The 72,089-nt window shown below is 34.8% G+C and overlaps 3 protein-coding genes across 7 annotated transcripts; 2 read left to right on the top strand and 1 right to left on the bottom strand.

Annotated features, from left to right (window-relative positions):
• The first annotated feature begins 2,780 nt into the window (after nt 1-2,780).
• On the top strand, nt 2,781-6,911 carry LOC125655704 (uncharacterized). Of its 2 annotated transcripts, none has more exons than XM_048886139.2 (2): nt 2,781-3,136; nt 5,303-6,911. In XM_048886139.2, the coding sequence occupies exon 2, from the start codon at nt 5,339-5,341 to the stop codon at nt 6,908-6,910; it is 1,572 nt and encodes a 523-aa protein (XP_048742096.2). In that variant the 5' UTR covers nt 2,781-3,136; nt 5,303-5,338; the 3' UTR covers nt 6,911. The 2 variants fall into 2 exon arrangements, with proteins under 2 accessions (XP_048742096.2, XP_048742097.2); XM_048886140.2 differs by lacking the exon at nt 2,781-3,136 and adding an exon at nt 3,629-3,755.
• A 7,145-nt stretch (nt 6,912-14,056) lies between these two features.
• Nucleotides 14,057-53,339, bottom strand: LOC125654311 (cAMP-dependent protein kinase type II regulatory subunit-like). 4 transcript variants are annotated; one of them, XM_048884217.2, is made up of 16 exons: nt 52,713-53,339; nt 44,630-44,674; nt 41,458-41,504; nt 39,558-39,641; nt 33,404-33,445; nt 29,781-29,845; nt 26,758-26,899; nt 25,972-26,073; nt 25,536-25,610; nt 24,883-24,948; nt 22,505-22,522; nt 21,408-21,468; nt 20,777-20,845; nt 20,462-20,553; nt 18,589-18,633; nt 14,057-15,095 (listed from the first exon to the last, which is right to left on the bottom strand). In XM_048884217.2, the coding sequence occupies exons 1-15, from the start codon at nt 52,945-52,947 to the stop codon at nt 18,613-18,615; spliced, it is 1,164 nt and encodes a 387-aa protein (XP_048740174.1). In that variant the 5' UTR covers nt 52,948-53,339; the 3' UTR covers nt 14,057-15,095; nt 18,589-18,612. The 4 variants fall into 4 exon arrangements, with proteins under 4 accessions (XP_048740174.1, XP_056001446.1, XP_048740172.1 ...); XM_056145471.1 differs by lacking the exon at nt 22,505-22,522; XM_048884215.2 differs by lacking the exons at nt 14,057-15,095; nt 18,589-18,633 and having other exon boundaries at nt 18,806-20,553.
• A 16,054-nt stretch (nt 53,340-69,393) lies between these two features.
• On the top strand, nt 69,394-71,410 carry LOC130048806 (LIM domain-containing protein A-like). Its single transcript, XM_056145867.1, has 2 exons — nt 69,394-69,442; nt 69,615-71,410. The coding sequence occupies exons 1-2, from the start codon at nt 69,394-69,396 to the stop codon at nt 71,408-71,410; spliced, it is 1,845 nt and encodes a 614-aa protein (XP_056001842.1).
• The last annotated feature ends 679 nt before the right edge of the window (nt 71,411-72,089 follow it).

Consider the following 72,089-nt stretch of genomic DNA (forward strand, 5'->3'; position numbering starts at 1 on the left):
TATTTTAGACTTTATACGGACTGGACAATTTATTTCTGGAACATCCAGTTGATAGGCTAGTATATGCACTGGGCTCTGTCCCATAGAGAGGGCCAAAAAGATACATTTTTAAATAAATAGATGAACCTAAGCCAGGAGTTCGGTGTTTTGCTTGTGACAGTACTAACCAACCCTGTTTCACTAATGACTACATACATGTACATGTATATATATCGTTTATATAGATAACCATTGATTCTACATTGACTACTGGTTATCATCGTCCAGAGAGGCCAGTTACAATGACGCCTCTCCCGGTGTCACGGTTCAGGATCGGTAAAAATATCGTTATAAAAAATTATGCTTGGCCTTGTACGTTTTGTTCCATATATTTCAAGAATTTCTGAGAATCCGGAGAGACCAAACGGCACGGCGCAAAATAGATTTAGAGTTCTGTCTGTAAAATGCCAGTTGTCTGATAATATCTATACTTTAGAGAATATCTAGGAGAAAATCCAATTTTCCGGGCAAATGTCTACATGTAGTGAAATAAATACATGTATGTTCAAATGTTTTCATTTTAAATTTTAGGAATCAAGGTCTGGTTTTATTACATGTATGATAATTCAAGTACTAGCGATTGAAATGCATTTCTCGTACAAGATAAGATAAAAAGTTCTTATTCAATAGATTTCACATTGGGTCGATAAAAACATATACATGTATCGACCTCATCAAAATGCATTACAACTGCATAACACCAATAAAAACAAACTTTGAGCTTTAGTTTGGCTGAAAAATGTTCAGGCATCGATCCTCGTACCATCCTATATAGATGGGAAAAAGCCACGCCCCATCCTCTCTGGGTAATGAGGAGTGTGGATTGCAGCTGAATGGTTTACCTAGACAAGACCATACAACACAGAGAAGTACGATAGTCAAGAGCGAATTTACATTTCAATTTTTCCGTACGATTAAAATTCAAGAATGCATATGGGAACCTTTTAAAGGTTTTATAATTTTTCCAAACCAAGTGGCAGTGGGGGGAAACCTGGAGTGTGTTTAATTCAATAGTAACGACACATCCTTATCTTGGTTGTCCTATTTGCCGTATGCACAAAATTTGCATTAGTTCAAACCAATTTATTTTCATCATAAACTAAAAAGAAACGTAGACATTTAAAATTAGTATTTATATTTACATTGATACTGGTTTAGATATCCCTGATTATAAATACATGTATGATTGAAAAAAGTAATGACACATGTATAATAATTTTCTTCTCAAATCTAACAGGGCCATGATTAGGAATACCAATAAGTAACCGTTCTCAGGTAGTGCAAATTTCAGTTACCATACATGACCCCTGGGGGTAGGTTGGAGCCTCAATATGGTGGATTTTTTAAAATAAGACATTTGACATAAGCTGGCTAACGTTTTACATGACATTGAGGAAATATAGGAAATTTGTAAAGAGAAATAGTTTCGTTTCAAGAGTAGCAAGGCCACACTAAATTATACAAATATGCAAATGTCTCGAATTCGGGGGGGGGGGGGGGGGTCATGGGTAATGAGGTTAGGATGGGTCTAAGATCAGGGATCAAAGTTTACATAATACATGAATAGGGGGGGGGGGATCTTTGAAAATCTTCGGAACAGCGAGACCTTGTTAATCACATTGATTTTGATTCTTGAGACATCCCCATGTTAGTCCAAGTCCACTTTAGTCATAATTTATATAGGGAGAAAAGTCGTAATGGGATTAAAGAGGGTAAAGATGTGATTTAAAAAAACAAAACAAAAAAACTTTGGAGAATAGTATGACTCAGTAATACCGCCGTACCGTCTTTCAATAAGCTTAGAAAGAATGATAATACCTATATCCTGCATTACAAAAACATTACGATACCTTAAGGTGCATTAGACCTACACCATCTGATACCTAGATTTATTGCAATGATTTACGAAATTACAGAAGTTTTATGCCAGTCAACAAGTTTTAACTTTAAAACGATCAATTCTAAATTGTCTTATATTTCTTGTACTTAAACAATTCTTCGCTTTGCTTAAATCATCGTTTTACTTCAATCATCGCTTTACTTCAATCATCGTTTTACTTCAATCATCGCTTTTCTTCAATCATCGCTTTATTTCAATCATCGTTTTTCTTCAATCATCGCTTTATTTCAATCATCGCTTTATTTCAATAATCGCTATATATACTTCAATCATATTTTTACTTCAATCATATCTTTACTTCAGTCATCGCTTTACTTAAATCATTTTTTGACTTCAGTCATCGCTTTACTTCAATCATTGCTTTTCTTCAATCATCGCTGCACTTCAATCATATTTTTACTTCAATCATCTCTTTACTTCAGTCATCGCTTTACTTCAATCATCTTTTGACTTCAGTCATTGCTTTATTTCAATCATTGCTTCTCTTCAATCATCGCTTGACTTCAATCATCGTTTTACTTCAGTCATCGCTTTACTTCAATCATCGCTGTTCTTTAAATCTGAGGTAGAATCACTAGACAAATGATACAACAATTGGACAGAATCTATTGAAATTATTTCTGATATTCTTTCTGGAATAATATTTCTTTTTCTTCTCACAAATTAATCGGTCTCACTTCAGAAAAAGAAAATGTATGTATATAATCCATTCAACACGAAGAATAGAAATCACATTCGATCTAATGCTCATTTGAATTTTAATTGAATATCACGAGAAGATAAAAGGAGTTTTAAAAATGGAGCTGGTTTTCTCCGGGGAGCGATAACTAGTCATTTTGAATGTATGGATTGACGAATTCATGATGACTTCTTCCATTGTCTGTTTAAATCTTGGCCTATCAGTACAATTACTGTAGTTTAATGGAGAAAAGAAAGTTTTCTGCTGAAATAACTGTGTGCATACGATATTGAGGGATTAGTGTCGTGTCGACTGACTGTAGGGGGATAATCCAGGCTTACACATTAGACTTAAATCCTAAAACCTAACAATGCCCTAGCGATGATCTGCCAAGTTGAAAAAGAGCAAATCTACGTTAAGAAAAGACTTTCAGTTTTGGAGTGGGTCGTGGAATCTCTGATCCCTGCTCGGGTGAGAAGTCAACACTTGGGGGGAACTTGGAGATCTCGGGTAACAAAGTAAGTGTAAAAAAAGTGCCTTTGGATTTTGATATGGAAATCCGACCGAAATGGTTTGTTTACTCTCTCTCTCTCTCTCTCTCTCTCTCTCTCTCTCTCTCTCTCTCATCGTTCTCTCTCTGTTTTTCTGGTTTTTTAAATAATTTTTTTATTTCATTTTTGAAAAAAATATGAGGACATAACCTATGACGCTTTACGCCAACATACTATACGAAGTCGTTAGCGCTATAGACCCCTCCATATACAATGTAACTCTATAGTGTGCACTGTTTTGGACTTAGTTGAAAAGTAATCGAGTAAATTACATTTCATACGGTACGGTAAATTGTAGTTAATTTATTTATGAAAAACATCAATTTAGTTTTCATAATTTCTGAAAAATGTTTGTAGAAAGTGTCGTTAATTCGTGTATGGAAATAGGTAAACAAAAATAAATGAAATGGTATATGATTTTAAGACGAATGTATGAATAATTTGAAAAGGGGACACAACATCCGAGCTACCCACTTTAATTGTCAATGAAGTTACTTTTAGAATACCTACAGTGGCGGTGGACCAGTGGTTAGTGCGCTATATCACTTCGCTATACTGAGAGGCCCGGGTTCGAATCTTCTCGGCGGTACGTCATACCTTGGCGAGTAACTGCACAGGCACCTAAAGTGTGGATAGGCGTATATGTACATACCTCCTACCAAATAAAAAAAAATATATAGATTTAACCAAAAAAATTATCTGAGATAGATGTACATGTATCAGTATCTTCTAAGTGGTCACCTCAAAGCTTGCAGTAAGTAGGAATTTACTATGTAGAACGACTTATAAAGAGGATCGACGGGAAAATCACATTTTTAAGATAAGTTTTTGGTCCTATATTTATTTATTTTTTTAATTTGGTACGGAGGGGGGGTATATACATACATGTATAAGCTTATCCACACTTCCGGTGCTGGTGGTGCACTGTTGAGCGCCCGGCATTCGAAGTGAAAAACTCTCGTATGTGACGTACTTGTAAAACAAGAAACAAACAAACAAAACCTTTATATAAAACCATATATATATACGAGTAATTTCGCAAGACTAACCACTAGCAAAAATTTAGTTCTCGTGAATTAATTTTACATATAGAAGATTTAAGCAATAGATAATGGGTCGCGAAAGTTACGCCTCGTGAATAAATGCATCATTGTATCGATGCAACAATGTGGTCTCACGAAATAAAAGTGATGAAAAGTATGCGTATCCGAGTGACGATGGGGCCAAAAGTGAAATCCTCCTTATTTTGTTAAATTTCAAGAATATTTTGACATATTGTATTTAGCACTACGGATAAATCGATCAGAAGACATTAGATGGCTCAATACAAAAATCGTGAAGAAATTCAATTTAATTTCAGTAATACATGCACGAACGCAAGAAAATTAAAAAGTCACGTATGTTTAAGTTTAATTACATTACACTTGGTTTTGTCGATTCATGGACTCCTTTAAGTGTAGAGTCATAACGGGTGCCATGGAGCGACTCGGATGAGCGCTGAAACCCATGGGAATAATTTCATGCCATCCCCTCTATTAAATCCTTGTTCACGTGGTCACTGGACATGTAAAGGTGGTTTGCATTTTGAAAATGAAAACATGATTAAAAAACCTAATTCATGGAATAAAATCATTCTAATTTTCCATACTGTTATTCAAATAATGGACAACAAGGACAGTGAACTGAGATCTCGTTCTTCCCTCCCCTGTTTTAATCCACGCTGAGTTTTTTCTTTCACTTCCTTTATCGTCAACGGTTGCGGTGGGTCATTGGTTATAGCTTTCACCTCGTGACCGGGATGTCGTGCTTTGAGGGTCATAGGTCTTTCGGATGAGACTGAAGTCGCGCGTCTCGCGGAAGGCGTTGGCGCCATAAAAACATCAGTTACGGCCCTGACCGAGCGCCATTCGAAGGTGTACATTTGTGTTACTTCACCTGCAGCTAGTGACGTCTCAGTACGAATGAAAAATTCTCTAAGGGACGTAAAACAAATCAAAACCGTCCTCGTAACACGTTTGTCCTGTCCCCAGAAACTCCGTTTCCCTGCATCCTCGAGCGACTACAGACAATAAATGAGTCATTCGTTCGTTTTGATTAAGGAGTGTAAACTTTGATTTCATCGTTTCGTTTCAGGATGCCATTGTAGCTTCGTCTCCTTCTCAAAAGATAATGGCGTCGAAGAGGTCCAGAAAGAAAAGCATCGTTGCAAACACCACTGGGAAGGAGATTGACGCCCATTTACAGAACTGCCCTGAGCACGCCGGAAGTAAAGTGTTCTTATTCTGTCGCCCCTGTTCAGTATCAATATGCCATAAATGCACAAATGAAACTCATCTGAATCACGATGTTGAAAATGTGTTTGAGAATTTTCAGGTGATGAGAGATTGCATTGTTAACGATATATCGTGTCTAGAAAATGTGATCCAACCTGAGTACAAGAAAGTAGAGACACAGATTCAGACCAACGTGTTGAAACTGACCAGCGGATACGAATACGTCAGGAAGACCGTGATCTCGAACGGGGAAATCTGGCGCAAAGCGGTGGACGAAGCCGTTAGGAAGTGTTTGGAAAGACTGGACATAATGGAAAAAGAAGATTTCGCAAATCTTCGCGATCAGAGGAAAACGATTGGCAATCTGATAGCAGAAATTCAAGCATTGATTGAGAAAAACAAGAAGCTTCTGGAAGACGACGACCTGTCCGAAATCTCCAGCTATAAATCAAAAAATGGAGAATATTTGAACATTCCCACAACTACAAGTATTATCGCACCGATGTTTAAAAACAGCGACATGGAAAAAGAACAACTCCCAGAGCGGTTCGGTGCACTGAAAGCCTCGGTTTTGAAAAAGTCTCGGGACTACGTCATCAATTTGAACCCAGTGGTAACCCCTCGCGAACAGCATGCTATACTGGATCGCCCCATCGTCATTCACAAAGTGAACACAAATTTCGAGAAGTGTTGGAGCGTACAGTGTACAAAGGGGGACCAGGCGTGGATAAGTGGAGACATAGAATCTGTGGCTAGGATCGATAAACAGGGAAACATCACAGAGAAAATCTCCACCCGATCTAAACAGGCGCCATTCGATCTGTCGGTGACGTCAAAGGGAGACCTACTCTACACGGACTATGGCGACAAAAGTGTGAACATCATGAAGAAAGGGAGATTTGAACCCTACATAAAGCTTCAGGGATGGAATCCACTAGGAATCTGCTCGACAGAATCCGGGGAGATTTTACTGTGCGTGGACAACAGAAATGACGTGACACACCAGAGGGGTCAAAAAGTCAAGGTCGTCCGTTATGTCAATAACTCTCCCACACAAGAGATTCAATACGACGAGGGTGGTTTTCCACTGTACACATCCGGGGATTTTGATGTGTACATCGCCGTTAATATTAACCAGGACGTGTGTGTTTCGGACCGCAATGCGAAAGCAGTGGTGACAACCAACCAATCAGGTCGCTTCCGTTGGCGTTACTTTGGAAACATTGCGTCACGGAAATGTTCATATTTTGACCCGCGAAGCATAAAAACGGATAGAAATGGACGGGTTCTTGTGTCAGATGCAGACAGTAACTTTATTCATTTATTAGACGAAGGCGGCCATTTTCTGATGCTTATCGGAAATGGTATTCTCGAAAAACCAGTCGGCCTGAGTTTAGATTCAGAAGGTAAACTGTATGTAGTGGAGTACCACACGGCTAAATTGAAAGTAATTAAATATCTGAAATAAATCGTATCTCTGTCTCATTGATTTACCAAAGGGAATGACAGTGATATCATACAGGGACATGCTTTTATTTGTTTACAGAGGAACTGTCAGAAATCCTGAATATGTAATTGAAAATTAATATATATAATTTATTTTAAAATTTAAACAATGATCGGTATATTCTGTCAGATAAACTTCGGTGAAATTGTCATACATAATACATATTAATTAAATTTAAAATGAATGCAAATAGGGACTAAAAGGGTCACATTCTTAGTAATGCTTGCCATCATGATCGTTCACCGTTCAAAGTTTATAATGCTAATTGTGTCATGGTAGAATCGTCCTGATTTAACCTCTCTATAGTAATATAATTTCGAAAGTTGCACCTGACCAATATTATTAACAGGTTGTGTAAACACTGTGTAATGGAAGGTTAATAAATAACATTATTACATGCAGATGATTGAATGATTCAGAGCTTTCTGATTGGCTGAGATCCTACAAACTAGCGAGATATTGTAATTGGTTATTTACGCTGAGGGGGGGGGGTGTTGTTGTTGTTGTTGTTGTTGTTAAGAACGCGTTTTTCCACGTCCCGTATTATACGTATGGAGGATACTAGTTAATGAATGTAATATATATTTACATCAAGCATTTATAACTTATAAGCGTGAAGGAAATTTACACGCTTATTACGTGGCCGCGTAATTAGTGTAAATTTCCCCCCACGCATAAACACTTTTACAATTTTGCAAATTGGTCACGATATTCTACATGTAACTTATTAGGGCGCTAGCTTCGCAACCGGTACGTGTCGGGTTCGATTTTTTTTTTATCCCGGTGCACACCATCAAACTTAAGACATTGTGATACATTGGGATGGGAAGGGGGGGGGGGCATCGTTTTTGGTCTACAAAGTAAAATTGAAAATTCCGAAACCTTTTTATAACTTTCATTCTGAATATATGGATATTTTCTTGAACTTACGCTTATGACAAACTAACAACTCAACTTTATCACAAACGGAATGACGTCAGCTTCTCGATCATGTTCCGCGTATGATAAATTTTAAATCGAGACAGGCTATTGACAAATAAGTTGATGTTACATGAATTTCAAAAATCTCGTTTAAATTAAGAATTTTTCAAATTCTATGGTTGTCATAACAATTTAATTTACAAATACAACCTGTCCATAGGCACTTGACGTTTTAAATATCTATAATAAAAAAAATGTCTTTCTGTAAACATAATTTTCACAAGGTATATCACGCCGCCATCTTGGTCTTCTGTTTTACCAGCTGCGTCGCTTGAAAATTTCGGCGAAAAGTTCGATATGATATGATAATTATACCCCTACCGTTTAGAAGCAATTCTGTCTTATCTCTCGTATCGTCATGGTGAACTGGAAATACAATCCATTTATCGGCTATAATCAACCGTCAAATATCGACTACTGCTTCTCAAATGCGAAAAATCGCAGAATGCAAATGAAAATTCCCTTGTTAATGTACCTCTGACGCTTGTGCGGGGGGTGGGAGGTGGCCCTGCAAACAATAAAATTCTATATATTTTTTTTTTTTTTTTTATATACATTTTATATTGTTTAAAGTACTTCTCGATAATGTTTCATTCAATATGGAGGCGTCTTTATCGTGCCACACCTGCTGTGACACAGAGCCTCGGTTTTTGCGGTCCGTAGCCTGCCTCGATTTAAAAACTGATCATATGCAAAACAAATTCTTTTGCGTATTAAATCAGTTCAGAGATATAAACACTATATACAGGTGATAATGGAATGTTACTCATAAATATGGGAAGTTGACGATGGAGAAGCTGAAATAATACCGTTTATCATAAAGTCGAGTAGTTTGCCGTTAATATCTATTTTCAATAAAATATCGAAGTATGAATCAGAAGTGGACGACTCTGTGGTGTCTTTTATTTCGACTTCACGGGGATATCAAATCGATATATGAATGAAAATGAGTATTGTTAACAGATAAAACGTCTTCGATATATCTTTAAAAATAGAGCAACTTGTTGCATATGTAAAGGATACCATCAATCATCTAAAACGTGTGAGGAGTTCTGGGAACCAAGGGAAGGGGGGGGGGGGTATCGTTTTTTACCTTCTGACAGGGTAAAATTGAAAATTCCGAAACCTTAGTGCAAATCTTGTCATTTTGCTTGAAAGAAAAGAGGAGATTGAGGAAGAAGAAAGTGCAACAGACTAACAGCAATATACCCAATGCAGGTGACAAACTGTTCTTGTTGTTCTGACCTCATGTTACACGGATGTAAATGCATACGGGTAAATTATTACCTGCAGCCAGGAGGCGTCGGTTATCTGATATGAAAGTTTTAAGAGGGTTTGTGAACAGGCACTCGATGTCTTAGATATCTATAATCTAAAAAATTGTCTTCTTATATTCTATTGAATAATTTGTTTATATAGGAAGACAATTTTAAAAAAAAATTATAAATATTTTTTTTAAAAGCCTCAAGTGCTTGGGGTTATGCGTTTGTAACAATTGTAGTTTGCCGTTATGATATCTATTTTCAATGAAATATCGAAGTATGAATCAGAAGTGGACGACTCTGTGGTGTCTTTTATTTCGACTTCACGGGGATATCAAATCGATATATGAATGCAAATGAGTATTGTTAACAGATAAAACGTCTTCGATATATCTTTAAAAATAGAGCAACTTGTTGCATATGTAAAGGATACCATCAATCATCTAAAATGTGTGAGGAGTTCTGGGAACCAAGGGAGGGAGGATCGTTTTTTACCAACAGGATTCAGTTGCGGCGGGGATATGTTGACCCGTGCAGATTAAATTGCATGGGTCTTTATTCGAAAAGCTAAGAATATGATGCTCTCGGCAATTTCATATTCTATGATCAGAAGTTCTCGATCATATGACAGTATGATGTAAAAATTTCAACCAAACTCTTCTCACAAAATATATGAATTCCAAGTACAGTTGAAATGACGGACTATCGATTTCCAATATCCAGTAAAATTAAAATTAAAAAATATTCACTTTGCTCTCATCGTTTTAATTTGTTCGATCTACTGCACAGACACTTAAAGAGCTTGCAGGCTTAATTACTATAAATAAAAGTGTCATGGGTGACAATTGCGTATTTTAATTATCAAATGTTATATGCATTTTATTCATTTCAGATTGTTCAATACACTTTCATTCATTCATTCACCTGTTTACGTAAGGGTTAATGTACGAGTATCGCTCCATTGCTTTAAGGAATGGAGTGATACGAGTACATTGACCCACTTAAAATACACCTTTGCTTAATTAATAAAAACTAAACTTTGTGCATTTTAATCATGTCTTACGTTTTGTTGCATGCATTTATATCTACTTGTATAAAGGTTGACCTACTTTCCGAACACTCCATTCCTGAAAAATAATGGAGTGTTCGAACAAAAGAATGACGTCATAGGTGGATTTTAATAATTCATTCATGCATTGTCATCGTATTCGTGTTATGTTCTTGTGTACGTGGTGTCACGTGATTGTTTTGTGAATAGGGTTTTGCAGAGTTGGGTATTTGTAGAGCGAGTGAGTATTTAATTAGAAGTTACAGAACAAGTTTTTTAGGGAGTGGTAGTAGTGTGCGCATGTGTGTGAGCTTGTATAAAAGGATGAGCACGGATTAATTTAGAGATTAACAAGACTTTAACGCAGTACATCATGGTGAGTCTCACACCGAGATACCCTATACGGATATATTCCTTACTGGATATAAAGATATATAACTGGTAAGAACTAAATTCATTTAAATCGTTTTAATCTATTTAATAATTGTTGCTCAAATTATCGTATGTGATAGAAATTGTATGTGTGAATGCTTCATTTTCATTTTAGGTCATCGTCATATTTATGATTGGAGTATCAGATATGTTGGATACAAATAAAAATTTAAACCTGCATCAGGAGTTCTTCTTGTTGTAAGACCCCGTGACAAAAGTATAATCTAATATATAGTAATTAGGCCTCCAAGCAATGTAAGTGCCTGTGATATATTGCACAACCTAAAAACTACTTTGCAAACGGAAGATCGCCCGCACAATCATCTTATGATCAATTTTCTTGAAAAGCAAGTGGCAATTCCGGTCACCCTTTACAAGACATGATAGCAGTATTTACAATTTTATATAGACTAAGATTGGAACTGGGTTTTTTTCCCATTAAAACATTCAACTTGGTAAAAATTCACTACCGACTCTCGCGTCAAAACAGGACACAACGCATGTTTCTAAACTTTTTCATTTTTTCATCAAAATTAACTCTTTTTATGCCTAAAACTACTTTAAATGTGTTTTAAATGAAATATTTTGCGTAGTCTTCGAGTTTGAAAGCGATGAAATTCAAATCTTGCGATATGCATATTTTCTTTCGCTAGTTTACGCGCCATTTTGTGTGACGTAATATGCGCCCTCGGGTTTGAAAACATCTATTAGCCATTTCATAAACAGATTAGATTTAATCGACAAAAAACCAATTGTCACGTTAACGGCTTGTAAATAATAATGCATTAAGATGTTTTGTACCGTGCTCGAGTGTACTAGTTGTCGGTAGAAAGGATTTAGACTGAGTATTTTTCAATTTTTCGAAGGAAGGTACGAGAAAAAAAACGGATAATTTTTTTGTTGGAGCAAGAACTTTACCTTAAAAAACACACCCAGTCACCTTTTCAAACATCGCTTGGACAGAGACCCTGATAAACTGCGAGAAAATGGATATATCGAAGCTATAAGCACTGGTAGGCCTATAGCATACATTCTGATTTGCTATTCAAATTCAATACACACTCGGATCAACTGACCTTCACCTTGTAACAACATATATTGACGATACAATGTAACTTCTACCAACTGGTAGATTTACAACAACAACAAACAAAAAAAGATACAAAATAATTGAACTTTTAATTATACAAATAATAGAATATTGTATTTCCTAACTTTAAATTGAATTATAAAATTATTTCTGTATTGAACTCGTAGCATCTTGAGTGCGTCAGTAGGCTATAACGCCGTGCTCCCACTTCGTACTTCCTAAAGACGTGCAGATCACAATTCAAAAATAGTAATAAGATTGCTTTATCAAAATAAAATGTGATTACCACTTTAAATTTGAATATTTTTATTGATTTGTGTGTATGTTGTCTTTTTCTTTCTTTCCGAAATGCACGCGTGACAATAGCTTGGCATAGGGCCTAGTTGTCAACAATTTAACGTATCATAATTCGTCTAATCCAAAAATAAATAATGATTGCACTGTTTATTTTAGAAAAACAGCGCCAATTACAGATGTATAAAGGAATAACATCCCCAAAACAGTTTGTAGACAGCGACCCATATAAACATTATTTACTCACAATTTTGCCGATTTCATACACGCTTTACTCGCTATATTTGGGTATTTACATCGTTATATGTGTGCACTGGTGGCGAACACATAAAACTCCGACAATTTATCAACATCGATTTAAATGTTGCCCATGGTAAATGAATTAGGCCCCTAAAAGTTGAGTTTTTAATAATATCTCGCAGTACTTTCACAATCCGAAGGGCGCATGTGACGTCACTGTACCACGTGACTACCTACCTAATACTTTAACTTGACTTTTGAAATCGGGGCTTAGATTTAAGTCTGTATTGTGGTTAATTATCACAAAATTTCGGCGAACGAACTATTAAAATTAATTACTATAAGCATAAAGAAGACAAAATGCATGTAATATTCTATACTTTGAAAACATGAGATGTGTCCTTTAAACAAGCCATCAGAATGTATTGCTTATTATGAAATTATAGGATATTAAATTGTCCATGTAGAGCATCACATTCTCATTTTTTTTTTTTTTTTTTTTTTTTTGATTTAAGGCCCAATTTATTTGGCACGCGTCAACTTGTAAAGAGTTCCTTCGATGTTCGTCCGAGATTACATTGTGCCTAATATTGTTGGCCATCAACTAAAGCAAGGACATATTCAAGTCAACCCTTTTTATACTTTCTGTATATTAACAATTTTTGTTTAAATTTTCATGAAATTATGTATGATTATCTTTTCTTAGGTAAGCATTTCAGAAAAACGGGTTTAATTCAGTTTTCTCGAGACACAGAAAATTACATGGTATCGCTTTCAGCAAACATGCAGAAGTCGCGTTTTACATTTCGCCAAGGGGTATATTAGAAAACAGCAGGGATCATCATCCTGAAGTCGTGTAGATTCCAGTTCAAATGAGAGCTACGTGGGCATGGTGAGTGCACAACCAAGGAACAAAGTTTTATATCTGAATAATGCCATGATTAGTGATATGCAAATGTAACCGTGGCGGATCCAGAGGGGGGTGGATGGGTGGTTGGAACTCCCTTTCGTCAGGAGAGTTTGCAAGAAAAGGTAAAAATAACGCATTTTGAAGGTGGAGCCCCCCTTCAAAGATTCCTGGATCCGCCCCCTGTATTAATATACAAACACCCACAGGTAGTGTAGGATTGGGCCTCAGTAGGAGATCAGTTTTAAATGATATATCGGAGAATCGTCTTCTCAGGGTCATACTTATATAGTCATTAAGAGGCTAGCTTCATCATATAGTGCAGAAATCATGACCCTGGGGGGTAAGATGAGATTACAGAAGGGGATCAAATTTTTACATGGCAATATGAGGAAATCAATTTCCATCAGTGATAATTGTACTCATGCGAAATTAACATCTTATACGGTCAGTGAAATGAAACAAATTATCTGTGGTCGTTCTTGGACGCTGGCGTCAATATTTCCTTGTAGATCTTGAAGGGTGTTCAGCAGTCCGTCCCTTTTGATGTTGATGTAATTCACGTTCATTTCCACAATGCCAGCGACCATCGGATAAAAATAGGATATAGCCTTCTAATAGAAAAACCTAATCATTTTTCATCCCTCCGTATAATCAATTCATATTGATGACATAATTTCTTTCCTCAGAAATTTTCATTCAGAAACAATGGAAATGCTATGATGTACGACGCAAGATTTTGTGAAAAGCATAGAGACGGTGTAAATAAAAACAGCCCCGCTTTTCTGCTTGGCTTCACTTTCCATGTACAGAAAATACCAATCTCTACTAAAGAGTCCATTCTGAACAAATATTTTTGGAGTCAATTTTTTTTTAATTTCCTCTATTGTAGTGTTGAATTCTTCATTTTAAAAATACAATATTTCATGTTTCATGCATAAAAATAAATTTGTCATGAATCAATGTAACAATTATACCTGAAAACTAGATAAGCCACTCTTTAATCACAAAATCAACATCCTCTATAGAGTTCTCTATAAGCATTCAATAAACAAAAAATTAAATTCAGGACATAATCTTCCCAAGTCAAGGGTTTAGGATCCGCTCCGCTTCGTATATGATTTTGTATAAGAAGTGGGGCGGATCAGAAACCCATGACTCGGGAAGATGACGAGTATTTCAGTGTATGCGTTCAGATCAATGAATTCATTTATAGCAATGTCAATGTATTTCAAAACTATACACGTATATCTACACGTAGCTACTATTCCATGCAACGTATATATATAGGGAAATGCAGCAACCAATCACGATATGTTTTTTAATGATTATCCAGTGGCGGATCTAAGGCTGGGGTTTACGAGAGTTGAAACTCCCCTTTGGTTGAATAAATTGAAATAGAAAGGCGCCGGGTGGTCATTTTTGCCATTTTGGGATCTTCAACCTACTCTTCAGTTGAGGGCGGAAAAGGTACAAACTTGTGCCACCACCCCTTAAAAATTTTCTGGATCCGCCACTGTTATCATTGAATGTATATACACGTTACTTTCCAAAGGCATGCAACTCTACAATGAAATCCGGAATGTTAATGTACAATCATCCATCAAAAGTGATCACAAAAAGGTGTTATTATACAAATGTACACGATATAGAACTACATTATGTACAGTGATATATATTCATATTCAATAAATTAATATATGTTTAAATACAGATGGCGAACATCATATAACAAGCATAAAAATAAACAAAAATACCATTATATATAATCAAATGTACAATCATATATTTACATGTACGTCAATGCATTGAAACAATGTGAGTTGTCTACCCTGTATTCATCAAACTTCTATCCAATCGTCGACATCTTCATAAAAAGAGTTCCGTCTGAGCTGAAATGTGTAAGTAAAAGCTTATCTAATTGGACGAATTCTCTATTTTATGAATTCAATGTGGGACCAGCATCCGGTATTTGTCGTCATTATTCATAAATTAACGAATGAAATATCACACTACAAAATAAATTTTTATTTCGTGGACAGAACAGCGCTCATTTCTCTCTCTGACGTCAGCGTCAAACACAAGACGTTTAAAATCATTATTGTGCGACAGGTCCTTCGCCGAGTTCTCAGCATTAGAACAGGCTGGGAACACTTCCCCTATAGCGAGATATTCTCGCAAAGACGCGATTATCCCTCTCTAGTGAGAATAAATATATCCCGTAGAACCGAGAAAAACAACCGTGTAGTACATCTCTTCGTGATTCACGTGAAAAGAAGAAAAAGTGCTAAAATGTCTGATACTTCTGCAAATATATTAATCAAAACAAAAACACTCACGATGTGTATTGGATTTCAGACTCCTTCCCTCTTACGCAGCAAATTTGATATGAAATTTCATGATTGTTGTCAATTTCATAGAAACAATTCGCATCATGTTGAGTGCGTGTCGCACTTACTTAGCGTTGCACGGGATTTGCCATTATTTTCAATAAAGACGCCAAAACACCTGTTTATGGTAATGTTTATTTCTCGCTAAAGAGGGATAATCGCGTTTTAGTGAGAATATCTCGCTATTGGGGAAGTGTTCCCAACCTGTTAGAAGTCACGGGTCTCTCGGATGAAACCCTATTAAATCCCGAGGTCCCGTGACAAGGTAAACGATGACACGATGGAAACACAAGCGCCTCAGCTACAGCTGGTGATGTTGCTATACGAGTGAAAGAATTACCAACGTGACGCAGTAACAACAACACATGTTCACTAATCCTCGCACCAAAAACTAAAAAATTTCTAGCATCGCAGTTTTGCAAGGAACCCGCGCGGTACCCATTAAATTTTCTCCGCTTTAATCGAAACGTACTCGTGTTTCATCTGCAGGATAATCCAGAGGATCTCCGCACGGTGTTCCTCCCACTCATTCTTCAATAAACGACTTGTCACTAGGCTACCATGTGGTAATGGCAAGAAATCAAGACATAAACGTTCGACAATTAGAAATGAGAATCGCGGGTCTTTCTAATATGACCTTAAAAACAGGTCCTGTGTCGCAACAGGCGTTGGCACGTTAAAGAACCCTCACTGCTATGGCCCTGCGCGCTAAGCATAGGTCTAAATTCGTGGTACTTCACCTACAGCTGGTGACGTCTGAATACGAGTGAAAAACTCTGGAAGGGACGTCAAACCAACATTGACCGGTTCTTACCCGCCACGAGGAAATCTGACATATACCCAGCACGATTTGTCTCTACCCTTTCTTTGTTTTGGTTGTTGTTATCAGCAGAAAATCGCAAGGACATCACAAAAACCCGTGCGAAAACTGCGGGTCGCGCAGGATTGGAACAGTGCCGAATAAATCCAGTCTTTTTTTTTTTTTAAATCTCCAACCCCCGCGGTGATGTTGGGTCACACGGCTGTGGTTACGACAGTCTGTAAAATGTTCTAAAACACATCGGGACACTTTACACCATAGATAGGAATGAAAATCCCCGTGTCTGCAGAATAGTTTCGGTATTCCTAGGGATAATTTTGACTAATTCACCGTCAATTTTAGGCCCTTACGAGAGCCTATCCGAACTCGGTGAATGTGACCGCAACATAGCACGACCAATTGAGGTGTGCTGTCATTAGTTAAGTCATATTAGGTTGGATATATATGTGATCAACACGTCGCTTTACATGATTAGAACGTTCTACACAGTGCATTTTAAAAGATAGTGTTTGATTGTAATAAAGAGTACTAAAATTTTAAAATATTTGATATTCACTGCAAACCGTGCACGATATAAATATATATATATATATTTAAGCTTATTGGCAATTTACGGTATACACAGCCACTAAATGCTGAACGAGATAGCATTGTCTCCGAAATATTAAACATGGGTCATGACGGAGATACTACCAATAAATGTCCTCATGCTCTCTGGTCACCCCCCCACCCCCGTTTTACCACATCACCTGACCCACTCTCACCCGTGCAGCTGACTGCTCTACCACTGTGCCACAAAGCAGGCTGCACCTCTAGTACTTCTACTTAATTTAATAGTCTTCGCTTTTGATCCAAGATACCTTCATGGTTGTATTGAAGGTGAATAGTATTTTCGTGATTGTATTGTAGGATTAAAATTATATTCAGTTAATTTCATGATTGCCTAGTAGTTAAAATACAGTGCTGGTATTTATTGTGAGAAACATATTTTATAATATCCACACAATCATACTGTAGGTTTTTTTTTATTTCTTTCTTTACTTTTTTGCAATATATGAATGAGATTTGGTTCCGTTTTCGTTTGACCACTCATGCTTAAGGTATTGAATGTACACTGAAAGGAGATTGAACAACTTCGAATTACATGTACTTAAATCAAGGTAAATGTTTATCATTAAATAATGATGAAAGTGATATTGAATGGTAAATGATTAGAAGCCAATCTTTTTGCACTTGAAACTTTTTGGAAGAGTTACCTGCGCTTGATAAAAATAAGAAAATTCAATTTTCTTAAAATATTTGCGGTAAATGATTAATTTCATTATGTTTATAAACATAAAGTTTATGCAACTTTGAATAAAAATACAATTTATCTATAAAAAAAAAATTAACAAAACATCCTTACTATGGATTTCTTCAATGCTAAATCAAACTATTGTAAAATCCTATGATGGGCTATTTCTATTTATACATGATTACAAAAATAACATTATCCATTTAATTGATATGCAATACCTTAACTGAATAATAATTTTGATTTCAAGTCTAAATTCTTATAGGAGAAGGTAAAAATAATAGGAAATTTATAATCACCGTTATTCTATCCACTGGGGCACTACCTACTGACAGTGTCTGTGCATGTGTACCTGGTAATAGTACAGGTACTGACCTCTGGTCGCTACACTGACTGCATTAGCCTCAATAAGAGCATTCACTGCTTTCGCATTTGGACAAAGTATCGTATTCTTTGACATACTTCCTTTACATCAACATGTTGATATCGCTGTAAATAAAAGCTAAAGGCCGCGAAACCGAAAGCAGTGATATTCATTCCCATTGTACCTCGACACAAGCTGAAGCAAGCTTACAGGTCTACAAGCTAATATCAGAAAAAGCGATTCTCCTGGTCTCACTTGTGTGCACTTTGTAAAATCTTCAAACTAGAAAATCTACCCCCCCCCCCCCAAAAAAAAATCTGCAAACTGGTGCGTTTACTTCAATGTTAAATATACAGGTTAATTTCTAATTTGGGTGGTCAAACTAAGTGGTGAGAAGAGCTCTCAAGATATGTGTGCTGTGAGATTAGAACCACTGACCACTGCTCTACCCTGTCCGAGGGGACGACACCCCTCCAACAAGGTGAAGCACTGATAGTTAGAAAATCAAGACTATTACCCAGAAAGACAGAAATCCATATCTCTACAAATGTTGCTTTGAAATCTACAAGAAAACAAGTGTTTCTGTTAGAAAATCCAACTAGTCGTGTCAAACTACAAGATAAAATAATACATCAATTTATGTTGCGAATATGAAATCAAGTCTTTTTTCTATTTCAGCAGTTTCACAATAATGCAAACTGAATACTTTTATTTGACATACTATAAGAATACAGTGACGGATGTTTTTTTTTTATTTATAAACTATGAAACAATCAATGAAATATTGAAACACAGAGAAATAATAATATATATATTAAAAAAAAAAACAACAATAAAATTGTAACATAACTGAAATCAAATCTTAAATATCCGTCATTGGCTGAAATATCAATTAAATCAAAAAATACATTCAGATAGGTTTAGAAGCTGTTTTATGAAGGAAGAATGACAAAGATATATACAGGACTGTGTGTACAAATAAGAAAATATTTTATATAATATTAAAGCACTTGTACATTTTCCTACACAGTGCACCTCTCTCTGAGAACATAAAAATCTGATGATGGGAGGCTGTTAATTGCACACATCCTCCTCCATAATACTGTTGTTTCAACCAATGTGTTTCTAGTCTTTTCAAAATATAAATATATATAGAGACTTCTACCACTAGATCTACAGAGAAGAAATCAACATTATACATATGTATTTGGAGAAACCATCTATCCTATTTCAAAAAAGAAAATATTTTGGTAAAAATAAACTTAAAGCTGCACACAAAAAATATTATCTTTGACAGTGAAAGATACATTTCAGATCAATAAATGCAAGGATTTTTCAATATTCTTAACACCATGTGAACATTATCTCCTGTTCCCAGAAAAATGAACTTTGAGTATTGAACTTTGAATTTTGGCAAGAAAAACTGACTACCCCTTCACCACTTGGACGTGGTAGAGCAGTCACTGACTGTTAGAATTGATCGAAAGATCTGGCTTGCTCAAGTAATTAGCTTTCAATAAGAAAGATGATTAACTTTTCATTTTATAATTATCCTACTCTATTTCTATTACATAAGTACAATTCTAACTGTCTAAAATCAAATAAAAAAAGGGGTGGCATAATGGTTTGATTTTGAGCCGATATAATAAGGTTTGACAACATTTAAGTAAACATAACTTCATATTAGAATGCCACGTTAAACAAGTACAACCGTCATACACAAATATACATGTTCAATTTCTTGTGTTTCCTGTACAAATCTTTTATACTGTCACAAAACACAATACTTATATAACAGTATTTCATTATATCTGTGATCAATATCATTTGATACCATATAATAGCAGCACATCAAGAAATATAATGAAATGAATGAGTTATGGCCCTTTTCATGCTATCTAATATTTGTTTGAATCCCTGAAGCCCACAGAACATTATCATAATGTATGTAAAATTGATCCATATCTTCATTTCACAATGTCCTTATAATCCCCTTAACTTCCATATTTCAAATGAATTCAATATTTGAATTTCCCTGACAGATAACAAAATGACTAGGCAAATATTTGCACTCTTAAAAGGTATACCTTTGAAAATGCTTTGAAAAATATCTTGTGGAAGTACAAATGCAATATTGGATCATCTAGATATGTTCAGAATCTACAGCAGATAAAATACATAAATTTAATTAAAAAGTAGAAAGGATGAAAATAAATATCTATTTCTGATGAGTACATAAGACTACAAGAAATCTGTAGAGTTCAAAATGAGGACCACACAGGTATTGTACTAAAAGAGAAATGTCAAATGGGCTACTGTCTGTTAGTGGTCTGTGACGGGGACACACACACTCAGCGGAGATCAGAAATGCTGGCCTTGTCGCCAAATACCTGAATAAGCTGTTCCTCGTATTGGTCTATGTTTCTCTTCATTATATCCATACAGGGTCCTAGCAAGCGCTCAAATGCCTGTACGTCGAGCACTGCCAAAACAAAACAATAATCTCTTTCAATCAACAAAATACTGTCAAAACCACTTCAAAAATAAAACACACCCAAAGTTTTTCACAACCTTTTAATGAGATTTATTTTCTTCCTTTGAGTGAAGTAATCTTTACATGTGATAGAGATGTCAAACTTTGCTGGTAAAAAACAGGAAATTAGAGAGTGATGTCGTACGTACGGAGGTAGAATTCTTGTTCTTACCTGCACATTTTGTTTTACCTACAGAATAGGCAGTGGCAGCTCGTGCCTTGTGAGTGACCAGGGCCAGCTCTGAAATGGAACAAAACTCATAACACTCAAGTCATAAATCATAAATTAGTTTGCTCTTATTTCTGTTAATATGCTAATCCAGGACTATTGGAATTCTTAAAAAAATAAAGTATACACATAATTTATAAATGAATCAAACTCTAAGTATGGAATTGAAAGTAGAAAATCACAAAAAACTAGTTCTCTTTAATCAATACCTCCAAAGTAAATCACGGCCCAAAAGAACACAGTATGCTTAGTACCACTAAACTAGTTCTCTTTAATCAATACCTCCAAAGTAAATCACGGCCCAAAAGAACACAGTATGCTTAGTACCACTAAACTAGTTCTCTTTAATCAATACCTCCAAAGTAAATCATGGCCCAAAAGAACACAGTATGCTTAGTACCACTAAACTAGTTCTCTTTAATCAATACCTCCAAAGTAAATCACGGCCCAAAAGAACACAGTATGCTTAGTACCACTAAACTAGTTCTCTTTAATCAATACCTCCAAAGTAAATCACGGCCCAAAAGAACACAGTATGCTTAGTACCACTAAACTAGTTCTCTTTAATCAATACCTCCAAAGTAGCCTCCCTGCGTGTATCTTTTGACTTCCACTTCTTTACTCTCTGGGTCTTTCTATAAAAAGAAAACAAATTACTGGTAAGTTCGGAAATCCCTCGACCAAATCCAGCCACTCATTCTGATGTAAATTTTATTGGATTCTGTCAGTAAATCAAAATGCAATATCAAAATCTTGATGAAAAATTTCATCATAAGAGCTTTTATCTTTAAATAACCACAACCAGAATGCTGAACAAATATGTTGAAGCCATTACATTTCCATATTTGCTCCTGACTCCAAAAATTGAAAAAAGAATCCCTTTCCCTGCAACTTCATAGCAAGCTTTCAAACAGAAACTTAGTACCGTGGAAGCTTAAGTGCAAACTAATTCAAAAATACATAGCTTTCATGTTTGCTTTTCAATGCCACTACAACAATTTTCATAAAGTTTTTATAATCAGGTATTACGTTTGATTAACACGACACTGTAAGTGACCACAACATTGCAGTAGACAAACATTTTAGTCACTTGGAGTGCATGCGACAATTTCTGAACACTGATCGTTTTCCTATTGTAAACATTTTATCACTGCTACCTGTGTCTTAAAAATATCAATGAAAATTGATAAATGAGAAGAGTGATTGTCCATTACGTAGTTATATAGTGGAAAATATCAATTAAGCTTAAAGTGTACTCAACGTTTACATCCCATCTCCTATTAATTAAAGTGCATTATGCTGTACATTGTTAAAATATCACCCAAGTCATTGCAGATCTTACGTGAACCCTGATACTTGCATTCAATTGGATCATTATCTCCCAAAAGTGACAAAAACTAATTAACTATATTCAAAAGTACAAAATTGACAGTCTGTGCAATTGAATCCATTACTGATTTAGAGAGATATGAATGTTTTTGCTTCCCGTTTTTTTCTCTTTTTTTCTTTGAGTTGTTTGTGAGTTATACACGGAACAAAAGCAGACAGTCACAATGAGGAGTTTAGTGGTAACAACAGGGGCACATTGTGACTGTCAGGACAACAAGTATCAAGTTTACAGGCACACAACAAGTTTGCTTTTTTTTTTTTGGTGTCCATTGCAATTCTCACCGCTTCTTCAACCTCGTCCTGAAACAACCAGTTTTACAGTGAGATTTCAAAATTTTGTGCAGGTTTTCAAATTTGTGAATTCTTACAAACTCATCTGAACCATGGGTAAATATTTCTAGTTCTTATAACCTTTAGCATCACAAGGTTACTTAAATCAAGCACAGATCCACAAAAGGTTTTTTGAAGGAACTTAATTTTCACACCATTCCCACTGGTCATTAATTTAGATAGTGTAAAAGATGTTCATGATAAAACAGTAAACACTTACTGCATGGTCTCTTGGGAATAGTCAAACTGTTTGTCCTGCGGTAGAGAAGAAGCTGGGAAACTGTTGCCTAAGGCTGTTGTCCAAGGGAAACAGTTTCCTAGGTCTTCTCCCCTACCATTGGGCAATAGTTTGACTGTTCCCCAAGAAGCCATACAATAAGTGTTTTATTACCCAACCTATGATACAATTATTTGTTAATATTCTATTTATCTCATTTTGTATTAATATCAACAGCATTTTGTTATTTGCTTTATTTCTATAAACTTCAAGCAAATCATTACTGTCAATTTGAAAACATCTTGATCATCTGAATGTTTGCACATCATTGTGTCACTTAAACCACTTAACAATCATTCCGTAACCAGGATACTGTTCAACTGTTTGATGATATGCAAACTCCTAACTCAAACTAGAAAAACAGTTATAGAAATAAATAATTACAATCTATATGGTAGGTTAGGTAATAATAAGGTTTGATGTTGTGCTCCCACAATGTACTGCAAACATTATCCTTCCCAGGGGTGCAAACAATTTTGTTATCCGACCTTACGATTGGTCAGATAATTTGGTATTTTACTATCCGACCTTACGATTGGTCAGATAATTTGGTATTTTACTATCCGACCTTACGATTGGTCAGACACGAATTTGGTATTTTACAATCCAACCTTGCATTTGGTCAGATAATTTTACTATCTGACCTTGCGATAAGTCAAATAATTTGGTATTTAACTATCTGACCATGTGTTTAGTCAAATAATTTAGTATTTAACTATCCAATCTTGCGTTTGGTCAGATAATTTGGTATTTTACTATCTGACCTTGTGTTTAGTCAAATAATTTGGTATTTAACTATCCAATCTTGCGTTTGGTCAGATAATTTGGTATTTTACTATCTGACCTTGCGTTTGGTCAGATAATTTGGTATTTTACTATCTGACCTTGCGTTTGGTCAGATAATTTGGTATTTTACTAGCCGACCTTGCGTTTGGTCAGATAATTTGGTGTTTTACTACAGATCCTATCACCAGTGACAAATCCCCTCAATCAACACGACACGTTCACACCATATTACCTTCCATTTTCCCTTAAACTTTTAATGTAAGGTTACAATAAAAATCAAATAAAAGGAACTATCTCTATAACATGGAAATATATACACATATACAGCTGGTGAGAATTAATTGATAACAGAGGTGAAAACACACCAAATGATTACAATATTCACTAATAACTTTTGTTAGTCTGAAGTACTTTGATGCTTTGACTTGGGGTTTTTATTTTCCAGTGGTATATATTTTTTCAGTTTTATAATAAGGTTTTTAGTTATGTTTTGACATCCATGTCATTTACATGAAATAAACATTCATAAAACTGCTTTTGATCATCAGCAACTTGTTGAATTGATAAAATCCTGCAAACTAACATTAGAAATAGTGCCCCCCAAATTTGATAAGAGAAATACCATCTCCACAATTGAATAGTGACGTAAGATCTCTATAATTGGGTAGAGAAATCAGTCAGGCAAAAAGAGTTGCCAGGAAACAACAGTTATAGAAAAACTCCTACTAAGAATCAGTCATGCAAGTCTGAACCACATGAGAGTTAAATATACCGAGGAATGGATCCACAGCTAAAAACATAATCACTCATCCAAAAAAAAAAAACACCCCGTAGTGCAGAATCATGAATGGTTGGTTAATCCATGCAAATTAGAACATTTGAAAATTGGCTGCAAATTTTACATCTCGTCAATCATCCAGAAAATATAGGTCAGACGAAGCATAAAAATCATGATGTTTATATATGTCCATCTGTCGATGTGCATCTTTGCTAGCGAAGAGTGAAAATTCACTGTTTCTCTAAATAGAAAAACACAGTGAAATGTCACTGGGGTTCGTGAAGATGATGGATGTAAAGAGTAAAAAGTTTCTTGGAAATAGACCATTAAAAGTTTTTAAAACTTGACTGTTTTAGGTCATCAGAATTCAAAAATAATGCCTGAGATGTGACATTAGACCCACGGATATTCCTGGCCAGCTAAAGAAAATACATGATAGAACACACAGACGGCAGACAGACATGTGTGAAAACTGCGTAAAACTCCTACCTGATTCTTGACGGTGACTCGAACTTCTCCATTCTCGATGAAGTACATACAGTCTGCTTCATCACCCTGTAGTTCATTGAAAGAACGAATGTAAGTATCACAAAGTAAAAAGAGTGCATCAAATAACTCCATTATCACACAGTACTATTGGGGGGAAACTGCAACAAAAATGGACCTCATAATACCATACACCACTGACTAGTGCCATATTTGTTTCACTCCCCCCCAAAGTCCACTATCTATGAGAAAGAGGGAAGATGATTTTCTTCCTAGTGGTAGGAAGTTTTATGACAAGGGCCACTGCACGATCCTGTTAGTTTGTTGCTTAATATGAAATTTACTTATATTGTGGGATCACAAGACTAGAGCTACAGACTCAAGCCAATACAGCATAAAGTCTTCATTAAACAGACCCCCCCCCCCCACCTCTTCTCCTCCTTAAAATAAGTGACTCTTCAGTACAAGATGTTGTTTGTAGATGAGGTAATTCAGTGACTTGTTCCTTCATCAGCACCTGTGTGATGATAATCTTCATCAACATCTGTCTGATGAAATATCTTCATCAACATCTGTCTGATGAAATATCTTCATCAATACCTGTCTGATGAAATATCTTCATCAATACCTGTCTGATGAAATATCTTCATCAATACCTGTTTTATAATAATATCTTCATCCTCAAAACTTCTGGTAAGTAGGGCATCTGCTACATTCATTCTTTCATAACTCTGAAAACAGAGACATGGAAACCTTTGGTAAACACATATTGCATTTACATAATTATGTAATTTTTGCAGTACAACTTCCGTGTCATGTATGTGATAAAATGTCTAACATTTACGGTTTTCTTAACTGTTGACATTTAAAATGCACAAGGGTGGAATTCTTTGGCATTTCAGCAAAGGGAGGATTGACAAGCAGCCTTCACATGGTAAAAGGTCAAGGAATAAGTTATCCAATCAATTACGGCTTTCACTTATAATATCTAATATTCTGTGTACTTTTATGGCTACATAATGTGTGAACTAACTTCATGACAAAACTAACATGACTGTTGCCCTTAATAAACAATAACTAAGTGTGACTTACATCTAATGTTTTTAACATTGGAACATTTTCTAATAAGTTCTCATACATCTTCCTTTTGTTGTAGGCATTCTTTAATACAATTCTTCTAAACGTCTCTCTGTCCTGAGGAGAAATTGGATCATTTATGTTAGCAGATATACACACAGTCTTGTCACGGTCCCGATCTTACTGCACAATGCACTCATATTAAATCTTTAAAATTCTATTTAAAAAAAAAAGTTCATCTTCAGAACACACATGATGTTTCTCAATAGTGTATTATTTTTCATGAAAATTCAAATACAATTCTCTTGCATCCTATCTTGTTTCTACATTAAAAAAAAAAACAAAGCTAAAAAAAAAAACAACCCACCTTGGGGTATAGATATTACCAGCTCTATTTCAGAATTAGCATATTTTCATAGTTCCTGGTTGTGGCAAGTAAAAATATGTAAAATCAGCTCTTTTGCATTATTATAGAAGGTTGTATATATGGATATTACTAAGTTATTGTAGGAAAGAAGGGGAGAAAACTTATTGAATCAATCAGAAATCAAACTCAGAACCCTTGCATTACTAGTTAGGTGATCAAATCACTGAGTTAACCATGTCAATATACCAAGTATATAAATATTACTACAATATAAAAATCAAACCTATTTCGGAAATCATACAAGCTCTAGAAGATCAAAAAATAAAGTTTTTAGAAAAATGGCCGAAACATCGCATGTGACCTAAATTGAATTTTCTGCTCGTTAACAATGACTTGTTACAGACTGTCCGACGTCTGAATTGACCGACTCTTACCATTGCCCACAGGGAGCCCTCTGACGTGGCTACAATAGTTGCTGCCCTTGGTTGGTTGTACATCAGCGCCAACTCCCCAAAGCTGCCTTTATTTTCATACTTTCCAACAATATTGCTGTTCACAATGATATCAAAGTAACCACTGAAAAAAATGATGCATACACTGATAAAATACACTGTCTCCACCGAATACACACTCTGATAAAATATATTGTACGTATCTAACAAATACACACACTGATAAAATATATTGTACGTATCTAACAAATACACACACTGATAAAATACACTGTCTCTACCAAATACACACTCTGATAAAATATATTGTACATATCTAACAAATACATACACTGATAAAATACACTGTCTCTACCAAATACACACACTGATAAAATATATTGTATGTATCTAACAAATACACACACTGATAAAATACACTGTCTCTACCAAATACACACTCTGATAAAATATATTGTACATATCTAACAAATACATACACTGATAAAATACACTGTCTCTACCAAATACACACTCTGATAAAATATATTGTACATATCTAACAAATACATACACTGATAAAATACACTGTCTCTACCAAATACACACTCTGATAAAATATATTGTACATATCTAACAAATACACACACTGATAAAATACACTGTCTCTACCAAATACACACTCTGATAAAATATATTGTACGTATCTAACAAATACACACACTGATAAAATACACTGTCTCTACCAAATACACACTCTGATAAAATATATTGTACGTATCTAACAAATACACACTCTGATAAAATATATTGTACGTATCTAACAAATACATACACTGATAAAATATATTGTACGTATCTACCAAATACACACACTGATAAAATATATTGTACGTATCTAACAAATACATACACTGATAAAATACACTGTCTCTACCAAATACACACTCTGATAAAATATATTGTACGTATCTAACAAATACATACACTGATAAAATACACTGTCTCTACCAAATACACACTCTGATAAAATATATTGTACATATCTAACAAATACACACACTGATAAAATACACTGTCTCTACCAAATACACACTCTGATAAAATATATTGTACGTATCTAACAAATACACACTCTGATAAAATATATTGTACATATCTAACAAATACATACACTGATAAAATACACTGTCTCTACCAAATACACACTCTGATAAAATATATTGTACGTATCTAACAAATACACACTCTGATAAAATATATTGTACGTATCTAACAAATACACACACTGATAAAATACACTGTCTCTACCAAATACACACTCTGATAAAATATATTGTATATATCTAACAAATACATACACTGATAAAATACACTGTCTCTACCAAATACACACTCTGATAAAATATATTGTACATATCTAACAAATACACACTCTGATAAAATATATTGTACGTATCTAACAAATACACACTCTGATAAAATATATTGTACGTATCTAACAAATACATACACTGATAAAATATATTGTACGTATCTAACAAATACATGCACTGATAAAATAAATCATACCTACATGTTTCAAACCTAAATAAATTGAACATCATAGTTGCACCTCTGATTCTGACTTTTGAGACTGTATGTTGTGTGTGTTAGTGTGCATGTGTATGTTGTGTGTGTGTGTGGGGTGGGGGTAGGGGCATAACTATGATCAATTTAATCAGAAGGAATTGGTGTCACAGTAAAGATACATCTAGGCAATTTGTATTGCTATATGGTTTCTTGTGAAATATAAGGAAGCGTACAAACTGTATATAAACAGAACTTTAATCAATATAAAATCATATGTTCAATATGTTGGATCGACTTTGTCTTGAAATTGTAAAACAAAATGCGTCAAAAAATTCCATCAATATGTACTGGCCATTTTGTTTTTCACTGAGTGCACATTAATTAAGCACATATAGCTTTAAAACATTCTAGAAATTTAAAATCTTGACAATATATGTTAAGTATCATATTGCAATCATAATTATACAAATTTATACTGCAGCATCGTGACACTAGTGTCGGAGAGAAAGACAAGAGTCAGTTCACCAGGAACTGAATACTCTTCTCGTCTTTCAATCTAGTAAAAACAGTCACAGGTTTTTCACCTATAAAGAGTGACATGTGTTATGAAAACATTTCAACACTGTCACTTATGATACTGTAGTCATACAAGCATTTAATGCATCTCAAGGAGAGAAAAAAACCCACTTTTTCTCCAATTTCAACTCCAGCTCTTTAACACCAAATTAAAAAAAAAAATCTGTTACAGTAAAACAATCCACACAGATGAATTATAAACAATCGGAAAACTCTCACTTACACAAATCCCTTCAATATTACAGTAGTTTATCATGTTTATCTAATATAATCAATTTCAAAATCCCTGTGCGAATGACCTCTAAGAAAATTCACGTGGAATAAGCTTCTTACATACTCAGCTAGGGACCAAGTGCAGAAATCCCTAACTGTTACCAACCAACATTCACTGCCTAATCTGCAGATTATACTAACATTTATGGGCCATTTAGAATTTTCATTTGCATGTGTAAATTTGCCAGCACTTAAGAGTTTTACCTGTTTTATATGTACCATAAATAATACAGATCACTTAATGCATGTTGAAATAGTTTGAACTGGAAATATTTTCATGACTTTTTTTCTCTTTATTCTCACATGTTATCTCAAGCACACTTGTTTACCAAGTCCTTTTCTGTTTGTTCAGTTGCAATTCCAGACAAATATATAGACGCTGTATGAATGCTTAGATAGGATATTTCTGATTGCTTTCTTGGATCATGACTTTTTAAAGCGGATCTTCCCTCCACAAACAAACTGCTTGCAATCACCATCTAATTCGCACCAGAGTCGTCGTATTTCATACACAGCAACAGTCAACATTCCTAGCAAACACTGACCATTTTCCAAATTCTTTTCTGATGATTGCTGAGGTTCCTTAAGCCCATAATTCCACTCACCTTTCTATAACATAGAAGTTGTCGCCATCGTCCCCTTGGTCGATCACATGGTCTCCCTCTACGACCTACAACATCATCATCAGATTTATATTAATCCAACATCAATCACACACTACAACATGTTCATATCCGATAACCCTATCAGGCATGTACATACAACTCACTCCTCAAATAAATATGGTTAAAAAGAAATTCTATTCTCAAGGACAGATATCAATTTTCTGTTACTTCGTAGAGCAAGCAAGAGCAGCACAAGAACTGCAAGGTGCTTGTTACTCTAATGACCTTGATTCAATGTCATGACTTAATTCTCTGGTCATGGTCGAGCAAAAAAAAAAGAAAGATCTATTGCTTCGTTGTTGAGTACAGTTCCACAGACATAGCCTGGACAGATATAACAATTCTTATATATGCACTCTTAAAACTGTATTGGGAAGATAAAACTACAGGAACGATGATGAGAGACTTCACGGTCTTTGCTGTAAATGAGGTCAACACCATCAGTAGATCGTCACTTGTAACAGGGGGACAGTGTACATATAGTGTTGATTGATATCATCCCCTTCAGAATCTCACAATACAGAGGACGGTGGAAACTACCACTCACTAAAACAGACCTGCATCAAATAAAGCGGAAGCTTACCAGAGCATGATGTTGTGTCACATGGTACATAAAAGAATGCATTTAAGTCGCTAATGATGAACAATCAGAAAATTATCTTCATAAATCATAGGCTTTCTGAGGGTCTTCTTTGACATGATCTCATTTGTAGAATATGTGCTTTACTCTCTAATATATTCATAAAGAGAGGTCTGGGTTAAACTGACTGGATTCTGGGCAGAAAATATCTCCAGATTATGCTTTGTTTATGGACAGAGAATGTGGCTTGATGATCTAGGGGACTTAAATTAATCTGTGTCACACAATAAAGCTCCTCAAAAGGAAGCTTGTTACAAAACACAAAATAAACATTTAGAATGGTACATTTTTAAAACATCTCAACAATTTCATGATGTCCAAAGTAAAAACAAAATATATCAAAATGACTTTCCTTAAAACTTGTGTATATATAGTTTAAATTAGCATATTAAGCATCCCTCTTGTGACATAAGGAGGGCGCTTACAGTAACTTCAGATCTTAGATAGCTTGAATTCATTGGCATTTCACATTTGTATATAATTCACATTTTTATGTATATATATAGTAGGTACATGTACATACAAAAGACAGATAAAAATCTAAGTTGCATTACTTAACGTCTATACGTACATAAAGTAAACTTAAAATTACTCCAGGGGACAATATATTTATGCAAATTTTATCAGATTTCCCCCCTCAAACTTACAAAAGTCAAGTATGAATGGTTATATTGTTAAGATCATTGAATACAGAACTCAAATTTATATTCTCCACGGAAATGGAAAGCTTTTTCATCTATTATACATTTTCTTTTCTACACAGACACAAAAACCCCGGTTGATCCGAGATAAGAACACCTCAACATATATATACATGTGATCGCGTTCAGTAACTTCAGTCAGGAGTTCAAGTCAATAATCCTCTCTAACTCCATAACCTTGTGAACTTGTCAGATCAAGAAAACTTTCTTTACTGTACAATTGTACATGAAAGCTTGATAAGTGGAAAGTACAACAATAAAAATCTCTATCCTAGTCTTCTTCCCTGCACAGCAAACTAACACTATTCATAATAAGATCCCGATGGTAATATGATCTCACATATTATGATTTATAATGATAAAAATCGGATACAGCAGGGTATCATTTCACAGTAATGAACTTGAAGAAGATGAAAAATTGAAGGAAAAAAATCTCATTCAGCAGCACTGTTTGATGGAGAATGTTAGTAGTGATGAAAGCAGACTTATCAAGATTCTTAATTTTGAGATAATCCCCGTGGATCACGGTGGAAGATGAATGGCCTTTCTATGTGTATGTAAGAGGACAGGTGTGTATAGTGGCATGTCCTCGACATGACCAGGTGAATCTGACCATTTATCTTCATTTACCCCTACATCACAACAAAGGATTCAAAAATCCATTAACTCTACAAGGCCCGACCCAATATTTAGTCCATTTATCATGCAGGCTTTTAAATCTGATCATCTATATAATAGTTTAGGAATTTTTCTTCAGTGATCTCAAAATCGTGTGTATTCAATTAATCAGACTTTTTCAAGGGGCAAGTCAATGGCTGTCAATTAAGCAAACAAATTTCAAACATCAGAGCATATTGAACGAGGAATGAAGAGAGCATGTTTATAGCTCAATCTTCCATCTACACCATGGTCACTTTGAAAATGTCAATAAATCAAATCACACCAATAAATATGGATATGATAGGACAATCATAGTGACTCCTTCTCTTAATCATCTTGATAAGAAATTCAATGTTTCTTAAAGCATCCAAGGTTTAATGAAATCCTCAATATGTGCATAAAATTGAAATCTATCACATAAAAAGAGAGAAAAATTAGAAAAAATGGGTTCTAATTCTTTCTATTAAGTTGTAATATATCTTTAAAGGCTTTTTATCCAGATTTTTAGTTAAATGAATAAAATTCCATTCAGCAGAGGTAATACATGTATAAAACGTATTAAAGATCATAATCTTCAAATACAATAGATTTTTATTCTATGACCAAAAACCTTTCAAGAGAGAATACATGTATAATCATTAATGTCAAAAAAAAATCAAGATACCCTATATATCCACACCAATAAATGGGTTTTTTTCCAAGAAGAAATAAAAATTTCTATCAATCTTGATACACTGATAATGAGCCCTCTGACATTAAACAAACAGCTTAATTATCATTCCTGATAATCTGGGATTCAATAAGACCTGCAAGACCTAATATTTCAACTCTCTCTTTTTCCTGATGCTGCGGTCCTAACTAGCTTCTGAAAACCTTAGCCTATCGATTTTATTTTTCTGTCCATGGCTCCGTGATAACACAGGAAAAAGTGGCAAAAAACCCAAGTCTAGTCATCAGTGTAATGACTCTAAATGAGGGGTAATCGCAGTATGGCAGCACATACAGATATTTGGTGGTGGTGGTAGCCATGCATTAAACAGGTTCAAAAGCCTCTGTGTCCCCCAGCCATGTTTTTTTGAAAAACACAACCTAACTGCTTGATAGCATCAGCCCACTCTCTTATCACATCATTAAAAGATTTTCCAGTGTCAATTTATGATATTTCACTGAATAGGCTGGTACAGCATGAATCATCCATTGGTGGTAATTATGTTATAATGTATCTGCTGGTGTAGTTGATACAGATTTTATCTGCAGCATGTTCACCTGCATCTATTCTCTTCTTTGAATTGCGTCTTTTAAAAAGATACCACCAACCCCCTCAACCCAATGTAAAACAAAGAAAAAATACCATCTCCCTCATCCCAAATGTGTAACAGAAAAAAATCTTATTTCCCTCATTCCAAAATAAAAAAAAAGAAATAATACCATTTTCCTTACCTCAAATGGGTAACAAAAAAAAACCTCCCACTTACCTTAACCTTATATAAAACAAAGAAAAAATATCATCTTCCTTATTCCAAACACCCCCCCCCCCACCCCCCCCAAACAGCTATACTGACCTTTTTCTCAAACATGGCATCCAAAACTTCTTGCATCTGTTCCTGTTTAAAGAAAAAAATCAATTGTAAAATTCTCATTCTAAATACATGTTATATATACTGTTCTTTTACATTGTATATATTATATCACTTATAAATATATATACCTTTTTACACAGCGTATTAAGTTATATATCGTATTCACTGGCTGTGTACCAAGTTAAATATCGTATTCACTGTGTACCAAGTTATATATAGTATACACTGCATATCAAGTAATATATTGTATACACAGCATATTAAGTTATATATCGTATTCACACCATATCAAGTTATTTATCATATACACAGTGTATTAAGTTATATATCATATGTACATAGTGTATCAAGTTATATATCGTATGTACATAGTGTATCAAGTTATATATCGTATGTACATAGTGTATCAAGTTATATATTGTATGTACACTGTGTATCAAGTTATATATCGTATGTACACTGTGTATCAAGTTTTATATCATATGTACACTGTGTACCAAGTTTTATATCATATGTACACTGTGTATCAAGTTTTATATCATATGTACACTGTGTATCAAGTTATATATCATATGTACACTGTGTATCAAGTTTTATATCATATGTACACTGTGTATCAAGTTTTATATCATATGTACACTGTGTATCAAGTTTTATATCATATGTACACTGTGTATCAAGTTATATATCGTATGTACACTGTGTACCAAGGTATATAATGCACTGTATATGTTACTGTACATATACTTATAAGAAGTAGCTATTTAGTAAAAAAGTTTAGGGATGGTTGGGTAACTGGAACCACACATATTTCTATTTGGCCTAATTGTGGACTCATTATGAGCAGGACTCGAAATTAACATATGACCGTCAGTCCGTGACTGCATGGTTAAAAGTCTTTCGGACTGACCAACATTTATCTTAGTCAGTCCGATGGGACTGGTCAATTTTATAAATCATCACTTCGGAAAATACACTTATGAATCTTAAACATGTATTTCATTTTGGCATTCCTTTGTAGATATCGGGCGAACCAGATTAGTAAATATAAATCTCACATAAGTGTTACAATATTGCCTTAGGCATACCAAGTTAAATTCCATTATTTCATTTAAATAACATTAACAAAATGTTTATTTATTTCTGGAAAACTCTGGTAGATTGGTAAATTTTTCTGTGGACTTGTTGAAATTATACCCCATCAGTGCGGCTGGACTGGTGACAAAAAAAAGTTAGTTTCATTAAGCCCTGTATAAGCATGTTTTATTGTTATGTATATCCCCACCAGAACTATCACAACAATCACTCTACCTACACAAACTTATGACATTCCTCAATGTGTTAATTGCTTGCAAAGCAGATAATACATGTATATATGAGTACATATTTTATAACAGTAACTATAGTTACATACTTATACCCATACTTTCTGAAGAAAGTTCACAGGTGTACTGTAAATTATTACCTGGTCAGTCCGTCCATTAATATGGACTCATCCTAGAGTCAAAACCCTGGGGTTGCAAAATTTACAGGTTTGGTGCATCCTTTTCTGCTTTTCCTAATTATGCAGTTAGTCTTAATACTGTATCAGTATGTAACTTAATGAAAGAAGTCTTTCAAATGATAAAGATCATATTAAACATTACCGGTATAATGATTTTGGCTCATCCTTTACCACTGGGATCATGAAATTTACAATGTAGGTAAAGGACTGCCTACTCCATTTGAATATGCATTTAGTTTCAATTTAATATCAATAGCATTGAAGAAAGTACATAGTATTTAAATGTTTACACATATAGACACAATATACCAAGTTTAGTTCAAACCTAAAGTAAGAACCACTACCCTGGGGATCATGAAATTTACAATTTTGGTAGAGGCCTTCATTTAGTTTTTCTTACAGAAGAGAAGGAGATTTAAAATTTAGTCAATTTTTGACAGTTTTTGTCCTGCCCCTAAGGTGCTCCTGAGGGGTGCAGGAGTCTTGAAATATACAATTTATGGCCCCTTTTCCCAGACATGCTTCATACCAAATTTGAAAAGAATTGGAATGGTAGTTATCAAAAAGGAGTTAAAAATGTTCAATTGCTAATGCACAATGCAGGGCGCTTACAAATTGCAATAGTTAGATTATCTGAGTTTATTCAGGTGACATAAAACCGCATTCCAATGTCACTCATAATCACAGTATACTCTGAACACTGTTAATTAAATTTCAAATTAATCAACAATCCTAAAAACAGCACAATAAAATTCAAAGTTACAATTTAAAATAAAGATGGGCTTGTAATTAACAAAATGAAAGATAAGAAGACAACAGGTTGAAACTGCTGCTGGCGATGTAGCAGGAAATTTCAGTTGGCCTCATATTGATGAGCACTGATCGGGGTTCTTACACAGTTTAGATAAATCTCAATGTTCTCTAGGGTTCTGTAGAGCCTGGATTCCTGTCAGCTCTCCCTGCTAAAAATCTCGTTTTAATTGTACATCAAAGATTCCAGGCCGATCAAGTCACCAGAGGTTTTAAAATACTTTGCCAATTCATTAAATTAACTACGTTACTGAACAGCAAACATCATGCCTGGTTACTGCATTCATTACATAATCATCTGATTTATGAAACATTAGCCACAAATTGTTTACAGTTAGGCTGCCCTAGTTTTACTTTCTGAATCTGCATTTGGCAGGCCAAGTGTAAAATGAAATGCAAATGTATGTGCTCTGCTTGACGTGTTTTGTTAATTTTCTGTCATATGACCCCAGAATGCACTCCGTCAAAATTCAGGATCAAAGTCCCAAATCTGCATAACCAATACATTGTAACATTCAAGCATTTAAAATGTCAAAATATGGAGTCCTCAGACACCCGATTTGTACTGGACAACCCATTACATGTCATTAATGTCAAATTCTTTATCATTTGTTGGTATATGTATCATAAAAAAGCAAAGTATTATATATGTAAATAAAAATTCTATGGATTTTTTTTGTTTGCATCCAATGGTATTAAACATATGTAATACATACTTGTATATAACAAAGGTCTCATTAGGAAAGACTTATGAATATGTGTACTACCTGTACATGTATTTTTTTTATATTCAATACATTATATATCCAGAGGGCAAAGATACAATATTTTAGAAGATCTTTTACAATTTACAGTTCACAGTTATGGAATAACATGCCAGAATTTTTCAAACTTCACCCAACATTGGAAACTTTTAAATCCACCTATCTTAGAAAAAAAATTTCATCCTGGAAATTAAAAACATATAGATTAACGTTTTTGTTTATTTTCAGTTTTATTTTTAATATTCATTTATTTTCAGTTTTAAGTATGTAGATAGCATAAGTATGTAACCTGCATATACTATTTGATATTGTACATGTATCTGTATAATACTGCTGTCTGTATATATGTTTTCAGGACCACAAGTTAAACTAGTTTTTAAACTAATTTTGCTATCCTGATTATCATCATAACACTGCCGCAATAGATTAAGTTAATTGTATCAAAACTTAAATTACACCTCAAAACAGCTAGGGCACATTTCCACTCAAATATTCTGCACCAGGCTCAAGTTTTACTAAACTTCTTAGGTCCAAGATTTCATCGTAAACTAAACTTACGATAAATATTACTCCTATCAAACTTAACTTATGTATATATGTTAAAAAAAACAACTTTACGACAGCCTATACATGGGCTACCCTAGTTAAGTTGTTTTCTTTTATCTAATTAAAAATGGCTGCCCTCATGCTTTTCCATGACATTTTGAGAGAAAATGAAGATTTTTTTAAACTCTTTGTCATCATTGAATTCTTAAGTACTTTAAAAGAACACACTGAATTTAGTAAAACAGTACGTACAATGTATCTTAAGTTAAAATTTAGGAAATTCTTAAATCAGAATATTTTCCATAAAATAAGCAGTTTAGTAGAACTTTTAAAATTGCACCAGATCCTTTCTACAATCTTCAAAAATTCTTCCGTTAAAGAGTTCTGTTTGAACACACGACAACAAGAACTTTATATTTTTTTCTTTTTAGTGACCTTGACCTTGGATCAGCATCATTAACAATTTAAAATTTTTCGGAACATATGATCCAGACAAGAATTCTATCCTTTTTGCCTTGTGGTCTGAACCTTGCCTATACAACCTTGGCTTTAGATTTTGACACATTCTCATTATAGAGAAGTTTATGTCAATTTAAGACAAACAACCTGGTTACATTTTTTACCCTCCCCTACCTCCCCCGACCTGAAAATTCCCTTGCAATGGAGTATCCTCTGCACTGGTGTCATCACATACTGGTACTGCTTCCTCCTGATAAAATGTGTTTGTCTTTCCTTCCTTCTTATTATGTCTATTTGGGTTAAAGCAGTGAAGACCAGGTTGCCCTTTGATTCTCAAGACAAAAAGTGGATTGAATTCCAAGGTCAATGTGTACCATCACTGTCCACAACTGACTCTGTCCATGCACATTTAAATGCATCAACCAATTGAATAGTGGTCTATTTACAACCAATCACGATCTCTTAACAAGACTCATCATCTTACTTTATCAAGATGAATTCAGAGCAAAATCGTGAGCTTCACATTTTCAACCAAAATTCTTTCAAACAACTTGTTAGCATTGCATTCATGATTCATTTATTGACTGCTTGAAATCATTTGCCAAAGTATGACAGGATCTAGTACAGGACAAAATGAGTGCTTCTGAAAGGACAGGGGATTGATTAGTGTCTCTTGGAGAGGCTCGACGTGCTAAATCTCCATTGCTTCCTCTCACTAAGAATGGTAAGGAAATTCACACGGCCAGAACATATTGCAAAATGAAACCAGCTAACTGCAGAGAACCAAGTGTCTGAGTGTTGTTTATTGCGAGAAGTCCAGAAAATGCCATGTCATTATATAAAATCAAACCACTGCTATAACTGTCCATAACAAAGGTTTCCCTGAAGTACATGCATTACGTTGATTGCAGAATGTTGTCACATGCAAATCAGCTTACTCCAAAAACATGGAGTTGGAAACAGCAGATCTTAATCATGTAATAATTTGATTTCGTTTTTAAGAACCAATTTGATTGGCTGACCAACAAACTTTATTTTTTAATAACAAAGTTTTGCTACATCGTAATGTCAACAACGCTTGATGTTGTTCGTTTAAAACATAAATAAAGCATATTTAACAAGTGATAAACAAACTATCAAGGAATGCATTTAATAGCAGAGTATAGTTTGGCATTATAACATAACTTCATAACCATTCACTCATCATTTATATTTTATTAGCTTATTAGTGAATAAAATATTGTTTAAAAGATATACGTGTACCATTCAACATACGAGTTTTGTCATTTTACATAATCTAAAATATCATTGTATAATTGCCTTGTCCTTTAATGAAATGAAGATCTAGAACTCTTCTGTCAAAGGAGGTGTGATTCTTCAAATCTCATGGCATACCATACTATACAATATATACCCTAATATATTAATTTAGATTTGATCCAGTTCAACAATACATATATATTTATAAGTACACATTTCCTTTTTCCTTTCAGTACAAGTTTTCTAATTGGTCTATATTCAGTGTTTACAAATTGGATGTCGAACAGTCAGCGAATTGTGAGGTATTGTTGATAAATGCCCTCTAAACACACTGAGCTCCTGTACAGAACACTTTGGTGTTTTCATTATCCTTCTTTAAAATAATGAATTTATAGCCACACTTTACCTTTCTGTTTAAATGTTTATAGACTGCAGATAGCAATAAACAAAAGGAGAAAAAGCATTTAACTTTCTACATAATAGATATTCTCAGAGTGATCAAATCCCGACAATAATCCAAACAAGACTATTGTATCGTGATTTGTATTGAATCGTGAAGTTGCTGTGTCGTTTCACCCCTTAATACCAGCATAGCATACAATTCTCTTACCATTAGGAATATAATTTCATATCATAGCAGAGAAATGTACAAAAAAAAAAATAACCACCGTTACAAAATTGTATTGGGTGTAACCATGCCAGGACAGGGTTTATACATTCCGATACTGGTATTGGGTGTTGCTGTGTTTAAGGCCAAGGTTTGAACATTCTAGTAGAGTGCTAGCTGTCTTACCGGTTCCAATGATCGAAACAGGAGTATGTGTCGCACTGCCTCAGCCAATCTTTGTCTCTGTACATCAGACTTCGGATGGACAATCTAAAAGCAGAGATTAACATATTTACCCAGGCTGCTAACAAAATCATTTGGGTATGAATGCATTATATGAGCATCTATACATCTAATTTCAAACATATGTATCACTGTGTGTGTGTATGCATGTGTGTGTGCATGTGCACCGTGTGCATGTGAGCTTAACATATAATATACAGGACTCATATAAGAGAAATTAAGTCTCAAAAATCACATTGCACAACCAGGCGTCTCTCTCTCTTGTAAAGTTATAGTGTAGTAAATCATGATTCAGATGTTCAACTGTCAGGAATTGAACAAGTTATGAAGCAGCAAATTGCAACAGAGAAAAAGTACATAGGGACGGGGTCGTTTTAGTCTGAATTTTAACAAAAGATGCACATGATAGAAAATTTATTGTGTGACAACTGAGTTTGGACTGTTTACTGCTGTGACACTGCACCGTGACACTGCGCAGTGATACATTAGAATGAGAGGAAGTTTGGGAATCCGTGGTTTCCTGTGATGTAGGATCACGCCATTCATTGGTAAGTCACACACAAACAATTGTGCTCATCTAAAACATCCCAAACTACATGAAATATATTCTGACACTGTTCCTCTCTGTTCCCTTGTGTAAATACAGTGTATAAGATGTCAATTAACAAAACCAGAGCCAATAACAACCCCCCATCAGATGACCTTGACTTTGTCATACTAGTCACAAACACTCTGGTCAAAAGGAGCCTTTTATGTCAAGTGATGTATGTCAGGACGTGCAGCGGAAATGGGCAGAAGGACATACAATGTACATCTACTGACAATCATCATACTTCCTGTCACCCCCCCCCCCCCAACCACCATCACCCCTTCTAACTTCTACTCTTATAACAGGAAACAACTTTGTTGAATATAGACTTAAAACTAAAGATGTTTCATACTAGGCTGCTGTTCCAATAACACAGCTGTCAACAGCCGAGTTAGAGAGGTACTAAACTCAAAGTTTTCATTGTCAACAGCCGAGTTAGAGAGGTACTAAACTCAAAGTTTTCATTGTCAACAGCCGAGTTAGAGAGGTACTAAACTCAAGGTTTTCATTGTCAACAGCCGTGTTAGAGAGGTGCTAAACTCCAGGTTTTCATTGTCAACAGCCGTGTTAGAGAGGTACTAAACTCAAGGTTTTCATTGTCAACAGCCGAGTTAGAGAGGTACTAAACTCAAGGTTTGCATTGTCAACAGCCGAGTTAGAGAGGTACTAAACTCAAGGTTTTCATTGTCAACAGCCGAGTTAGAGAGGTACTAAACTCCAGGTTTTCATTGTCAACAGCCCAGTTAGAGAGGTACTAAACTCCAGGTTTTCATTGTCAACAGCCGAGTTAGAGAGGTACTAAACTCAAGGTTTTCATTGCCAAGGATCTAGCTTTCTCTTGTAATTTAATTTGCACAGTCATTGAATTAAAAACTGACAAATGACCTTGTAAACTGCAATGATGTTGATATTCTTTTATGAATTCTGACTTTTACTTGTAGCATGTTAACTCAAACCAAAACATTTTATCATCGTCATAATACATTTAAGCGTACACAATTGAGTTCTATAATACACAGCTATTAACACTTTTAATCCTCCTTAATACGTCCTACTACATCGAACACTCACAGCATTCCGTTGTGGACTTTAAGTCAAACTTGACTATCAAGATTATCAAGAAACATGGAAATTCAATACTACACAAAGTTAACATTACAAAACAATTCTTTAAACTTCTTAGCCCTGCATTGTGTGGTATTTAATCTTCAGTAAACTCTTTACTGTATATATACCCTTGTCTTCATCACTGACCTTTTCGTACTCGTCATCGCTTTCTGGATTATATGGAGCAGCAAATACTGAAATGACAAGTTAGAACTGTATTATAGCTTACAGCTACAGGTATACATGTACTAGAATTAACAATATAGATCACAGTCTAATACTAGAATTACAAAAATTTCGATAATAGATAGATCAGTTATATACTAGAAAATGTTTTACAAAAATCTAGATAATAGATATATCACAGTAATATACTAGAAAATGTTTTACAAAAATCTAGATAATAGATATCACAGTTATATACTAGAAAATGTTTTACAAAAATCTAGACACAATTGTCCCACCCTTTCTCAAAGACCCAAAAAGAATTTGCATGCATACTACCTCATGTGTAAAACTTGTCACAGGTTATTCAATTTATCTAAACAAATTATTAATTTAAATTATATCATTCAGGGACATACTCGATCTGCAGACTATCTTCTTCAAAGTCAATATGAAAAACAACAGAAAAATCTAAATCTATATTCTAATAACTTCCCCATTGAATAGCAAACTCAAAATTTTCATAAACAGTCTAAAAGGACAAGTGTTAATACTAAACTGTATAAGATATCCTGCTTTTATATACTACTAAAGAGGTCACACCGTTTAAGTTATCTAGATCAATAAAAAAATCCCAGTGTTAAACGAACATGTACAGTGTATGTTGACTTTCTTTTCATACAACAACTGGGGAAAGTCGGTAGACTATTTTGTGACAACATTTTGTGTATTTAATAAGGTAACAACATTTTGTGTACTTTTTAAAATCAAAACAAAAAACAGTGCAAAAACAGAAATCCCCCCCCCCCCCCTACTTTTCTTCATATGAAAATGCACTATAGGCTTTGTAAACCTTTGATCCAGCATAAAATTTCCCTTAACACTCTGACAGTCCAAAGCAAGGGTCATGCTCTGCAATAATCCCAAAGGATTTCTGCTCCAAGTAATCGAGTTTAAAGAACCTCATTGATTTTTGTTTCCCTCGATTCAGTGGACATCAACAAAATGATGGGTCTCTGACCACAACTTTCTGGCCAATAGCAATGAATTGGCTAACAAGTAAATAAGAAGAGAGCATCACTATGTAAGGTTTCCCTGAAATATTGCAAGAACAAATGATTTTCCATCCACATTATGAAGCCTGATCTCCCACTCCCTATTAAACTAAGAAATAATCAATGGTTATGTTGTATGAAAAATATTGTTTTATCACAATTTAGCTAAAACTAAAATACATGGACTGAAAATATGTAGACCTATAACTGCTAATGAAATACATGTACTGAAGATATATATACCCGTAAGAAATTCATGTTAATGGCAAACAACTCAACTTTATGATAAATGGAATTACTTCAGCTTCTCCATTGTCAACTTATAATTCTCATATTCATGTAGGAATTTTCCATTTAATATCACCTGCATATTACATGTATGTTTGTCTTTCAACTGATTTGATACATGAGAGCATGTTCTGCATATGATCAATTTCTAAACTGAGACAGGCTACAGACAAACAAGTTGATGTTATAGGAGTTTCAACAGTCAGCATTTCTCAAACTCTATGGTTGTTCTGATTGGATCAAATGCTGTCTGACATGTTTCATACCAACTGTCAGACTATTCTAATTTTGACTACAGATTAATCCGTTTACCTGATCAGGATACTGGGCTTACAGCAGGTGTGACTGCATGGTCAACAGGGGATGCCTACTTTTCCTAGTTAACTGATCCCATTTCCAAAGTCTGACACCTTTGCCCTACTTTCAATTTTCTATTCTTTATGGGATTTATGAGACTGATCACTGTTTGCTATTTTCACTTTTTTTCCTGTACTAGTCAAAACTGCAGTGGCCTAAACCATGTCAAGGTCACAGTGATCCTTCAAGGACACCTTGCACTAGATAGGCACATCTTGAGTGTCCACAGATGAGTTTTGACAATTTCACTGTCAGTAAATAATATGATGTCTAGAAATTATCGAAAGTTCTACAAAATATTCTGAATATGCCTCCTCTAACACAGGTCTCTAGAATACAAGTTTGTTGTACCTAGGAAACCTTGCATGCTGTCAACTAAGTTATTTTTTTTGGCATTGTTTTCTTTGTGAAGTCAGTATTAAAATTGTATTTACAGTTCCATTAAAACCCCTCTATTACTGAATCAAAACAATGTTATATAGCCAATTGTAATTAAAGTTCATTTGCATGATTTTGTAATTAGTGGTAAAAATTTTCTGCTTGCATGCTAATCAATTCTTAAAAACAGTAAGTGGCTTTATGCATGTAATGTTTTGACAATGATGTCCTTGGTAAGGATTGGTGTAGGACTTGGGGAGATTCTTCAATAAGAACATGTCTGGACTCAGACAGATCAGTTGATACAACCGAACAGGTAAACAACACCACAAGTCTAATACTCCGTAAAAAATGGGTTAATTTCAGGACCACTGCAGGTTCCTTAATTATGGATCTATCACAGGGAGATAATTCATCCTGTTTATAATCTGCTGACATGGTGATGGTCTATTCCTCTTGAGCAAATTGCAGCAATTAATTGCATGCATTTCTACACTGACAATTAGACAATTAAAAGGAATGTTGAAACCATTTCTACTAGAATTTAAAACATGTACATGCATTTCATTTACAGTTGCTAAAAGAATTAAATATATGTAAATGTACATGAAAAGGTGAAGATAACAAACAGTGATCACTCTAATAACTCCTATAAGGAATGCAAAATTAAGAATTATAGACAAATATGGACCCCTGGACACACTAGATGTAGGATCAGTGCCTAGGAGGAGTAAGCACATCCCCCGATGACCGGTCACACCATAATTAATAATGTTTAATGAGAAAATAATAAAACAAAACAGGTACATGTACATATATTTCCTACATTTATACTGGCCTCATCTGATTCGTATCCATTTCAGTAAAGAGGAAATTTATGACCACATTGGTGGTTTAAAATCAAATTATCGCAAATTTCTAAAAAATCACATTTTAAAAATACATCCTTAACAATACCGCTTTGTTTAGGTCTATTTCCTAGAATTGTGACACTTGTTGATACAAGTCAATCATAAATGACCTTCAAAGCAAACAGCCAATCATAAATGAAAATGTTAAGAATTGCAAGCACTTACCAGATCCTCTTCTCGTCCCTCGAGAATTTAGATTGGGCGGGGGTTCTGTAAATAACAAAATTATACATCAAGCTACATGTACACCATATACAGTCAAACATTGTTATCTCAAACACAATGGTGCCAAGAAAAAACATTGAGTGTTCGAGCTATCAAGGTTGAAATACATATCCTTGGTATTTAAGGTATCGATGATTGAGATACTGAAGTTGAGCTGTACTGTATAAAGTACGTAATTACACAGAATTCTGATGTATGTACAAGGACAGCTTAATAGGTCACCGCGTACACAGAAGTAACTCCATATAAGTATTCTGTATACTACTGATAAACACAGTACAAGTAAAATAATTCATACACATGTACCACAAAACTATATTAACAGCTCATTACCCTATTTATTGTTTATCAGTTATAGCATATAGAGATACGGTTTATATCATATTATTGACTTAAAATGTATTCAAACAGATATGCTACATGTACAATGCCATACCGATTCAACCACATCATCCTCATCCAAAAAATCGTGGAAACAGAATGATATCCTTAAAAATACACACAAACCTAAAAGATCATGGAATACGATAAAATTTGTGTCTGTTATTGGTGCATCTGTACATCTTAAAAATTTTGTCAAATATCCACCCGTCTTTAAAATCCAAATATTTTGTTTAAGAAAATGAAAACAAAGGAATTAATTGCCTGACTGGTGCATTTAATTTCCTATTTAAAAGATTTGGTATCAGATTTTGAATACTATGTAACCATAGTGTTTGACTATATAAATTTGTCAGATCCAACTGCTTGAAAAAAAAAAGTCAATTAATAAGGTAAACAAGTTTTTTTGAAAACTATCTAGCATACATATAACCTTCACACAAACTCCGCTTGCAAACACCATCATAAACACAATTAAGGAAATGACATCATTCATCGTCATGGAAAACACTGTACCTTCCTCGTGCTCTCTGTCGTCGGCCAAAATCTTGGGTTCTTGAGCTCGACATTTTTGTTCCATTTCAACTCGAATGTTTCACATGCAACTGATCAAAAATTCCAATCCAACCCGCATTTATAAAAATGAAACAGACACAAAAAGCACCACTTCCAGCCAAAGTCTCGACGACAGAAGTTTGGGTACCTCGAGTACCTGTGATCTGAATATTGGATAATGATGAGATTGAACAGCGATTATACTGCAAGGCTATACAGCGATATAAAAACATTTCCTACATCAAGGGTAACATTCCCTTGATCACAGACCCACATCTAGCATGTAATGTGTTCCCCTCCCTCCATTTAGGTCTTGTTACTAGACTTGTAATTCGCCTTCAGAGAACCAAAGCAGCAGAGACTCTAGCAAAATGGTCACCCACGTAACAATGTTACAAATACAGCCTTATTCTTTAAAAATCATGTCAAAATGCCCCGCAATTCTGTCATGTCTATAGACCTAGTATTGACCCATTGAATCCAAGAAAGACAGGCTTGGTTTTGTATCTTCAATACAAGTTAACATTCTTCTATGAATATGTCATTATGTTAGTTGATCCAGGGCGATTTGTTTGGACTAGGCCAACTCTAGGATGATGTTAACTGTCTGACTGAGCCAGGGCAATCACCGATGACATAATCTCTAGGTTAAGTTAATTTCCTCTTTGTAATTAATGGGAAATCAATGTAACAATCTTATGGCTGATAATTATAGTTCTAACTGAATGAACTTCACTATATTGCCTTAAATGCTGGACACCATTAAGACAAAGTCTTCCACTGACTCCAATGTGCATTGCCAAATGGTTGGCACTGGATGTGATTAACCATACGTATGTAACTTTGAGACTTAGTGAAACCCACTGTACCATGCCAGTAGTAGCTGCTGGCAACAGAGAGAAGGGTTATAATGTACCCCTTGAATAATTTTACACAAATTTCAAAGGAACAATTGATTACTTGCACAGTATGTATGATAAATTCAGTTTATGAAAGAGGGTTTTCTGACACACAGCAGACAATTAGAAGTCTCCAAGGATTTTATAAGACCAAATGAATAATTGCTAGTCAAGTCCCACATCTTTGGCAAAACTTCACATTTTCAGTGTCAAGGGCTTTTTAGTACAAATTTACAACTTGCCCTCCAGTAAAAATCTGAAGTTTACTCGTGTGTCACAACAGGCTTACAATAAATGAAGCACTTGAAACAGTACATTGTAAGGTCTCTAACACCCCCTCCCTCTCTGTATGCAAGTTCTCTAACACCCCCCTCCCTCTCTGTATGTAAGGTCTCTATCTAACACCCCTCCCTCTCTGTATGCAAGGTCTCTAACACCCCACCCTCTCTGTATGCAAGGTCTCTAACACCCCCTCCCTCTCTGTATGTAAGTTCTCTAACACCCCCTCCCTCTCTGTATGCAAGGTCTCTAACACCCCCTCCCTCTCTGTATGTAAGTTCTCTAACACCCCCTCCCTCTCTGTATGCAAGGTCTCTAACATCCCCTCCCTCTCTGTATGTAAGGTCTCTAACACCCCCCCCCCCTCTCTATATGTAAGGTCTCTAACACACACACCCCCCCCCCCTCTCTGTATGTAAGGTCTCTAACACCCCCCCTCTCTGTATGTAAGGTCTCTAACACCCCCTCCCTCTCTGTATGTAAGGTCTCTAACACCCCCCCCCTCTCTGTATGTAAGCTTTAGGTCTCTAACACCCCCCTCCCTCTCTGTATGTAAGGTCTCTAACACCCCCCCCCTCTCTGTATGTAAGTTCTCTAACACCCCCTCCCTCTCTGTATGTAAGTTCTCTAACACCCCCTCCCTCTCTGTATGCAAGGTCTCTAACACCCCCCTCCCTCTCTGTATGTAAGGTCTCTAACACCCCCCCCCCCCTCTCTGTATGTAAGTTCTCTAACACCCCCTCCCTCTCTGTATGTAAGGTCTCTAACACCCCCCTCTCTGTATGTAAGGTCTCTAACACCCCCCCCCCCCCCCTCTCTGTATGTAAGGTCTCTAACATCCCCCCCCCCTCTCGATATGTGTTTTTCTTTTACAGCACTGCCATGGAGACAATTATTTGGACAAATTAAGATGATAAATTTACATCTGTATGTATGAGAGGTCCTCCCAAGTAGACAAAGAACTGTGCCTGCAGATACCAATTAATTGTTCATTTAAAGGTCAATAAAATATATGTTGAATTCAAATTGTGTTAAATATTTCTGAACACACACATATTGTACAATTAAATTCTCACCTGTGTGTGTGTGAAGCATCATATATATAATCTTTACTGATCAAACTAATTAATACACATATACTGTCAATGAGCACTGTGGAGGTGGAAATTGAATTTTGTCAATGAGCACTGTGGACGTGGAAATTGAATTTTAACACGTACAACCCTGCATGACCAGACTGGACTGTCTGTGTTGTACAGATGGGTATTGTATTCAGTTGCCATAGGAATGCATGGCTAATTACAATCTTCTCAGGGTAATCTTTTATAGTCTTGGACCTATGATTTGATCCTGCTGGTAAGATTAACAGGACTGGGAGGAGAAATTGTATGCAGTTGCACTGTGGGATTTTAACATCAAACGCAGACAAGACCTAGCTGAATAAGAATGATCACTGTGTCATTAAGAAAGACCTAGATTTACTTCAAGTTCATAAATCTCTTCATCAATGCTATGCTGGAGGTACATGTAACTGTGCATGTGTAAATGTAAAATTGATAAAAACAACAGTCTTTTTATAAATATTGAACAGGCCAAAAATAAAAATTGATTTGTTTGATGTACTCCGACTGACCCGTGAAAATCGCCCCTACCCAATCATTTTTTTCAGTACATTTAATTTTTAATTTTTTTTTTTATTTGGTTTCCAGGGAAATAGACATTGTTTCATTTTAAAGGTTTATATTTTCCAAGAAACTTTTTTGATGAATGTTTTATAGCAATAATTATTAAATCTGTCTTGTCCAATGTTTAATGAAAACATCAATAAATTTCTAAGTCTGCGTTTTTATGACAATAATCAATTTTTTCGATACTGCAAAAAAAACCACAAAAAAACTTACCTACCTACCCACCTTGAAAACTGTAGGTCGGAGTACATCAAACAAACATATTTTTAATGATTAAAATGCATATAAGACTCTTTTATTTAACACAATGTGTCCATAGCATGTCCTGCTGCAGTTCTTAATGTCATTTTAGATGTAGACTGCATGATATTTATGGTAATGAGTGTGTCGCATGTCACATATAATATCATTTAACATGAAACAACTCTACCATGTCTACAACTGCCAAAGCTCCCTGGAAACTGTTCATTGTTTACCTTAAGAGCTCTCTGATCAAACTGTTCATTGTCTAGATCTTAAAGAGCTCTCTGATCAAACTATTCATTGTCTATCTTAAGAGCTCTCTGATCAAACTGTACATTGTCTATCTTAAGAGCTCTCTGATCAAACTGTACATTGTCTATCTTAAGAGCTCTCTGATCAAACTGTACATTGTCTATCTTAAGAGCTCTCTGATCAAACTGTACATTGTCTATCTTAAGAGCTCTCTAGCTCTGATCAAACTGTTCATTGTTCTCTGATCAAACTGTTCATTGTTCTCTGATCAAACTGTTCATTGGCTTATCTTGAGAGCTCTCATGAAGTTTTCTAATGAAGCATCAGGTAAATAACAGTTAGGTTGTGAAACACACAGCATATATTATATACATTCCTATTTGCACCTCTGCCCTCAAAGTATAATTCGACAAATCATGGTTCAAACCTATGTTAAATTCCTGGACTAAAAACCTTAAATATATTTAAGAAATACAATCTTAATGCAGAGCTAGGATTTGCCACCAGCAATCACCTTTTTAAAACCAATCATGTCAGAGCTCGTGAAAAATCAATCGAGTGTCAACCTGGACACGGACCCAGGGCCTCTATATGTCAGCTGATCTATTGAGATCTGATATATAGATATATATATTATGCATCATGTGATACACTGCATGATTATAACTGCACACCCGTAGACTTCCCTCTCAACACAGAGATTTATCCTCCAGTTAAACTTGAGTAACAAAATACAGTTAGACGATGATTTAAAGCTGGAAACCAAATGTTACCAGTAAAAAGAATATCAAGCCTCATACAGAACTCAAAACAAGAGCTTCTGAAGCATCCTGTCAATGCTCTCACCAAATGAGCTACATATATTGAGAGAAGATCTGAGATACTGACTGATTAATCACATGGAAAACCATCTGAACTCCATCCTCAGTTTGTCTGTTGGAAGGAGTTCAATTCTGTCCTTTTGGAGGGAATATCCTTCTGGATTTTAAAACTCTCAAAAAACAAACAAAACAAAAACCCCCAAAAAAGATCTGAATGATTTCTCCATCCAACAGGTTGGAGGACCAGGGCCTATCAGCTTTAAGTTAGTAAATGGGTGCTAAAATCAAACTACAATGACATAAAATGAACAGTAATGCTAACCCTCATTTATAGGAGATACCTGTACAATGTACCATCATGAGTGCCTACCATGTCTAGTGATGCATTTTAAGACAAGATGGATGGACTTTACAACCCTCTGAGAAAACAAATGTTGTTGACCCAAATAAATTGAATAATACTCAGAACTGGTGATTGCAAGCATCACAATAGGACCCCTACTTTGTGGCATTATTGGCTAATTGCAAGGTCCATAACTCTTTCAAATCAAGGTCAAGAAACCCAAACTCGAAATTGATTTGTATAGCCCATGGATGCTTTGTTGCTATAACCAATTGACATAAGTTCATGTATAAATTTTCAATTCCATAGCTGCTGAAATAGCTTAAAAAATCTCAAAAACTGTCAAATTCCTATAATTTAACAAGTTAAAGGTCCATAACAATGTCAAAATAACAGTTGTAAGCCATTGATATAATTACATGTACATAAATTTCCAATTCAATACAGCAAAAATAGCCAGATGGACACACAGACCCAGACTGATCACTGCAGGACTCCCACCTACAATTCACCCTATATAGTACTTAGATTTTGCAACAATGAATTAGCTATCTAACCTTAACGAGTCTACAAATAATTAACTTTAATTTTGTATAGATATTTGCTGTGTGTATTCAGTCTCACACAAATTTTTACTGTAGGGCTTAATTCCTAGGCAAATCTAGTTGCATTGATACATGTAAAACAGACTCATAGAGATTATAAATATATATATATATATCACCGGTATTACATCCATCAGAGGTGGGATGATATTACTAAAACATAAAAATATTTCTTGTTAAGTTAAGCTTATCAATAAACAGCTTTATGACACATGTATGCATTGATATGAAACGATTCAAAAAAGACCTTTTAACAAAATGTAAAATGTAGAATTCATACAAGACATATCGGATATCAATAAATGTGCATGATGTATATTATTAGTTAGTGTAATCAAATCAGCAGAAACTTTGTATTTTGATGTCACTAGAAGCTAGCATGGAAATATAGCTACCGAAGTGCAAATAATGATCAACCTGTGACGGACAATGAGAATGCTGACCTTGTCCATATGAATTTTAGGGATTTGGGAACAGTATCAATTTCTTCATGTTCAAAGCAAATGTGATTTGATTTTTTTAATTGTATTTTGTCGATTGTCAAAAAGATGAATAAAATAACTACTCATTTATTAACATAATATTGACTATTGAGACATGTATTGATGCATTGAGATCTATGTAGTAAATTGTACATATAACATCATAACATGAGGTCTGTGTATCGTCCCAACTTAGTACCCAGTTGTTCGAAGGCCTGTGAGTGTACTGTACATGTATTTAATGAAAATTCAAAATCATATTCCTTACACAGAACTTGTATGAAAATAAATTGTTAGAGGGTTGCTAATGCTGTATGCATCATATTGGGAAATTCATAGTTATCATGAGCCCTTTATGTGACAAAACAGCACAATTTTGTAGAAGATTATCTCACATGCAAAACGGCCATATTAGAAACCGATCAAATCCAATATAAAAAAAATTCTTTATTTGCGACACTTTTTGTCAATAAATCCCCCTCTCCCAGACTGCTACCTACTAAGATACAAATATAAACATTATACTAGCTGTGTCAAAAAGAATTCCATACTTGCACTGACTGGTTTTTGATTGATAAGATGGATTTCCATTGCAAACTTGCATGTACAATTTAAAATTAAATGACGATTTATAAAATTTTATGCATTCGGTCCCTAGCTAGGAGTCATATCCAAAATATAATTTTTCTTTTAATTGTATTAAAAATAATATATATTTCATACAAAAGTCTCTCAAAAAATATCTACACTGAAGTCACAAATATTTTAGTTTTAGCTTTGATGAAATAATTTGAAAAGAAACAAATACTTATCTAGGCCTAACATGTTTAAAAAATTTCATAGTATCTTCTAGTTGTTTTGTTTTTTTCTCAATAATAATTTTGTTCATATGACAATATTTCATTGTGCATCAGAATTAAGAAGCAATTAAATGGCTTCATTTTTAGTTCAAGACATGGTATTGTTTGAAATATATGCAAAGGAAATTTGGAGGGGGGATCACAAACTGTATGAACAAAGATATCTTTCCTTGCATAAAGAAAATAGTAATGGGACAGATTGATCTACATGTAATTTGATCAAAGGAAGCGCCACTCGGTGTGCACTGGTTGTAAATATGCTGTCTATATTTTACAATTCCATTGAACAAAAAATAAAAGTAGATTCCATAGTTGTTGTCACTGTTTTGTACTAGTTTGTTTCCTAAATGACGAATAGTGGTGACTATAAAGTTGTACAACATTATTAGTAAAAGCAAGATTATAATACCTATTTATTACTATCTACTTCGATTGGATTACATGGTGTCGTACTATCACACTCCACCAACTGTTAATAACAATGCTTTATGACTGCAATATCTCAAAATGGTTATCCATCAGGTATTTCTCCATAAAAGTCTTAAATACCGATAATGCTCAACGACATAGCAACTATCAATGAAACTTAGGGACTTTCTCAAAATGTGGGCCTACCTGGTTCTTCGTCGTCGCTGTCAGTTTGCATTGGTTCCTCTGGGGGTGGACTCGCTGCGAATCGTACTCCTCCTGATCGCACATTTTTAACTGAACTGTCATTATTTTTATTTTCATTTAGTTTAACGAAGTAATCAGCTGCAAACTGAGTTAAATCACTTGGTCGTTCTTTTAACACTGCAACTGTAAAATCCTGCAGTAAGTCTGTTAAACCGGTAGGAATTTCGAAACTCATAATTAAGTGACAGAATATCCACGATAAATGTTAGATGAAAAGAATCTCATTTAATCCAAGGAGTCAAAGTATATAAATAACAGCTAAAGCATCTAAATAAGTTTTTCCTTCGTTCCCGTTTACCTATCCATATCGAAAGTCTAAGGACAGCTTATGTTACTACACCATTGACGTCATTACCGGTTTTCCAGAAATTTAAAGGGGTCCAAAATGAAATAAATTCAAAATATATATCGCAACTTTATATGCTTCTATACTTAAATATTAAAGATTGAAGAAAGAACGGTGGAAAATTTTCACAACAGACAACACCTGAAGAAACAGAACAAGGGACTAATTTTTATCTACTGTGAGCATGAATATTTATAACGTGTAGAGGCAAGGCCGTCGTACGTATGCAAATTCGATCCGATTACCCCAGTTTTATGATGTTAAGGGATCATGATTCCTGAATTTATTTAAAGTACACGATAGATCAACTCTTAGAAAAAATTTCGTGTTCGTTTTAAAAACAAGATTATATCTTGTTGATATTAAATGGAGATGTAATACCTTTAACACAAGACATGTAATGTGAAAATTTTAAAGGTTACCTTACTTTGCGAATTGTAGAATTGTAATGCAATTTTACGAGAGAGAGAGAGAGAGAGAGAGAGAGAGAGAGAGAGAGAGCTGCGGGACTCAATCTCAAGATCTAACTGGAGGTCAAAAGTTTTGATCCATTTACTTTATAAGGGATATGGAAAATATATAAACGTTTAGGATTACAGAATATATGTATATTGAATCACAATGTATCATATCAAGAGGCAAAAATAAACAGATGAATAAAATGTACATGTAAACAGATAAGACCAGGAATCAGCTACTTGTATGGAAAATGTCAAGGTTGTGTGAATTAGTGTACATGTACGACAGCAGCTGGTCTGCGGACGCGTTTTCTCACCTTTTACTTGTTAACATTTTCATGATGAATTAATTCATCAAATGGAATATTTAATGAAATGTTAATTACACACCGTGACAAATTACCGTGTGTGCTTTGAATTCCGACCGGGATTCCTTAACACATGATCTGAACAGAAATTCAAATCAAAGAACATTTAATGTTCAGCTAAGGTTAAACATGTAATATTGCTGTTGTTTTACCATAATTATTCCTTTAATTTACGCTGTTCTACGACTAAAAAGAAAATAAAAACCACAGGCAAATTCATGTTGTTTTCATTTGATATGTGCTTTTTATACGGGGCAGCATTTAATGAAAACTTTTTTTGCGAAGTTTTAAGCTACAAATTACTGTACATGTATTATAGAGATATATCATCTGGAGACATTTTGTGGGTTGTTGGCCTTTGACCTGATCGTGATCTCAAAATACCAGGGTCGTAAATTACATGGAGGCGGAGGAGGCAGCTGCCTCCTCCAACTTTTGAGCCAAAAAAAATTAAAATTTAAAGTTCATTAGAATTTATGTTGTTTCCAATAACTAAGAACATGGTACCTCCCTTAAAAAGCATTCCAAATCTTTCTTTTAGTATGAGTTAGTCAAGTAACATCTTAGAAGGCCCTAGAATCAAGGATTTTGCACGAAACGTGTTCAGTGTGCACAAAATGTGCTCAGTGTCTGGGGGCCTGGGCGGCCCCCAGACCCCCACCTAATTTCCTGCCTCCTCCAAATTGAAGGTTAATTTACGGCCCTGAAAGACCCTTAAATTCCTCTGAATAGCTGAATATCACACATTATTTCAGCTCTCTAGATATCATTTCTTACTCTGTCATCTGTCTCTGCTTGAATCTTATAACCTAAGAACAACATGGGTCTACCTTAAGTCACGAAGCCTATTGATATATGAAGTTTACACATAAATGGTGTCTGATATTTCTCGCTATTTAAGTGCACTATTGATTTTGAACTTTGACCATCTGACTTAAAGATATATAGGCACGATCCTCTTTTCATGCATGTCTACATGATCTTGACCTTTGACATTGACCTTAAATACAATTGAAATATCATTTTGTCATTCGATACACAAGAGCTTGTTCTGTGTATGATAATTTTTTTAAATTGAGGCAGGCTACTGATAAACAAGTTGATGTAACTTGTTACAGGAGTTTCAACAGTCTCATGTAAAGTGAGCATTTTGCAAATGGTCGTTATAACGATCTAGTTTAACTATATAACCTGCCATTATAACGATCTAGTTTAACTATATAACCTGCCATTATAACGATCTAGTTTAACTATATAACCTGCCATTATAACGATCTAGTTTAACTATATAACCTGCCATTATAACGATCTAGTTTAACTATATAACCTGCCATTATAACGATCTAGTTTAACTATATAACCTGCCATTATAACGATCTAGTTTAACTATATAACCTGCCATTATAACGATCTAGTTTAACTATATAACCTGCCATTATAACGATCTAGTTTAACTATATAACCTGCCATTATAACGATCTAGTTTAACTATATAATCTGCCATTATAACGATCTAGTTTAACTATATAACCTGCCATTATAACGATCTAGTTTAACTATATAACCTGCCATTATAACGATCTAGTTTAACTATATAACCTGCCATTGGGTCAAATGCTGTCTGACGTGTTTTATATCGATTTTAGACCGTTCTTTACACATTGAATTTGACTACGGTTATTCCGTTTACCTGATGAAGATATACGGCTTATGCTAGGTGTGACCGGTCTACAGGGGATGCCTACTCCTCCTAGGCACTTGATCCCACATCTGGTATATCCAGGGGGTCTCTGTTTGCCCAACTCTCTATTTTGTATTGCTTGTAGGAGTTATGAAATTGATCACTGTTCCTTATCTTCACATTTTCATAGTGTGAAATTTCATTTTAATTTATACCATTGAAACTATGATCACAATATATAACTTCGTGCCCTTGACTTTTGACCTTCAAAACAATACCATTTTTCAGTCATAGAAACTAAACTTTTCATATAAAGATCCATCTGCTAAGGCAAAAAAAAAAAAAAAAAAAAAAAAAGAATGAAGGTGTTAATATCTAACTGTACCGGCCATTTTTTAAGTAATGATGACTCGTCATGGGAAGTTTCACAGCTAAAAGTCAAACAATAGTGAATAAGAGACAGGAACAGATCTTATGACCCAGTGACCCAGTGACCTTGTTTGACTTTTTACCATCTGACCTAACAATAATAGAAGCAATCATGTCACATCATGATTCTTCCTTTGGAGGTTCATTGGTAAAGCTCAAACAGTATTAGATATACCACCTGGAAACGTAAGTTATGTAGGAAGACAGACGGACGGATAGACGGACTTAAAGCAATATTCAGTGGCGGATTTAAGGCAGCCACTAAAAATTTCAAATTTAAGGTAAATCGTGGTCTCCTGTTTAGAAAAATGTAAACGATAAAAGAAGCAATAATTTCGTCCACCTGACCCCCCCCCCCCCCCACCCTGCCTCATGAAGTTTCGTCCCCTAACCGCAATTCCTGGATCCGCTCCTGATATCCCCTACTTTGACCCCCCCCTCCCCCCCAGCAATCATCCAATATTGTACGGATTATTTTCTGTTCGACCGACTTCAAACATGACCTGTCTGTCTCCCCACTGACATGTTCTCCATATTAGACCTGTTTGTGTGAGAGGAACTGCAGTACTCGGGAAACGTTACCATATAGATTTGACGATCACTTGCACGAGTAATCAACGAGGAGTTACGAATGTACGAGAGTTGGCGAAAATCTTAAAATAAGTAAACTTGGATTAATTTTCATGTATACATAGCAAAACAAAAATTAATAATAATCACTCAATTGTTGAGTTAAAATTACCGGTCTTCTGCCGGTAATACCTAAATATAATCTTTCAGTGTATTTTAATTATCGAAAAAATACTGATATTTCCACTTGGCAAAGATACAAGTTAAAGTATTCTTAGTATTAGGAATAAAGATACAAAGACTGCGGCAGTAGGGAGACTAATTTCTGTTCAATCGGTTTAACCGATTATCATATATTGTTTTCTCGCTACAATTGTTTAAATATCCTGCAAGAAACAACCTATATCAGACCTTTATTGAGTTTTATTTCTATCTAGCAATTATTAGTGAAGTTACTTAAATTATCTGCGTATTTTTTTCCCCCTCTCTTTCAAATCTGATTAAATAAATGCCACTGGTAAAGAAATTAAAGGGATGAAAAGGACACAACGGAGTAATTAACTACTTTGTATTTATTCGTTAATATTTAAGTGCCATTCCACGTAAGAATCATGCAAAATTGAATTTCCACGGCACATCCAATGTTCCTATATCGAGTAACAATTTCATGCATATTTTATTAGCTATTTTGTGTTCAATATGGGTAAAATATATTTTTAGTAACATATCTCTGTAGAGATGCGTCAGATGGGGAAAAAAAAAATTAATATCACATAAAAAGTTTGTATATATAGGAGTAAAGTAAATGTAAGTATTAGCTCAATTCCTGACGGTCGATGTGCCACCCATTCCGTGATTCTTACGTGGAACAGCACTTAATGTCTGTAGATGTACAGTTGTGCCTATATACCTGTATTCATCTATTCTGAATTTAATTTCATCAAATAATGATACGCTGAATGACATTTTCGATAAATCAAAGAAATTTTTGTTTGTGATATTTGTGCATAATGACCATTAGACATACAATGAAAATATTTTAATTGTAGTCATGATTGTAAAACATTCAAGCTCATTTATTCTCTCAAAATCACACGTGATCCAACAGTGGCGGATCTATAATGACACCCCGCCGTTGGTTGTTCATTTTAAACAATATATAAAATGCCACACAGGACCAAGTTGTTGTACCTATTTTGAACTGATGCGGTACCACAATTATTTCTCCAAGTTTTTCGTGCATGTAAACAAGTCTCGAGCTTCAGAAAATACTGTTCTAAGCCTTCTGCATTGTGGTTGATAACGGCTTTTGGGGTTGTTTTTAAAGTTTTCTAAAACCCTTCCATCAAAAGTATCTCAAAGTATAACGCTGTTCGTTTTGTAAATTCAGACATGTGTATATATCACTGGCACTTGTTTCATACATGGATCCCCCCTCCTTAAGGAGGGGGACTCATGTATGAAACAAGTGCCTGTAATATATATGTATAGTCTCTTTCAATATCACTTTTAAACCATTTCACAAGCTTTATCCAGATAGATATACACACATGCGCAGTCACGAAAAAATATGAGAAAAAGCGTTTGTGCATGTCTTTCGCTGTACAAGGTGTACACAATTTATAATGCTCTGCAATATACATCTTCCATGGAAGTGATCCATGAATTAAAAAGCTGAAAAATAAAAAGTAATGAAACTAAATCATATCTGTGTCCTCTGCGCACTCTCATGCATGTTGCAGGTGGACAATTTTCATCGATTGCTCATATCAGGTTACGGGTGTATTTACAGACCCTGCACATGCCTGTGACTAGGGTGAGTGTTGTGTTCCATGGGTCTCTTTTTGTATTGATGTTACAAGGAGTATACACTTGGATGTAGTACTTATGACAGAAATGCATTATACCTTATACATGTAGAAAATAGATATTTAATTCGAGGGGTTGACCATATGTTTATATGTAAATACTTACATGTAGAAAAAGACTGATATTTCGAGGGGTCGATCATGCGTTTATGTGTAACATAGATATAAGTGTGTACTAGAAATACCACCCAGATATACGACCCTGGGGTCAAATTTTCATGAATTGAGAAAAAAAAATAAATCCATGTACCTAAGGCATCATGTGGAGGTGGTCATTTGTCATTGTAGTTCACTTTTTCTGTATAATGGAAGAGTTGTCTATACCACCATCCCCCCCCCCCCCAAAGCGAAAATTAAAGCCCTATCAAAATGGATGGTTTTACCGAACTCGGTGATGCTTTAGCCAATTCCAATTTAGACTTCCCAAGAGTCGTCGTACGATAGATTCTTTGAATTCTTTGAAAGTTAGAGATGAACATATTGACGACATTTTCTTCACCGTGAAGCACTTTCTCAAATTGTAACGAAACCAACGATATGATGGAAATATTAACCTTATTGTGAGAGACCAGTGCAGTACAATATTTGACTGTGAATATTAATTTTTGAGAATACATGAGGGTATGAACTCCGACACTTCACGCCGACATACACCGTATTTTATGAAGCTCGTTAGAGATTATCGTCAACTCCCACAGCATAATGTTTGTTTCACGTCCCTATGAAAAATTCTCACTCATATTGAGACATCACCAGCTTTAGATGAAGTAGCACGATATAGGCCCACGCTTACCGCTCATGGTCGAAGTAAAGAGGGTTCCTTCTAGTGCCAACGCCAGCCAGAACCTTCGATTTTAAGGCCAAATCTGAATGCCCGCGACTGTCACCTCTAAATGCCCGCGACTGTCACTTCTAAATGTCCGCGACTGTCACCTCTAAATGCCCACGACTGTCACTTCTAAATGCCCGTGACTGTCACTTCTAAATGTCCGCGACTGTCACATCTAAATGCCCGTGACTGTCACTTCTAAATGTCCGCGACTGTCACATCTAAATGCCCGTGACTGTCACTTCTAAATGCCCGTGACTGTCACTTCTAAATGTCCGCGACTGTCACATCTAAATGCCCGCGACTGTCACCTCTAAATGCCCGCGACTGACACTTCTAAATGCTCGTGACTGCCCGCGACTGTCACTTCTAAATGCCCGCGACTGTCACTTCTAAATGCCCGCGACTGTCACTTCTAAATTCCCCAGTCTTTGAAGAAAGAGCAGTCGCTGCTTAAGTTTACATTCTACATGTAGGTTTGACGTGGCCATGGCATGAAATTTTTTTTTATTGTCAATGTTATGTAATGGTTCTAGTGATGAAGTCATCATTCTCCTAAGACGATTAACGGAAATTTTCATACCGCGCTTCTTGGCGGACTTCTTTTACCACACTTCATGTATTTTATTAAAATCTAATGACTTCATTGATTTAGTTTGATGGGATTTGGTTCTCGGCGCCACTCTAAAACAACTTTACACAACTCGCCTTCGCGTCGACAAGCAACGCACTAACACGGTAAAAATTCGATAGGAAGCTGCTTGTCGGTGCGAAGGCAAGTTGTGTAAAGTTGCGTTAGCTTGACGGCGCGTTGCTTGTCAGCGCGATGGCGAGTTGTGTAAAGTTGTGTTAGCTTGACGGCGCGTTGCTTGTCAGCGCGAAGGCGAGTTGTGTAAAGTTGTGTTAGCTTGACAGCGCGTTGTGACTAACGCAGGGGCTAAGCCCGTTTTGGGCCCGAACTCTGTGATACCATAAATATAGAAAGGGGTCTAACTCTGACACAGATAAAAAAAACTAACCACTTGCTTCAAATGCCTAAAAAATCTTAAACTAGGTAAGCTATGCGTAATTTGTCGTTTTCATTGCATAGATTAATGTTTTAACTACTTGCATGCCTAATTTGAAGTCACTGGTTCTTAAAATAACAAAGATATACGTCATCGTTCTCTCGATTTCACTTGTTTATTTTTACTAGGACATTTACCGGTCCAGGTCACGGAGTCGTTTCTCGCCTATGACAGCAGCGAAATTCAGACTAGTATGGAAGATTTCGGACCTGTCAATTAAAATTTCACATCAATTATACGCTACTTACTTCCTCATATTTTAATAATGTTCTTCGTGTAGACGTTACACGACTTATTTTTCCTCAGCAGCATCAGCTGCCGTTTTAATGAACGCACTAAATACCCGATAGACTTAATATCTCAAATACCTTAAAACTGATCAAGACATTATTCTTGTGAAATTGCACTTAGAGAAGGAAATTGAACATTATTTCTTGGCTATTTTAATTTTTTGTTTTTGTTTATTCTATTTCATTTAGATTATTATTACCCATTTCCCCTTCTTTACAGTTTTAGACATTTCGGGTATTTAGTGTATTCATTAAAATGGCAGATCTATTAGGTGTATTTCGGTTACCTCGTATCATTGTTTTCGGACTTGAATGGCGATCTGTCATGGGATAAAAATGTCACGTGATTGGTGTCTAAATTTCTTTGTACGGCGAGTAGCAAAATCTAGACTTCAAAAAGGGTGCGTTAACCACACCCAGTATATTCGGAACACCTAAATATGTAGCTACTTCATTTTTAAACATTATGAAAAGTTAGTTGTTCCCATCGTCGCAAGCCAGGGCTAAAATGTACACCCAATCTGAGGAGCATGCATTTCAGCCGTGGCTTGCGACGACGATATGTTCCGAATGGTGAATCATGGATTTTCGTTATAAAACGAAAATGAAAATTTTTGAAGAATTTCATATTTTCAAATTGATTTTCACTTAAGTAGGAAGGGGAAACGCCATATAGTTTTAAATGATAAATGTTTTATGTATCTATGATATAAATTATGTTATTTTGAATCATTTCATTTCTTAAATTTCTTTTTTTCGATTTGGAAAATTTGACCCCGAACCTTCATTGACACACTCATGATCCCTGCATTCGTGGAATGAATAAATCTGGCAGATAAAAATAAATGAAACGAAACACCGAAATTGCATATGCCTGGTATATCAGCTGTGTGTGTTATGGCGACATTGAGCGAAAAAAGCAAGTCTGAGAACCCCAGGTACACAGGTCCGCAGTCGTTGTATGACAAATCACATAGAATATGTGCACGTGGGCTAACCATGTGAGTACAAGCAGAGTACTCTAAATACTTTTGAAAATAGCTGGAAATGTAAGAATGGTGGTGATTCCGTATATAATGCAAAGTAAAATTATGATATATAGTATGCTGCATTTGTCGGCTGTTTATGCTCTTTTAATTTGCCGCAAGAATCTGGGCCAGATTAAAACTATTAGTGGATCTATTTCTTATTAGAAACTGCTTTAATTAATTTTCCTGTCCCCCATTCCTATCCTGTTAAAGGCATTTGTTTTGTTTACGTAATGGAAACGCCCAGTTTGTGAGTTGAATATTTATGCATGCATCGACATTTAATCCAAATGTTACGCAACAGAGGTACATGTAGTAGTTACCCCATATAATATTGTTGGTTATGTACAGAAAACCCACACTTTTAACAAAAGAAAGCACGTCAAACTATGGTACAAGGAACAGGTAGGCGATGTCTTAATTTTAAAACAGTTGAAGTTCGCAATTCTAAGAATAGATGGATATAAGGTCACAGTATATATCATAGTAACTATCGAGCACCCTTAATTATTTCTCATATCTAACAGTCTATATTGATATTTTTACTTTGCATGAAAAAGTTAGCATTATGAGTACTGGACCAGCTAAATACAATAGGCCCATGGGGTACAAAGCCCACCCTCTTCACCCTGTTGATACAGAAACAAACATTCATATAATTTTTGGGACACTAATCGAATATAAAATTTTGAGCCCTATTTGTGGTTTAGCTCTTGTCTCGGGATCATGCTTTGTACAAAATTGAATCTGTACAACATTGTGGTACTACCCGCTGTTTGTTTGAGACAATAGAAGTGAAATTAGATCAACTACGTCAGAGAAAGGGCCATACTCTGGTGACTCAAGGTAATAACCTCTATCAATCAATCAATCAATCAATCAAATCACCACTTCAGATAAATGAAAAGAATAATACAGAAACTCTGTCCTCATCTCAATCCGCTACACGTTCAAGTCGCGATTCATCTCAATCCGTTACACGTTCAAGTCGCGATTCATCTCAATCCGCTACACGTTCAAGTCGCGAATCATCTCAATCCGCTACACGTTCAAGTCGCTAATCATCTCAATCCGCTACACGTTCAAGTCGCGACAAAGTAACGTTTACTAACGTTTACACGATACATCAGATGCACATGTCCACAGTTCACGAAGTGTCGGGTGTTTATCTCTGCACATTTAGCTGAGCTCGTTAAAGATCTTGTTCGCAGCAAATATCAATGTTCAATAATCTTTTCTTGTACCAACGTGCCCCAAGTCTGTACAGCCGCGTACCATATCATGCAGAAGGTGTTATAGTGGAGTGACGCATTCCGTATCTTACAGCGTGTGTTATCAGAGTGAGGCATTCCATGTCATACAGAGTGTGTTGTCAGAATGACGCATTCCATGTCATATAGAGTGTGTTATTGGAGTGAAGCATTCCATGTCTTACAGAGTTATCAGAGTGACACATTCCATGTCATATAGAGTGTGTTACCAGAGTGACGTATTCCATGTCATATAGAATGTGCTATCGGAGTGACGCATTCCATGTCATACAGCGTGTGTTATCAGAATGACGCATTCCATGTCTTACAACGTGTGTTATCAGAGTGATACACGAATGTGACATTTGTGCTATCTTCCTCTAATTCAAAACGTTTACATGGCATTTGCAATTTAATGTGCAAACAAACCGAAGACGCAGAATTTAAACATCCTGATTGGTCAACATAGTCTTAAATGCTTATTCCTCGGCTTCAGGTCATTAAAACTTTATGATCAGCGCGGTGGTGTCGTCGGTGTGGGTAAGTACAAACTTATCCCAGTCGATTGGGGGATGAAGAGAACGTAATTTTATCAATCTACCATATTACAGGAAGACGCTTGCATGCCAATTTGACAACATGTACTCTTTAAAAGCTATGATCGTGGCCCCGTCCTGACAGCAGAAATCATTATTAAAAGAAAATTAGATTTATTCTAAGGAAGGATTCCTGAATGTTGAGTTAACAAATTTTCCAAGAAAGGTTTTGAAATATTCAATACATTTCTAGTATATGTTCAAATCAATTGTTAAGTCCTATAGCGTGGTTTTGTTTTAGCTTAAAGAACCATGGATAAACACTAAATAATGATGTTTAACTATCATTGATAAACACTAAATAATGATGTTTCACTATCATTGATAAACACTAAATAATGATGTTTCACTATCATTGATAAACACTAAATATTGATGTTTAACTATCATTGATAAACACTAAATAATGATGTTTGACTATCATTGATAAACACTAAATATTGATGTTTGGTTATCAATGATAAACACTAAATAATGATTTTTGACTATCATTGATAAACACTAAATAATGATGTTTGGCTATCATTGACAAACACTAAATAATGATGTTTGGCTATCATTGATAAACACTAAATAATGATGTTTAACTATCATTTATAAACACTAAATAATGATGTTTGACTATCATTGATAAACACTAAATAATGATGTTTGGCTATCATTGATAAACACTAAATAATGATGTTTGGCTATCATTGATAAAAACTAAATATTGATGTTTGGTTATCAATGATAAACACTAAATAATGATGTTTGGCTATCATTGATAAACACTAAATAATGATGTTTGACTATCATTGATAAACACTAAATAATGATGTTTCGCTATCAATGATAAACACTAAATAATGATTTTGACTACCATTGATAAACACTAAATAATAATGTTTAACTATCATTGATAAACACTAAATAATGATGTTTGACTATCAATGATAAGCACTAAATAATAATGTTTGACTATCAATGATAAACACTAAATAATGATGTTTAACTATCATTGATAAACACTAAATAATGATGTTTGGCTATCATTGATAAACACTAAATAATGATGTTTGACTATCATTGATAAACACTAAATAATGATGTTTGGCTATCAATGATAAACACTAAATAATGATGTTTAACTATCATTGATAAATACTAAATAATAATGTTTAACTATCATTGATAAACACTAAATAATAATGTTTAACTATCATTGATAAACACTAAATAATGATGTTTGACTATCAATGATAAACACTAAATAATGATGTTTGGCTATCATTGATAAACACTAAATAATGATGTTTAACTATCATTTATAAACACTAAATAATAATGTTTAACTATCAATGATAAACACTAAATAATGATGTTTGACTATCATTGATAAACACTAAATGATGATGTTTGGCTATCATTGATAAACACTAAATAATGATGTTTAACTATCATTTATAAACACTAAATAATAATGTTTAACTATCATTGATAAACACTAAATAATGATGTTTGGCTATCATTGATAAACACTAAATAATGATGTTTGGCTATCATTGATAAACACTAAATAATGATGTTTGACTATCATTGATAAACACTAAATAATGATGTTTCGCTATCAATGATAAACACTAAATAATGATTTTGACTATCATTGATAAACACTCAATAATGATGTTTGACTATCATTGATAAACACTCAATATTGATGTTTGGCTATCAATGATAAACACTAAATAATGATGTTTGGCTATCATTGATAAACACTAAATAATGATGTTTGACTATCATTGATAAACACTAAATGATGATGTTTGGCTATCATTGATAAACACTAAATAATGATGTTTAACTATCATTTATAAACACTAAATAATGATGTTTGACTATCATTGATAAACACTAAATAATGATGTTTGGCTATCATTGATAAACACTAAATAATGATGTTTGGCTATCATTGATAAAAACTAAATATTGATGTTTGGTTATCAATGATAAACACTAAATAATGATGTTTGGCTATCATTGATAAACACTAAATAATGATGTTTGACTATCATTGATAAACACTAAATAATGATGTTTCGCTATCAATGATAAACACTAAATAATGATTTTGACTACCATTGATAAACACTAAATAATAATGTTTAACTATCATTGATAAACACTAAATAATGATGTTTGACTATCAATGATAAGCACTAAATAATAATGTTTGACTATCAATGATAAACACTAAATAATGATGTTTAACTATCATTGATAAACACTAAATAATGATGTTTGGCTATCATTGATAAACACTAAATAATGATGTTTGACTATCATTGATAAACACTAAATAATGATGTTTGGCTATCAATGATAAACACTAAATAATGATGTTTAACTATCATTGATAAATACTAAATAATAATGTTTAACTATCATTGATAAACACTAAATAATAATGTTTAACTATCATTGATAAACACTAAATAATGATGTTTGACTATCAATGATAAACACTAAATAATGATGTTTGGCTATCATTGATAAACACTAAATAATGATGTTTAACTATCATTTATAAACACTAAATAATAATGTTTAACTATCAATGATAAACACTAAATAATGATGTTTGACTATCATTGATAAACACTAAATGATGATGTTTGGCTATCATTGATAAACACTAAATAATGATGTTTAACTATCATTTATAAACACTAAATAATAATGTTTAACTATCATTGATAAACACTAAATAATGATGTTTGGCTATCATTGATAAACACTAAATAATGATGTTTGGCTATCATTGATAAACACTAAATAATGATGTTTGACTATCATTGATAAACACTAAATAATGATGTTTCGCTATCAATGATAAACACTAAATAATGATTTTGACTATCATTGATAAACACTCAATAATGATGTTTGACTATCATTGATAAACACTCAATATTGATGTTTGGCTATCAATGATAAACACTAAATAATGATGTTTGGCTATCATTGATAAACACTAAATAATGATGTTTGACTATCATTGATAAACACTAAATGATGATGTTTGGCTATCATTGATAAACACTAAATAATGATGTTTAACTATCATTTATAAACACTAAATAATAATGTTTAACTATCATTGATAAACACTAAATAATGATGTTTGGCTATCAATGATAAACACTAAATAATGATGTTTGGCTATCATTGATAAACACTAAATAATGATGTTTGACTATCATTGATAAACACTAAATGATGATGTTTGGCTATCATTGATAAACACTAAATAATGATGTTTAACTATCATTTATAAACACTAAATAATAATGTTTAACTATCATTGATAAACACTAAATAATGATGTTTGGCTATCATTGATAAACACTAAATAATGATGTTTTGCTATCATCAATAAACACTAAATAATGATGTTTGGCTATCATCAATAAACACTAAATAATGATGTTTGGCTATCATTGATAAACACTGGACAGAGTTTGATCAGACTGAAGAATCGGACATGCTGCGACAAGCGGCTCAGGTTGGACGGTTGTATGTTGGTTAACGTCCCACTCGTATGGAGACGTCACCACTGCCAGTGAAGCGCTACAAAATTTTGGCTTATACTCGGCGCTTATGGTCTTTGTGCAGAGAGGGATCTTTGTCGTGTCACACCTGCTGCGACATGGAGCCTCGGTTTTTTGGTGTCTCATCCGAAGGACCGCCCCATTTAATCGCCTCCTACCGGGGCGGATTCAGGAATTGCGGTTACAGGGGGCGCCTTTTTATGAGGATTAGGGTCATCTTGAGGCCCCCAGTGGGTCCAGGAAGCTCCTGGATTTTACAGATTTTATAGGGCTTGAAATATGTCTCCTATTTTGTCATTTGTACTATTTTCATTTTTAAGAAGGTGAAATGAATAAAATGACTCAAATTTTAAGACTTTTTGGAAAAAATTAAGTTCTCCCAATAATGTAATTCAAGAAATCAAAAGATTTTGTAATTTATTTCTCCGGGAGTGGAAGAAATTATTGCTTCTTTTATCGTTTAGTACATTTTTCTAAACAAGATACCACGATTTACCTTAAATTTGAATATTTTAGGGGGGACGCCGGCTGCACCACCCTTAACTCCGCCACTGTCTTACCCCTGCACCCCCACTAGGGCTTCGCCCTGCACCCACTGGGAGCCTCAAGGCGGCCTCCAGACCTCCTGCCTCATAAAGTGGCGCCCCCGTAACCACAATTCCTCGATCCGCCCCTGCTTACGACAAGCAAAGGGTACTGAGGACCTATTCTAACCCGGATCCCACAATTCCGATCCATCCTCACGCAGTGTAGATTCAGGTTTGTTCGAATGACTGCCTTGCAGGTAGTGTTGAACGGAACCACGGTTTTATGATGGTAGATTAGAGTATGTGCGCTGAAAGGAAAATCCTCTGAAGAACAAGACAATTTGAATTTGTGAAAGTAATTTCTTACATTGTATACGTAGACTCAACTTGTTCACAGATACGTATAATTTACAGGGCCGTAAATTACATGGAGGCGGAGGAGGCAGCTGCCTCCTCCAACTTTTGAGCCAAAAAAAATTAAAATTTAAAGTTCAATAGAATTTATGTTGTTTCCAATAACTAAGAACATGATACCTCCCTTAAAAAGCATTCCAAATCTTTCTTTTAGAATGAGTTAGTCAAGTAACATCTTAGAAGGCCCTAGAATCAAGGATTTTGCACGAAACGTGTCAGTGTGCACAAAATGTGCTCAGCGTCTGGGGGCCTGGGCGGCCCCCAGACCCCCGCCTAATTTCCTGCCTCCTCCAAATTGAAGGTTAATTTACGGCCCTGATTTAGTACCAATGTATACAGTATGGATTGGTTTAGAACAGTTTACCTTTAATAAACAGAGAAACTATTCATAAAATACCACAGAAACTGATCCAAATCAATACATATATACATGTACCTGTTAATTGCACGAGCATTATATAATAAGGGTTACTAATACGTTCCTTTTCATTCTGTTCCGCGTAATTCCAACAATGTCGTCTGCTTATACAATAGAACCTGTTAATAAAACATAACTCATTAAACAGGACTGTGTATTACATCAGGTTCATTTGCATGAATATATATTTCTCATAGACCCCGTTTCAAGGGAGATAGTCAGAAAATGAGTGGAGATTTTCTCCGGATCCCAATTTATGTACCAAGAAGAAGAATGAAGTAACCAAGATTAGACATTGACATTTCCAATTTTTTAGCCTTTGATATCTTTACAAACTGTAATGATAGCCTTTTCCTCATAAAAGTAGTGCTGTTGTCATGTGAACAACTTCATAAATATATTATATCCATTCTAAAGACTGAGAATTTCAACAGAAATGAAAGGAGAATGTAAATTATATAAAAACAAAATTTATGTTTTAAAATACACGAGGGTATGAACTGCAACGCTTCACGCCTGCATCCTTTTCATGAAGCGCTGATGTGTCTCAATAGTGTAGATCAAAGCGTGGAGCAGGTCGGGAGGTGTACGTTTCGCTATGACACGCTGAAGGTGTTCAAGGCTCTTTGTCATCAGATGATTGATTCTATTCAAAGTTTCTGACTCAGTTAATCAAGCGAACAACACCCATGTGTGTGTGTTTACGGAAACTCTGAACAGGTGCCCTACAATTTGTCAGACACAAGATGTGATCTGAATATTTATTCAAGCAATGCAGGCTTTTCTTTGATTTGTTTACTTACATTAATTTCGTCGAATTTTTTCCCGACACTCTCCTAATCCATTTCTGTTTTTCTTCCTACTGACGTGTCGAGATGCTGCGGTTTATGCAATGAGCGAATTTCCCTCTGTATGTGTTGGAAATGAATCACATTTCATGAGTATAGTTTTATGTTGTACAGTCCACGAAATGGAAGATACGATTATTCATTTACTTTAGCAACTACAACAACGAAACAACAACAAATACAACATAAAGTCAGTAACAGTAAAACAATGACATCAACAACAACAGTAATACAGTAACAACAAACACATCAACATCAACAACAGTAACATCAACAACATCAAATATCATACAACAACATCCACAACACACAACATCTACATCAACAATAGTAACATCAACAACTTCAAATATCATACAACATCTACATCAAATACCACACAACATCCACATCAAATACCACACAACACCAACATCAAATACCACACAACAACATCTACATCAAATACCACACAACAACATCTACATCAAATACCACACAACAACATCTACATCAAATACCACACAACACCAACATCAAATACCACACAACACCAACATCAAATACCACACAACAACATCTACATCAAATACCACACAACAACATCTACATCAAATACCACACAACAACATCTACATCAAATACCACACAACAACATCCACATCAAATACCACACAACATCATCAAATACCGAACAACAACATCAAATACCACACAACAACATCAAATATCATACAACATCTACATCAAATACCACACAACACCAACATCAAATACCACACAACAACACCAACATCAAATATCACACAACAACATCCACATCAAATACCACACAACAACATCTACATCAAATACCACACAACAACATCCACATCAAATACCACACAACAACATCTACATCAAATACCACACAACAACATCTACATCAAATACCACACAACACCAACATCAAATACCACACAACACCAACATCAAATACCACACAACGACATCTACATCAAATACCACACAACGACATCTACATCAAATACCACACAACGACATCTACATCAAATACCACACAACAACATCCACATCAAATACCACACAACATCATCAAATACCGCAGAACAACATCAAATACCACACAACAACATCAAATATCATACAACATCTACATCAAATACCACACAACACCAACATCAAATACCACACAACAACACCAACATCAAATATCACACAACAACATCCACATCAAATACCACACAACAACATCTACATCAAATACCACACAACAACATCTACATCAAATACCATACAACACCAACATCAAATAACACACAACACCAGCATCAAATACCACACAACAACATCTACATCAAATACCACACAACAACATCTACATCAAATACCACACAACAACATCTACATCAAATACCATACAACAACATCCACATCAAATACCACACAACATCATCAAATACCGCACAACAACATCAAATACCACACAACAACATCAAATATCATACAACATCTACATCAAATACCACACAACAACACCAACATCAAATACCACACAACAACATCCACATCAAATACCACACAACATCCACATCAAATACTACACAACATCCACATCAAATACCACACAACAACACCAACATCAAATACCACACAACAACATCTACATCAAATACCACACAACAACATCAACATCAAATACCACACAATACCAACATCAAATACCACACAACAACACCAACATCAAATACCACACAACAAAATCTACATCAAATACCACACAACAGTAACATCAAATACCACACAACAACATCTACATCAAATACCACACAACAACATCTACATCAAATACCACACAACAACACCTACATCAAATACCACACAACAACATCTACATCAAATACCACACAACAACATCTACATCAAATACCACACAACAACACCTACATCAAATACCACACAACAACATCTACATCAAATACCACACAAGAACATCTACATCAAATATCACACAACATCTACATCAAATACCACACAACAACATCCACATCAAATACCACACAACAAAATCTACAACAGTAACATCAAATACAACAACATCAACTACAGTAACATCAAACACAGAAAACAACATCAACTACAGTAACATCAAACACAACAACATCTACAACAGTAACATCAAACACATCAACATCTACAACAGTAACATCAAACACATCAACATCTACAACAGTAACATCAAACACATCAACATCTACAACAGTAACATCAAACTCATCAACATCTACAACAGTAACATCAAACACAGAAAACAGCATCTACAACAGTAACATCAAACACATCAACATCTACAACAGTAACATCAAACACATTAACATCAACTACAGTAACATCAAACACATCAACATCTACAACAGTAACATCAAACACATCAACATCTACAACAGTAACATCAAACACATCAACATCAACTACAGTAACATCAAACACATCAACATCTACAACAGTAACATCAAACACATCAACATCTACAACAGTAACATCAAACACATCAACATCTACAACAGTAACATCAAACACATCAACATCTACAACAGTAACATCAAACACATCAACATCTACAACAGTAACATCAACATCAACTACAGTAACATCAAACACATCAACATCTACAACAGTAACATCAAACTCATCAACACCAACTACAGTAACATCAAACTCATCAACATCTACAACAGTAACATCAAACACATCAACATCT

Source organism: Ostrea edulis, chromosome 7 (genome assembly GCF_947568905.1).
Source record: "Ostrea edulis chromosome 7, xbOstEdul1.1, whole genome shotgun sequence".
NCBI classification, from domain to species: domain Eukaryota; kingdom Metazoa; phylum Mollusca; class Bivalvia; order Ostreida; family Ostreidae; genus Ostrea; species Ostrea edulis.

What these genes read in the sequence shown, in the direction of transcription:
- LOC125655704 (XM_048886139.2), top strand. Translation starts at nt 5,339, where the DNA reads ATGGCGTCGAAGAGGTCCAGAAAGAAAAGCATCGTTGCAAACACCACT.
- LOC125654311 (XM_048884215.2), bottom strand. Translation starts at nt 52,947, where the DNA reads ATGAGTTTCGAAATTCCTACCGGTTTAACAGACTTACTGCAGGATTTT. An exon ending in GCAGGGAGGCTACTTTGGAG is followed by an intron (nt 20,846 to 21,407) that starts GTATTGATTAAA and finishes GTTCCATTTCAG; the next exon opens with AGCTGGCCCTGGTCACTCAC. An exon ending in AGGTAAAACAAAATGTGCAG is followed by an intron (nt 20,554 to 20,776) that starts GTAAGAACAAGA and finishes TTGTTTTGGCAG; the next exon opens with TGCTCGACGTACAGGCATTT.
- LOC130048806 (XM_056145867.1), top strand. Translation starts at nt 69,394, where the DNA reads ATGAGCGAATTTCCCTCTGTATGTGTTGGAAATGAATCACATTTCATG. An exon ending in AAATGAATCACATTTCATGA is followed by an intron (nt 69,443 to 69,614) that starts GTATAGTTTTAT and finishes CATCAACAACAG; the next exon opens with TAACATCAACAACATCAAAT.